This window comes from Sus scrofa, chromosome 17 (assembly GCF_000003025.6).
Source record: "Sus scrofa isolate TJ Tabasco breed Duroc chromosome 17, Sscrofa11.1, whole genome shotgun sequence".
NCBI lineage: Eukaryota > Metazoa > Chordata > Mammalia > Artiodactyla > Suidae > Sus > Sus scrofa.
The window spans coordinates 14,860,068-14,924,203 of record NC_010459.5 but is presented as its reverse complement, the minus strand read 5'-3'; the positions used below and the strand labels follow the sequence as shown (position 1 = coordinate 14,924,203).

Sequence of the window (64,136 nt, the reverse complement as noted above, 5' to 3'; positions counted from 1 at the left end):
TATCTCCCATATATTTCTCTAAGGTACCATTTATCTTTCTCCCATAAGTGTTTTACTCTCCCCCCACCAAGAAATCATTTCTTTTGCAGAAAATGCCTATAAAGCCTAGCCTCAATATTCCTGTCTGGTCTCTTATCAATTTCCATTGATTAAGGAGGCCAAGAGCCAAGAAGGCACACTTACCCAGCATGGTGACACTGCAGCCGGAGGTTCAGGGGGCTGCTCATCACTCATGGGGAAGCTGCATTAGGTGGCCCGGAGATGCCCAGATCCTCTTCCAGAAACGGGACAACTGCCCCACATCGGGTGCCATAAAATCTCTTACCATCCTGGGCTCTTGGCCTCCTTCATCAGTGAAAATTGAAAAGGCCAGACAAGAAATTTAGGCAAGTCTTTATTAGGGCCCCAAGATACAGTGGATGTTTTAACAAAAATAAACGTACTCTTACCATATGATCTAGCGCTTGTGCTCCGATTTACACAAATAAGCTAAAAACATGTCCATATAAAAACACTCAAATGTTCATAGAATGTTTATTCAGAATTGCCAAAAATTAAAAGTAACTAAGATGTCCTTCAAAGGGTGAAAGAAACAAATCCATATAAATTTATTTATTTAATAATAAATAAACTTTGGTTAAGTACATAGAATGGATTTGTTTCTTTTCACGACTGCACCTGCAGCATCTGGAAGTTCCCAGGCTAGGGGATCAAATCGGAGTTTCAGCTGCAGGCATACCCGACAGCCACAGCCATACCAGATCCTTAACCTACTGAGTGAGGCCAGGAATCAAACCTGCATCCTCAGAGAGACAGTGTTGTGTTCTTAACCCACTGAATGGGAACTCCATAGCACGAAATATGAATAGGTAGTCTAAAGAAACAATCTGTCAAGAAACATAAGAAAGAAATGTAAAAGTATATTGCTTAGTGAATGAAGCCAGTCTGTAAGAGCTACATGGTGGATAATTCCAGCTGTATGGCATTCTGGAGAAGATAAAACTATGGAGACATGAAAAGATCAGTCTTCGTCAGGGGCTCAGCGGAGGGGAAAGTATCAATAGGTGAAGTAGAGGCGCTTTGTGAATGATGAACTATTGGTTATGATGCTGTGACGGTGGATACAGGTAACCATACATTTGTCAAAACCCCCGACCTTTCTGTACAGTAGGAAGAGTGAACTCCAATGTAAATTATGCAGTTTTATTAGCAGTCATGTATTAACACTGGTTCATGAAATGCAGCACAGAAATGCAAGATCTTAATAACAGTCGAAACTGAGCGCGGGAGCAAGGAGGTATAGGGGAACTCCGTGTGATCTACTCAGTTTTCTGTAAACTTAAAACGTCTCTAAAAACAAAGTACATAAATTTTTTAAAATTGGGGGATTTGAAACTGGTGGTCTCATCTTCTTTATACAGATTGAAATTTGGGTTTGTGTTTTTTTTTCTAAGTACGCAGTGGTCTTTTGACATTGGTTGGTTGGTTTTACTTGGAAACTTCATCATGTAGAACCGGACATTTGTAAAATGTTTCGCCAAGGGTGTCTGACAGAAAATCCAGTGATTTGGACTATGCATTCCCTGCCATTCATAAGGAGGTTTTCATTAGAACCCAAAGCACCATAGCAAGTATCACTGTGATATTGGCTACCAAGCCTAATGATAAATGCCAGAAAGACCACAGAGATTCTGCTAAATCCCTGTCCTCAAAGTCACTTACTATATTTACATAACGCAAAAACAGTGTTACCACACTAGGGCTCTTTTAGACTTTTAAAAAACTAAATCTACAAACACGCCACATACTTTTTATTAATAGATCCTGAATGTTTTGGAGTTCAGACATGATCAAGTATTAAACAGGAGAGCTGTAATCTTAGACTGTGCATAGTATATAATATTTTGTAATTTCTCAAGGTCTTTCAAACTGGTTGTGAGAATTGAGTATACTAAACCAGGCCTACTTTCAAAGCCTAAGTGTTAATAACTTCTTGATAATATGTTCCATAAATTCTTTAGTTGAATTTATATACAAACATAGTGTCTGTACCTTCACTACTGTGCATAACATAGTGAATGACAGTGAAGAAATCAAATGTGCTTCTTTTCCACAGGCAGCACATGGAAGTTCCCAAGCTAGGGATGGAACCTGTGTCAGAGCCACAGTGGTAAAAACACTGGAACCCTTAAACTGCTAGGCCATCAGAGAACCCCCTATATGTGGTTTTTTGGAAAAGGCCAGAGTAGTTCTATGACTGGATATCTTGGTGTTTTTGTTTGTTTGTTTTTTGATGGGATTACACTTCACCATCCACTTTTGCCACATTTCAAACATACATACACTCATAGTGTTGCACTGTACAAATGTACCCCCCACCACACACACCACACACACACACCCACACGTGCGCTCGTGTTTATTTACTTTCCGTCTGCTGTTGGATTTCATGCTGAAACCCATGTTCTCATGGCCTGACCCCAAGAGCATTTGCCCTACGAAGCTGTTTGCTGTGTTTGGGATTTGTCTTGGTCTGTTTCAGAGACAGGTTTTTATTTCCACTTGTATGGGGTTGACTCTCTCCTTCCCTTCTAGCTTCTGGGCTTTGTATGTCTGCTCTCCACTGACCTTTTTGGTTGGCAAGGATGGCATCCTGCATAGTTGCTCTCCCAGAGCTTGCCTGGGTTCCTTTTGCCAGTCCCCGAAGTCTCTCCCTCCATCCTTCCCTCCTTCCCCTGTGCGGGGAAGCAAGGTGGTGCGGGGGTTGAAGGAGGAAGAGAAGAGACGGTGGAGGGGAACCCGAGACCTCTCTCACTAGTGCTGCCCTGGCAGCCAGGGTCTCTGTGGAATTCCCACGCCCGGGCGTCACAGAGGGGAGCGATTGTAACTCCCAGGCAACAGCAGCAGCATCGGTCCAGCTACTACCTACTCCCTGCCACCCTCTGTCCATCTGCTGCCGCTGTACCCTGCTGAGCAGTGCCGAACCAGGAGGTAGCTCGGTGACCAAAGCTTGGAGGTCACTCAAGACGCCCCCGCCTCGCCCCAGAATGAACTGGGGCATTTACCCAAAAAGGGTGCTGTGTCACTGCCAGCTGGCCAGCGATTAACAACCATCCTGGGGACATTTGCAACGGGTGTCGGGTGCCACCTGGTGGCCGCTTTTAGATCGTCCCTTCCATCTGGCGCTTGGGTTACCTTCCCCTGGGATGGGCCTCAGCTGCTGTCACCAGGGATGCTGGAGGCAACTGCCCAAGTAGTGCAGAGGTGTGGACACGTCCTTCTCTCCCCGGAGACTGGGCGTGCAGGTCTATGAGGGAGTGACCATTGTTGCACTCCCCCCCAGGCTCTAGCTAGGGCCACCAGGCAAGATGGACCAGCATCTGCTCTTGGCCCTCTGGCCCCAGGACCGACACTGCCGGGGCCAGGCAGCCATGCTAGCAAGGGAGCGGGGGTTCTGTGCCTGGACTGCCTGTGGCTTGGTGGTTTGGCTTCTCCCAGGTCACCCTTCTGATCCTAAGGGCTCCTGGCCCTTCCAGAGTCCCACCCAGGAGACCTTAGAACCTAGGCCTGGTGGCCTCTAAAGCTGAGGCCTGAGGACACACCATCAACCAGAGACATGTGCGTTCCCAGGCCTTTACAACCAGTTTGGTCAGGTACAGAGGGGGTGGTGTGTCACGGGGGGGAAGGGGTGGAAAATGCCTCCACCTGTCTGTTGCCCCACTTCTAGCTGCCTTGAGCCCCAATCACCGAGAAGGCCCCTCAACATCCTGTCTTGGGTCACTTGCCACCGAAGGTCCCTGCCATTTTAGTTTCTCAACACTGAGGGAGACAACCAGGAAATGTCTTCAACATGTGAAAAAAACTAAAATTCAAGATAGAAGTCATCTGGACCATTAAAGTTCCAGACGAACTAAGGGTAAGATACAGTCCTGGCCCTGGAAGGAGGAAGGAGGCGACCTTTGGCAAATCTGACCTACATGTGGCCTGTTTAATCCTTTCCATTCAGTGGTTTAGGAACTTTTCACGTAGGAATCCATTCAGGAAGCTTTCTGTGTCTGGCCCAAAGGCCTCCTAGAGCCCCCAGGCTGGGAGGAAATCAAAGCACGATCACCACACTGGGTGGGGGTCCCAGGTGAGGCCAGGACAGCAAGGAGAAGGGTGGGGATCACGAAAGGCTGCATGGAGGAGGTGACATCTGATTTGGGTCTTCAAGGACAAACCATCATCCGGCCAGGGCTTGGAATTGAGCAGAAATTGAACATGTGATGAATGAATGAATGAATGAATGAATGCGTGTCCCTCTAACTAGGCACAAGAAGGGCAACCTACCAAGGCCGGGGTGTAGAACCACAGGATGCACCTCGGGAACAGGGCGGCAGCTGCTGCTCGGTGCCTGCCTGGCCCCAAGTGTGGGCATCTCTGCCACCACACCCTGTGTCCCAGCTGCTCAGGGAACCCTTGTGTGTCCTCTGACCTGGGATGCTGTGGTCATCCTCAGTAAGGCATGCCTGTGTGGCCTTGATCCCACATGGGCTGGTCTCACATCAAGGGGCTCTGTGAAGGGGAGGCTGACTGCTGCCCAGGGTCGGAAGGGGGAGGGGGAGGATGGCAGGCAGTCCTGCTGTGGAGGGCCGTGTCCGCACCGCTCAGATCATCTCCACAGTCAACCGAACACCGTTTTTAGTGGTATTCTTCACAAAAATAGCAAATGAATCCTAAAATTTGCATGGAACCACAAACCCAAATAGCCAAGCCACCCTGAGAAAAAACAAATCCAGATGGCCCTCCTCTGGTCTCCAGAAATTAGGTCAATCTGTTTAGTCACTTTGCTACCAACCTAAAAGTCAGATCTCATATTGCCACCACATGTGACACAACAAGGACAGCCCTGGGAGGAGACAGCCTGATAGCACCTGTTCCTGCACCCACTCTTGTGGCCTCGTCTCAGACACAGACTCGCCCCAAAGCCTCAGCTGGGGGCATATTCACATCTCCGCTCCATTATCCGTGAGCATTCAGGGCTCTGGATGGTGGTGAGAGTAGGCAGGTCTTTCTTACTGCAGGTTCAGTTTCCTTCTCATAATCCTGGTCTTATATCTCACTGCATTCTAGCTTATATTGCATTTCATTCAAACCACCCATGTTTCTAGAGGAAAGATAAGTTGATCTTAAGAACATAAATTTATAAATTTGTCAAGGGACAATTTTGGTGATGCTCTAGGTGAATTTATATATTATATTTGATCTTTTCTAGTTTTAATACATTACCTGAACTACAAATTGCTTTATTCCTTTCTGTGAAATTTTATTCTTTAAAACACAATGGGTCTGTGTTCTTTAAAGTTGCTTAATGTTTTGGTACATTTCAAATATTTTACAATAATGAGATTTTAGCAGATGATCAGAAAAATGACTTTGTTTTATCCTATTATAGTAATGGATAACAGAGAGATTTTTTTGTCTTGTTACCAGAAAAAACTATCTGGAAATATCAACTTCTATTTACTAAATATCTGTAGAGTTGACGACTACCTTACTTGAATGGGGCAAGTAATATGACTTGAAATATTAACTTGAAATAAATGTAGTTTCAATGTTTTGTTTTCTCAGTAACTTGAGTCTTAAAAACTGCCCCATAGAGCGAGATCATTTAGTAATGACAATAATAATTCATCAATTTTCGAAACATAGCAATCTCTTATAAAAATTTCTTCTCCTTTAGCATTCCTGCTTTTTCCCCTAGAAGTTGCATGCTGTAATTTCCTCAACAAAACATGTATTTCCAGAGAGTGACAAGTAAAGTTCAATTTAACTGTTGAAATCTCCAAGTTAACACTGCCTAATGCAGTTGGCACAACATCGTAAATCAACTAAACACTGTCTAGTGCAATTGGCACAACATTGTAAATCAACTATACTTTAATGAAAAAATTAAAAACATTGCCTAATGCCACAGGGGCTATGTCTTCTAGTGTCTGTGTTCTTCTAAAGTGGAAGACAGAGGACAGAATCATGATGGGCTGAGAACAGTAAAGAACAGTCTGTGGCAATGCCAGATCCTTAACCCACTGAGCAAGGCCAGGGATTGAACCCACATCCTCATGGACACGATGTCAGGTTCTTAACCTGCTGAGCCACCATTATGGACAGTACTACTGTTACTTTGTCTGTGTGAATATTATTATGGTGTGGCTGACAAAATTTTATATAACTAATTGCAAGTTGTTTGAGTTTAAAAATGTCTTTTTGTGTTTTTAAAAAGTTCAACCACTAACTTGCTAAATGAAGTATTTGACTGTCAAGATTATAATAAAAATCATGTATTCATTCAACAGCTATTGCTTGAGTACCACTATGTATCAAGAAGTCTTCTAAGCGGTCAAGACATAGTGTTGAGTAGGCAGCAAAGTCCTTGCTCTTCTGGCGTGTACATTGTAGAAATCCACAGATAGGAAACGTTATGACACAGTGTACTTTAAACTCTGAAAGGGCAATTTAAAATTTTCTCCAAATAGAAAACAAAAAAAAAAAAAAAAAAAAAAAAAAAAAAAATTTCTCCTTATTGAGAAAAGGATGATGATACTTTAGCATGCTAATCATGTCGGTTTGCAAGGAAATTATTGTATGATACTAGGAAATTATTTTTCATAGCCCTTTTTCTCTTAGGGGCTTTGTTTCTCTAAATAGTTGTAAACTTTCAGAATTAATTATTAACACTGTACATAATCCTTAATTGATGAAGAAACCAGTTTTTTGTTTTGTGGTTTCTCAGTTCTGAAATGAGGAGGAGAGCACTCTGGGCATCTCCAGAGTAACTTTCTTGTTTTTGAGAGAGAAACTGGAACAAAAATCAGAAGATAGGAATCAAAGCAAAGCAGATTTTTTCTCTCTCATCAACCCACTTTTGAAAGCCCTTTTTCCAGACTGTTCGTATTTCTTACAGATCTTAAGCATCATTTCATAGTAAAATCATCTGTGACCTTAATTTGCCCCTAATATCAGAATAGAACTCCAGTACTTTGAGTCAGAGGTATAAACTCTAGCCTTCACTGTCATTTTATCTCGTGTTGAAAAAATGTTATAATATGCCATGAAAATAATATTTTTGCATTTATCAAATTATTCATTGAGCAAACACTTTTAGGGTACAACTGATATTTATTATCATTTTAAACCAATTTCGTGGATTGACAGAATAAAACATTTTTTCTTAATTGGCTCATGCAATATTTGATAACCCTAAAGGAATGTCTACTCCATGTGCCTGGGTCAGAAATGTATCATGCAAGTCAAGTTTCAGATTGTTTGAGAAGATATTCCCATGTTCCAGGAAATCAGCACATTACCTATAAAAACCCTTAGATGAATGTACGAAATATTTAGCCTAGAACTTTTGTTAACTTTCTTAGAGATTCCACACCAAATCATCCATCACAAACACCACCAGCCCGAAAGAAAACCCCCAGTTCCTCCTCTCAACAAAAAGATGCATTTAATAAAAGAAATGAATGTGGTGAAACCCCTTTACACATGGCAGCTATTCGAGGAGCTGTGAAGCAAGTCAAAGAATTGATAAGTGTAGGGGCAGATGTGAATGTGAAAGATTTTGCTGGTAGGACTAGTAATTAAAGACTAGTAATCAGGATAAGTGGGAAAAGGGCAGTATACAAGATCTACTTTTGAAAGTAAGACTTAAAGTGTATAGCGTTATCCATTCTAAAGGAAAACTTGATATTATCTATCAGAAAGCCCCGAAAATGTCCTTTTCCTTTGATCTAACAACTCCACGTTTAACTATTATCTTAAATATTTAATCGTGGATATGCATGATGATTTAGTTGTAAGAATATTTGTTATAGCATTGTTTCTAATATTTAAAAATTGGAAGTAATCTAAATGCCCAGTAATAGGAGCTTGTTTAAATAAACCATGATATATCCAATCAGCACAATCCTATGTTGAAGAAAAACGTAATCACATGGGGGATATTTTCACTGCAGAAAGTGGAAGTACTTTAAACAACCTACAAAAGTAAGTACAAATGATGAATTAATTCAATTAAAATAAGTGTTAAGTCTGTCGGAATTGCCGTTGTGGCTTAGTAGGTTAAGAACCCCACTAGTATCCATGAGGATACGGGTTCGATCCCTGGCCTTGTTCTGTGGATTAAGGATCTGGCGTTGCCACAAGGTGCAGCATAGGTCACAGATGGGGCTCAGATCCTACATCGCTCTGGTTGTGGTGTAAGCCGGCAGCTGCAGCTATGATTCGACCCCTACCCTGGGAACTTCCATATGCCACAGGTGCAGCCCTAAAAAGAAAAAAAAAAAAAAATCAAGTCCAGAAAAGATTTTTTTGACTTGACAAATGAAAGCAAGATGTGGGTTTTGTTTGCTGGAAAATCATAACACTTTTTTTTTTTTTTTTGACCTCCTTTTTCTGTTCTCTTTTCATAGTTCAGATGATTATTATAAATTATAGCAAGTTTATATTTTTCAGATAAGCTTAAATGTTTAATACTTTGTTGGATAATTGAGCCCCAGGGGAAATAATATTATTGTGAATGACCTTTCTCTAAAATCGGTTGTTTTCTCAGGTTCTTATTTCCAGTAGCTTGTTCATCACTCCTTTTGCCTTCTGTATTGCATGCATTTAGTCGATGTGTCACACAGTTAAGTATATAAAAAGCCTATGTTTGAATTAGTAGAAGTGCACCATATATTCAGTTAATATTCCAACTTTAGTTGGACACCACTGCATAAGGCTTGCAATGTTGATATTATGCTGCTGCTAAGATACTTGTAGCAGCTGGAGCAGATGTTAACACACAAGGATTAGGTGACGACATTCCACTCCATGATTCTGCTAGCAGCAGGCACAGAGATGTAAGTATGACAGGAAGATCAATAGTACGCTTTTCCAAAATATAAATTTAACCCAGTGTAATTTAATTCACTTCTAAGTCATACAGGCTCTTGTCATATTTTATTCATTGACTGATCGGCTCATCTTTATTTTATTTAATCTTTTTCCTACAATTGCTATCATATATTTAGCATTATCTTTTCATAAAATCTATTTAATTTGAAAATTAAACAACTTGGCAAAATTTTTATTTTAAAGGGCCATTCTACTGTCAGATATTTCAGTGTAGGAGTTAAAGAGGATTTTACTTATAATAAAAATTTTACATTCTCATGCTGCCTTTTTTTTAAAGACGTTTATATTTAATGATCCCTCTGTTTGTAACATCTGTTCGTAAATTTTAGCTGACATTGTTTATTTAATATATTCAGATGGCTTATGTATATAACAATAAGCCAATTTAATCAAACAATTATATATGCTTATGCGTTTGATGGCATCTTCAGTTTGTTTTGATGTAATATTATGAATCATGCTGGTTTTTAAATTTCATCTGCATTTTCAGTCTCTGGCATGTTACTATCAAAGCCTTAACTGGTCTCTGTTGTAATGAAGCTCATTTACTCCTTTGCTGTAACCTGCTTACAGCCAGAGCAAATCAACCTGGGCACTGTTAGCAGTGGTTCTAAAGCCTGATTTTGTTTATCAAATACTAAATAGTTGTTCTCTTTTACTTAATGTTTACTTTCATCAAAGAATCCTTGTATAGTTTAGAAAGTTGCAAAGTGCTACTCAGCTTATAAGGAAAACTGTAGGCCTCTCCCATCCCTCCCCACTTCCCAGTACCTTTAGCCCAGAGCCACTATTGTGGGTGTTTCTTCCAGTAGTTGTCTTTTTATTTAATGAGGTATAAGCTTGTTTTGCTTTTTCAATTTATTTCATTTTTAATAAATCATCTCCATTAATTTTATTTTAAAAATCTTTTTTATTATAGTTGATTTGCAATGTTCTGTCAGTTTCTGCTGTACACATTTTTTTCTCACATTATCCTCCACTATGTTCCATCACAAGTGATTAGATATAGTTCCCCATGCTATACAGCAGGATCTCATTGCTTATCCACTTCAATGCTATAGTTAGCATCCGCTAACCCCAAACTCCCAGTCCATCCCACTCCCTTCCCCTTCCTTTTGGCAGCAAGCCTGTTCTCCATGTCCATGAGTTTGTTTCATTTCTGTGGAATGGTTCATTTGTGCCATATATTAGATTCCAGATAGAAGTGATAGCATATGGCATTGGTCCTGCTCTTTCAGATTTACTTCACTTAGTGTGAGAGTCTCTAGTTCCATCCATGTTGCTACAAATGGCATTAGTTTGTTCTTTTTAAGGCTGAATAGTATTTCATTGTGTATGTGTATCACATCTTCCTAATCCATTCATCTGCTGATTGACTTTGGGTTGTTTCCCTGCTTGGCTGTTGTGAATAGTGTTGTAGTGAACATCCGGGCGCATGTGTCTTTTTCAGTGTAAGTTTTGTCCAGATATATGCTCAGGAGTGGGATTGCTGGATCATATGGTAGTTCTCTATTTAGTTTTCTAGGTACCTCCATACTGTTTCTTTTCTTTTTTTTTTTTTTGAGTAAAGTGTAGTTGATGTACAGTGTTGTGCCAATTTCTGCTGTACAGCCAAGTGACATGTATATATATATTCTTTTTTCACATTGTTATTGTAACATTCATTTTTTTTTGTATTCTTTTTTTTTTTTTTAATCATGGACTTGGAGAATAGACTTGTGGTTGCCAAGGGGGAGGGGGTGGGAATGGGGTGGATTGGGAGCTTGGGATTAATAGATGCAAACTGTTACCTTTGGAATGGATTAGCCATGAGATGCTGCTGTGTAGCACTGGGAACTATGTTTAGTCACTTATGATGGAGCATGATAATGTGTGAAAACAGAATATGTACATATATGTGTAACTGGGTCACCATGCTGTACAGTAGGAAAAAATGCATTGGGGACATACTGTTTTCCATAGTGGTTGTCCTAATGCTTTTTAAATTTCTAGTCACTAGTTATTGGCTTCCTACAAAGGATTTTAATAAACATTGCTGCTTGGAGACTCAAAGTATACTATCATTCTATTTTTTCTTTTGGATTTTTATTTATTACCTTGGTTAATACACTCCCTTGTTCTAATTTTTCTTACTTAGTTTTCTATGTATTTATTTCTGTATTTTCTTACTCTCTCTGACCTAACTCTAAAATATCTCTGAATAAGGTTAAACATATTGATCAGGTTATTGTTTTTGAGAATATCCTTGTAAATGAGATATCTTGTATCCTCTATTGGGACTAGCTACTCTCTAGATCGGTGGCATAGATGCTGTCTCTTTGCCATTAATCTCACATGAGATTCTCAGTCTCTCTGTGAGATTCCCAGTTTCTGAGTACCCATCCAAACCCTCTGAAGGATATTAATTAAATGGTTTGTTGCACTTCCTGCATGATCATGGATTGCCCCAAGATTGTTCTAATTGCTCTGTTTTGGTATGTTTTTCAAGTTAAAGACCTTCTGCTAACTCGTGTTCATTCATATTTGAATGAAATTCTAAAAACCCTGATTGACAAGATGTGCGAGGTATGGAGCTTGTTGACTGGTGGTTTCTCTGTAATGTGTCTGGAGGACGAGATGGCACTTTTGTCACAAGTGCCCTAAATGTCAGTATTTGTAAGTTCTTCCTTTGTACAGATAGTTTCTCCAAAAAGAAATACTCTACTTTCTTGTCTGAGTGACACAGGAATGTCTTCCAGCATCCTGGAAGCCTAGAAGAGTTCTTAGATGACGGTGGTGAGGGGTGCCCAGGAACTCACTTTCCTCTGGAAACTGTTACTTAATCCTCCTGATTTAAGTAAATCCACTGTGTTGATACCTAAACTTAGAAACCTACTCTTATTTTGAGAATAAACCCATCTCCTTCATGGATGGAGGAGGTTCATTCAACTGGCTGCGAGGGCTTGAGAAGTGAATCATAATCATTATAATTATTACTCCCCTAGTTCCTCTCAAAGGCCTGTGAAAGTTTGAACAGTTACATGACCACCGTATGCCGGGATCATCAGTGCTCTATCTCATGGCCAGTCTTCCTGCAGTCCAGCTCAAAACTCCTGTTTTAGAGTTCTTAGACTTGGCTCCTAGGACTGCTCTTAGCAGCATCTGCCATAGGTTGGGTGCCTTGGAATTCCAAAAGAGAAGTCTGCACGTGATTGCCAAGATTGGGGGAGGGACGTGATCTCAGGAACAAACCTTTAAAGATTGGAGGAGGGACGCGATCTCAGGAACAAGTCTATAAGGATGTGCCCACAACAGGGCAGGACAAAGGAGCAGGCTAAACTGCAAAGCCGTTTCAAAGGCCTTTCTTTCTACAAAGGCCTCAGCCAGGCTCACAGGGGTTCTTGCTCCTAGGATGCCCTTCCTAGACAGTCTGATTTGAGGTAAGAGGGTCCCCATGTGGACCAAGCTGCTGACAGCAAGGAGGTGTAATCCTTCATTGATGCTCACCCACTGAGTGAGGCCAGGGATCGAAGCCATATCCTCATGGAAACTAGTCAGATTTGTTTCCACTTGAACCACAAAGGGAACTCCCAAATGGGACCTGATTAAACTTAAAACTTTTTACATGGCAAAGGAAACCCTAAACAAAACCAAATGACCACCCAACAGAATGGGAGAATATATTTGCAAATGAAGCAACTGGCAAGGGATTAATCTCCAAAATATATAAGCATCTCCCTAAACTCACTATCAAAAAAATAAACAACCCCATCAAAAAAAAATTGGCAGAAGATCTAAACAGACAATTCTCCAAAGAAGACATACAGATGTGAAAAGATGTTCAACATCACTAATTATTAGAGAAATTCAAATCAAAACTACTACCACCTTACACCAGCCAGAATGACCATCATCAAAAAGTCTACAAACAATAAACCCTGGAGAGGGTGTGGAGAAGAGGGAACCCTCTTACACTGTTGGTGGAAATGTAAATTGGTGCAACCACTATGGAAAATAGTATGGAGATTCCTCGAAAAACTGAAAATAGAATTATGATATGATCTAGCAGTCCCACTTCTGGGCATCTATCTAGAGAAAAGAATGACTCAGAAAGATACATATACTCCAGTGTTCATTGCAGCACTCTATACAATAGCCAAGACACGGAAGCAACCTAAATGTCCACCAACAGAGGAGTGATTGAGGAAGATATGGTACATATACACAATGGAACATCACTCAGCCATAAAAAGGAATGAACTAACGGCATTTGCAGCAACATGGATGGACCTAGAAATTATCGTGCCAAGTGAAGTTAGTCAGACTGTGAAACACAAACGTCGTAAGATATCACTTATATGTAGAAGCTTAAAAAAGGATCCAAAGAACTCATTTGCAGAACAGAAATTCATAGACTTTGAAATACTTATGGTTACCAAAGGATCCAGGTTGTGGGGGAAGGATGAGAGTTTGGGATGGAAATGTTCTAAAATTAGGTTGTGGAGGTGCCCTTGTGGCTCAGCGGGAACGAATCTGATTAATAGCCATGAGGATGCAGGTTCGATCCCTGCCTTGCTCAGTAGGTTAAAGACGGCGTTGCCATGAGCTGTGCTGTAGATCTCGCCATGGCTCGGATCTGGCATTGCTGTGGTTGTGGCGTAGGCCGGCAGCTATAGCTTTGATTCAACCCTTAGCCTGGGAACCTGCATATGCCACGGTTGCAGCCCTAAAGAGACAAAAGACAAAATAAATAAACAATAAAAGGGGTCAGGGACTGCTGGTGACAAGCAGAGTGCACCCACTGGGGCAAGGCCAATCCGACACCGTGGGTGAGACCTCTAAGCAAACACTTGCCATGCAGGACCTGCCATCAGACTCCCCAGCTCAAAGGCCCAACTGGGCTAGCTCACCAGTGGCAGCAGGGACCTGCCCTGAACAGACTGACCCAGTGTCTGAGCTTGGCCATTGGTGAGCTAGCAGCAGGGACAAGAAGCTGCTTCAGAGGGCCTGAGGCTCCGACAAATGCCAAACAATGACCTCCAGGTTCCTCAGTCAGGGGCCTATCCAGGCCCCTGGCCCCACTGGTATATAGAAGAACATGCTGTCACTCTCTGGGGACCTCTTTATAGGTCTCCTTGGAGAACAGCCTCTCCCCGCCCCCACGGGGGACTGATGAAGGTACATTTCTGAGCAGCAAGGCCAAGGGCTGACACTTAGGCTGACAGGAGATTTTTGAGCTTGGGTGGAGATGGCCACAAAGGAGATTCTAAGGATTTGTAATCATGCAATTAAACAGGCCCTGGAGTTCCTCAGGGCCTCTCAGATAAGGACTGACAGGAGACAGGATGAAGTCAGTCTCAGCATCTGTGCACACACCCTGCCTTCTTTATCAAGTCCCACTCCTTATGAGAGATAAGCATCCCTGCTGTCACTGAACTAGATCCCAGAGAAACCAAACCAACACTTCCTGGGGACTCCTGGATCTGCCCTGTGCCTGCCCTGTTCTCACAGCCTCTGAGGACCCCCTACTCTTGCTGCTTTTTTCCAAAAAATCTCTCCTATGGACGGAGGTAACTTCCTCTTTGGAGGGCAGGGGGCTTCCTCCTCAGGCCAGCTCACCATCAGCCTCCAATGATCCCAGGAAATGGGAACCACCTGGCAGCAGGACTAGATTCCTGGACATGATGGGGCTGCCTCTGTGTCACTGCACCCATCAGCCCTCGCACTCACCTCAGCCCAAAGAGCTGACTCCTTCCATTTCTCAGGCCCCGGAAGGGTGGCTGGCATAAGGCCAGGTGAAGATGGGGGAGGTGCCAAGCCTGGAAAGGGGCAGCTCAGGCCCAGGAGAAGGAGGAGGCAGCAGTGAGGATGTTGGCTGAAGACCACAGTGTCTCTGCAGGGAAGGAGGGGCTGCAGGGGCTGGGGTGTCTCAGGATCCCTGAGTGGCTGGGGCCAGGGGTATCTGAGGAACAGGCCTCCTTCGGAAATTCAAAGTTGAGCTGCTAAGCCATGGCTCCTGGACTCTATAAGGCCAGATCGAAGACTGCAGACAGGCCTCTGGGGCTGCCACCCTCCAAAAGGATCATTTTCAGGTGAGTGTGACATACTGCTGAACACATGGACTCCTAGCCTCAGTTTCCAGGATCTTTCTCACTGCCTTAACTTCCAGCTAGCAAGAGGGTGGCCCTTTCCCTGAAGCCAGGGACCTAGTGGTCCTCAGAGACAGCTGGAGCCGGAATACACACCTGCAGAAAGAAGGGGATGTCAAGTAGTGACCTCAAGGCCAGAACCTGGTTGGAAGTAGCTTGGCTGCTCCCACATCAGCCCATGGCTGCCTGATCTACCCCAACCTGATCTTCCAGCTGCCCTGTGAAATCCTGGGTACTCCAAAACCCCCATACCTAGCAGCCCTCAGCCCTCCCTTCTGGGCAGGGCTGACTTCAGGATCAAATGGGAACCAAGACATGCTTGGCTCCAGGTCCCCAAGCATCCTGGGGCTCCTTTCTTCCTTGAAGGCAACCCTGAGTGCCCTCCCAAGAAAGGGACCTCAGAACGTATGTATGTATCTTTTTAGAACCACACCCGAGGCATATGGAAGTTCCCAAGTGAGGAGTCGAATTAGAGCTGCAGCTGCTGCAGCTACCAGCCTCTGCCACAGCCACAGCAGATTCTTAACCCACAGGTTTGAACCTGTGTCCTCATAGATACTAGTCCAATTCACTACTGCTGACCCACAGTGAAAACTCCCCAGAACTTAATTTAAAATATGACCTGCAACTGAGTCACAGGCCAGCTGGACTCACCTGTGGTTGGGCAGTTCCAAGCTGAAAAATTGGGCAACCAAGTGTCGCTGGAACCAATAAAATCTTCCTCAAATCCCATGTTCATATGTTGGCTGAGCTTCTTCCAGACTGAGGCCATCCTCGGGCACGTTATTAATATACATTTATGTAGCAGCATCTGCACCCCTGGGGGTTGGGGGAGCGTCTTCAGAGATAAAGGCCACTGTTCCTTTCCCTTCAGAAGCTCATGGGATGGGAACACGCAAAGGGAGAAGGTGACTGTGAGGTTCAGGGTGAGACCTTCTGCAGGAGGTCACCTGTGGATGGTAACCCTGGAGTGAATTACGGGGAAAGGAAAAGCTGGGGAAGGAAGGGCAGAAGGTGCCAGAGATGACGGGGGAAAGCAGGCAGGGGCCAAGTCACTGCACATCCAGTGATGCAGAGGAACGTACCCTGCCTTTCAGGGTACATCCAGGGCTGGGCTCCTGGGAGCTGAGGGTAGGGGGCACATCTGCCCCTTCGTATGGGGCTTCCGATGCATTTAGAGGGCTGCCCACTTGCTCTTCTCTCCCTAGCCATGTGGTGCTGGGCTCTGGTGGTGGTGGTGCTGCTGCTAGCCTCTCCAGAAGTCCGTCGTTTTCCAGCTCACTGAGCAAGGCCCCTGGGTGAGCGGGGCCGGCAACGCCACCGTCTTGCACTGCGAGGGGCCGGCCGCCGCGGGGGTCACGACCCTGACCCTGGCGAACCGCAGCCTGGAGCGCCTGCCCGGCCGCCTACCGAGCACGCTGCGCGACCTCGACGGCAGCCAGAACCTGCTGCGTTCCCTGAGAGCGCCCGAGCTCGGCCACCTGCCGCGGCTGCGGGTGCTGAATCTGCTCCACAACCGCATCGCCGCGCCGCGCTGGGGCCCCGGCGCTCCCGCGGGCCTGCGCACGCTCGACCTCAGCTACAATCTGCTGGCGGCCCTGCCGCCGTGCGCCGGGCCGGAGCTGCCCAGCCTCCGCGTGCTGGCGCTGGCCGGAAACCCGCAGCGGGCGCTGCAGCCCGGGGCCTCTACCTGCTTCCCCGAGCTGCGCCTGCTCAACCTGTCCTGCCCCGCGCTGGGCCGCGACGACCAAGAGGGCATCGCCGACGCCACCTTCACCCGGGCAGGCGGCGCGCCCCTGGCCGCGCTCGAGGTCCTGGTCCTCAGTGGCACGTTCCTCCCGCGCGGTGAGTGTGGGCGCCCGGAAACCTGGGGAGGGAGGGCCGTGAACTTTCTCCAGGGGCGCTGCCCCAGGCACCTGCTGGCAGGACCGCTCAAAGACACCCTGCTCCGAGGTTCCCCAAGCCCAGACCACCCTGTTTGAAGCTCCCCACCTACAGGCCCTGAGTCCCAAGAAGCTTCACTCCCTGAGTCCCAGGAAGCTTCACTCCTCGAGTCCCAAGAGGTGGGGACTATCTCCGTTCTGCATGGGAGGGAACCGGTGGACAGAAAGAGGAGTGGCTGGCGTGCGGCCTCACAGGTCGTCAGCGATGCCTCCACATCAGAAGTCTGGCGTTCTGGGTCCAGAGCCCACACTTTTAGCTGCTTTGTTCTGCTCCCCAGCAGAGTTGGTCAATGCTTGTAGAATGGGGAGGTGGGGGCGGGGGTGGATGCAACACTTCGGAGGCCGATAGATGAATTTGGTACCAAACATTTAGTTAACGTGAAGCACTCGATGCTCTGAGGATGCAGTCATTGATTTCTACTCGGTTGGCCAAAATTATTTCTGTGAATGTTGCATCCTTCAAACAAGATAAAGGAGGGAGGAAAGAGTGCCTCTTCTCCTGTACTTAACATATTCTGACTCTGATTCACAGGGTTGGTTTTATTTTTAAAACACACCGTATCACCTGTTCCATCATCAACAGGAGAACAAAGAACAAGAGCAGGAAACAGAGGGGAAGCCTCAGGTTCTCTATTTATTAGGAGAGGCACGAAATTGGGTTTCTGGGCTGCCTCTAGCCTCGCTCCTTTTCTCGTTCTCCCTTGCATTCCCTCAAGATTTATCCACTCCAGGGAGACAGCAGAGTGAAGGCTGGGGTGCTTCCGTGTGGGGTTTATCAAGAGGATGGAGCAACAGCGGACTTGGAGAGTGTCCTGGGGCCAAGTGCTGGCCCTGACCCTGACCACTGTGTGGCCTTTAGCCAGTCTTTCTCTTCTGGAGCCTCAGCCACCTGGGGCTGGAAAAGGAAGGACCGGTTGTTTCTGAGGACCCTTCCAGGTGACATGGCCCACACATCAGAGATTCCCAAAGCTGCCCACTCTGCCCATGCTCCTCAGTGACCTTCACCAGTCACCTTGTTACTCTCCTCTTTTCCTTAATGCCAAGCCAGCCTCCTTCTGGGTAGTGGACAGCTTCTCCTCTGTGTTTCAGTTCAGGCAGGATGGATCAGAGACCTGCCCAGGCTCAGGTCCCTCTACCTGAGGAAGATGTCCAGGCTGAGGAACTTGGAGGGGGATATTTTCAAGATGACCCCTGAGCTGCAGGAGCTGGACGGTCAAGATTCACCAGCACTTACCTCTGTCCATACACACATCTTTCAAGACACGCCTCACCTACAGGTCCTTCTATTCCAAAAGTAAGTTTTCCTGAATCAGATGACTGACTTTTGCCCATTGTAATGAGTTAAAGAGGTGTAACTATTTAATAGAGCAGACTAGACCTTACTTGTCCTCCCTCTGCTCCTTTGAGTCCTCGCCAGGGTCTTGTTCTTCCTCATCCTTTTGGTGGTAATATGGGCATGTCCCAGAGAGTCCATCCAGCATAAAAACCAGGCAACTCAGTCCTGCCCAGAGCCACATTAGAACTCCAGACTCTCCGAGTTCCCACTGTGGCACAGTGGCTTAAGGATATGGCTTGTCTCTGTTGTGATGCCATTTGGATCCCCAGCCTGTTGAAGTGGCTTGAGGGTCTGGCGTTGCCACAGTTGTGACTTGGATTCAATCCCTGGCCCAGGAACTTCCATATGCTGTTGGTGCAGCCAAAAAAGAAAAAGAAAAATTCCAGGAGTTCTCATTGTGGCTCAGAAGGTTAAGAACCTGCCTCATAGTGTTCGTGAAGATTTGGGTTCAATCCCTGGCCTCGCTCAGTGAGTTAAAGATCCAGCATTGCTGCAAGTCACAGATGTGGCAATGGATCTGGTGTGGCTGTGGCTGTGGTCTAGCCTGGCAGCTGCAGCTCCAGGTAGATCTATAGCCTGGGAATGTCTCTATGCTGCAGGTGCAGCCCTAAAAAACAGAAGCGAAACTCAAAACTCTCATGCAGACAAATTTTCCTTTAAGCCCAGGATGAAAAGCTCGCAGTGGGAAGAGGGGATAAGGGCATCAGGATGGTCTCTATTACTCCATCCACCTGCTTCCCCATGTGTTTATGAAAGCCACCCCTTCCAGGCCTTGAGCAGATCCTGCTTGCACCACAGCCACAGCAGTGCAGGATCTGAGCCACATCTGCGATCTACACCACAGCTCAGGGCCACACCGGATCCCCGACCCGCTGAGCAAGGCCAGGGAGCAAACCCGCATCCTCGTGGACACTGGTCGGATTCGTTTCCGCTGGGCCACAATGGAAACTCCATCCACCCTCCTTCTCAAGAGCAACTACTGTCCTGGCTTCCAGCAGGAAGAGCAGTGTCCCTTTGAAGATGATTTCAGGCGACCTCATTTCCTAGCAGCCCCCAGCTGGGCCTGGGGAAGCAAGCTCTGAGGCCTCACCATCACTCTCTTTGTAGCCACTTCTACTTTTGTATCTGCTAGCTCCAGTTTTCTTCACTCTGGGGCTTCTCATGAGGGGAAAGGAGATAGAATGCGCAAAGCCTTTAGCTCAATGCCTGGCACATTGTATGCCCTCTATAACATAAGTGAAGATGACAGTGGCTGCGATGGAGGGGACAGGATATGACGGTGATGGTGGTAACGGTGACTGTGATGATGGAGGTAACGATGGTGAACTGGAGATGATGCGGGTGAAAAAGACAGCACCTCTGGCTCGGGCTCCTCCTTTGAGTTTCAGGCTGATGCAGCATTGTTTAAGGTTATCAGATATGGAACCGAACTGCCTGTGCTCAATCCTGTCTGTACCACTTACTAGCTGAGTGACATGGAGCAAGTTGCTTAATGCCTCTGTGGCTCAGTTTCCCCCTCTGTGAAATGGGAATAATCCTCCAATTCTCCCCTACTGGATTGTTGTGAGAGGAAATGCTTTGATACATGCCTAGAACAGTGCCTGGCACAGAACGAGAGGTTGGTGTTATGACTACTGGGCATCTCGTATGTCTCATAGGTCCTTCAGCATCTAGCAGTCAGCTAGATACAGGGGCCTGGAGTTCATGGAAGGCCTGGGCTGGAGGTACCTAACGGAGCATCCTCAGCACAGAGATGGCAGAGGAGGCATCAGGTGATAATGGCGATGATGCTGATGGAAATAGTGGTGAAGACACCAGTGACATTGATGGTGTTGATGGCGATGATTGTGGTGGTGGCGGTAATGACAGCAAGGACCCTACCCTTAGGGGGTGCACAGTTCAGTGCTGGCAGCAAACATCTGCCAATTGTCATGATGCATGGGGATCAGTAACAGGCACACACCAGGTTACAGTGTTATAAGGCAAGTGCGGTTAGTGAGCAGTTCCAACAGAATGGACCAACAAAAGCGATCCATGTCTTCAAAGGTGAGTTCAAACTCACCAGGTGGAGAAAGGCAGCCCAAACCCCAAGAAAAGCAGGCCTGTTGTTCAGAAGTGGTGGTTGCTTCCTCTTATCCCTACACTTCTCAATTCACTACCATCTGACCACCCACTTCAGCTTCGTGATGGAATGGAACCAGTGGCACTTCAGCTGCTCTGTCCAGTAGACACCTCTCTGTCCATCGAGCCTCTTGTTGAGTCTTTCCTCCCTATTGAAACTCTCCGTGTGATCAGAATGCTGCCTCGGTATTTCTCCAAGCTTCCTGATACGCCTTCTTAAGGTCCTTGGCTATTTCCACTTCTTATAACTTATTTTTGTATGTCATTTCCCACCCTACTTGCGCCTGCTAGCCCTGTCCCCACCCCTTTGTCTGATGCCATAGGATCTGGCAAAATGTGGGGTGTTGGTGGCATTCATTCTCAAGGGAGCCAGAGGCAAGCGGACTAAAGAGTCAGTGCACTTTTGTGCTGTGGACTTTTGTAGCAGTCTGTGAAACCTATGGGCTTTTCTCAGAAGAATGTTCTTTTTTTTTCTTTCTTTTTTTTTTTTTTTTTTTCTTCTTTTTAGGGCTGCATCTGAGGCATATGGAAGTTCTCAGGCTAGGGGTTGAATCGGAGCTGTAGCTGCTGGCCTATGCCACAGCCAAAGCAATGCGGGATCCGAGCGGTGTCTGTGACCTACACCACAGCTCATGGCAATGCTGAATCCTTAACCCACTGAGTGAGGCCAGGGATCAAACCCCCATCCTCATGGGTACTAGTTGGGTTCTTTTTCACTGAGCCACAATGGGAACTCCACAAAGAATGTTCTTATATACATAAGTTACGTACACAGGATTCCAAAGAAGCCAATTATTGTCATCAAAATATTTTTAGGGAATTCCCAGCATGGCTCAGCAGAAACGAATCCGACTAGGAACCACAAGTTTGCGGGTTTGATCCCTGGCCTCGCTCAGTGGGTTAAGGATCTGGTGTTGCTGTGGCTGTGGTGTAGGCCGGCGGCTACAGCTCTGATTAGACCCCTAGCCTGGGAACCTCCATATGCCGCAGGTACAGCCCTGAAAAGAGGGCAAAAGACAAATATATATATATATAGTTTTTTAAACATGTTTTAGGAACATATGTGTATGTCATGTGCTTCTTTATTTAACACCTTAAATAACAAAATTCAGCAACAGGTTCAATAACTTCCATAATTTTGATGATTGTAAATGATGGAAAACTACTGAAGAGTAATATCGTATATGTGTTATTTGTTGGTGATTCACCTGTGGTTTTTTGCTTCATTCACCACCAAAGCAGATGGCAAGTTTCTGTTAGAGGTTTGTGAAAGTAAAGATAATATTCTCCATCCAAGTTCACAGGCCCCGTCTCTGAGGATCCCAGCTTAAGGATCCTCGCAATCCAGTCATCATATTCAGCCCAGGGATCTGTCTGCATTATCATCTGATTGCATCTCCAGCCAAATGAGAACCTCTCCATGGCGGGAGGAGATGGTTTAACTCTTTGGCTAGCTCATCCCAGGCCCCCACTGCACACCCCTAACCCAATTCAACCCCTCTCCCTCCACCTCCCCACCCCACCCCATCCCATGCTCCAGCTGGGGCAGCATCCACTTTCTTTCCGGGAGCTCTCAAGCCTCTGAAGCTCATTAAATGCCATCTCCCCTGCTGGACCCGCTTTCCCTCTTCCCTGCCCACCTTGCTCCTGGCTCTGCTTAGCTCACCCACAGCCTTCTGTGGAAGGTTATCTGTGACACATGCTGGGGGACGTGTGGGCACCCTGGCACAGCCAGCACCCACTGGAGAGGGAGTGGGCACCCTCCTGGTTGCTCTGCCAACCCAGCATGCCCAACACTCTCCTCTCTGGCAATACTACCTGCAGAAAGATGAGGCCTTTAGCAATAGTTCAGCCAAACAAGAGAAAAAGGATTGTTGAAGAGACAAGTGGAAACTTCTTCCACACCAGGGATCTGTCTGCTCAGATGCAGAGAACACCCAGGTGCAGACACAAGTCAGGAGCGCTGCAGACTCTCCCGTTCCTCCACATGGGGGTGGTAATGCAGCTTGCCTGTGTCACATGCAGGTTACATTGGGTGGCAGAAAGGGCCACCAGACAAGGAAAGGGCTCCTTTTCCTTATTTCTAAAATGAGAGAAATGGAGTTCCTGTCGTGGCTCAACGGAAATGAATCTGACTAGCATCCATGAGGAAACCAGTTTGATCCCTGGCCTTGCTCAGTGGATTAAGGATCTGGCATTGCTGTGAGCTGTGGCATAGGTCACAGATGTGGCTCGTATCCTGAGTTGCTGTGGCTGTGGCGTAGGCCAGTGGCTACAGTTCCAATTCGATCCCTAGCCTGGGAACCTCCGTATGCCGTGGGTGGGGCCCTAAAAAACAAACAAATAAATAAATAGTGAAATATAATCTACCACATGATCCGACATAAATGATTTTATTTATTTATTTATCTACTTATCGGCCATGCCCGAGACATGTAGAAGTTCCTGAGCCGGAGATCAAATCTGAGCTGCAGGTGCAACCTATGCCACAGCTGCAGCAATGGTGGATCTTTAACCTGCTGCACCACACAGGAACTTCTGATCTGACATAAGGATATCAATGAGATAATGTATCCGAAGCTCTAAGTAATGTTACTGTCCCCCAAATATGATAATCCTTTTCCTCCCTCTTCAGGCAAAGAGAAAAATACTTCTTTTGCAAGATGAAGTGCTAAGAAAACTCCCATTCTAAGATTTCAACTCTAGCTCTGTGTGAAACCTGCTAAAAGTAAGCATTCACATATATATAAGCATTCACATATATTCATGTATATACACACATATGCATGGGTATGGCTTAAGTGTTAATATAAATGGCACACACATATATTCAGTGCTCCACAAGGAACACCCGGCAGACACCCACCAGCCAGGAGTATTAGAGCAGATGTAGGTGGTGGGTCCTTCTTTGCATCTGCATCTCCTCCAGACCAGCAAGAAGTGGGTGGAGATGAAGAAAAACCAACCTTTGGTTGGAAGAGGCATGAGATAAAGTGTAGCTCCTATTGCTCATGATGTTCAGATTATAACCAAGAATGTGGACAAGAAGCCAGAAGACTCCAGCATTTAGAAAGTTGAGGCCAAATGCTCTGTAAATTTCTGAGCAGTAAGAGCAGAGACTCAGAAGAGGGCCTGCCATGGCTAGGTGTGGTAGACTGTTTGCAAGATGGCCCCAGTAATTCCTCCCATCCCTGTAGACACACCCCTTTACAAGGTGAATTTGCGGCTCCTCCCATCAAGAAGTAGAGTCTCGGAGTTCCGTCGTGGCGCAGTGGTTAACGAATCCGACTAGGAACCATGAGGTTGTGGGTTCGATCCCTGCCTTGCTCAGTGGGTTAACGATCCGGCGTTGCGTGAGCTGTGGTGTAGGTTGCAGACGCGGCTCGGATCCAGCGTTGCTGTGGCTCTGGCGTAGGCGGTGGCTACAGCTCCGATTCGACCCCTAGCCTGGAACCTCCATATGCCGCGGGAGCGCCAAGAAATAGCAACAATAACAACAACAACAACAACAAAAAAAAAAAAAAAAAAAAAAAAAAAAAAGAAGTAGAGTCTCTTCTTTACCCCTTGAAGCTAGGGGTGACCATGTGACTTGTTTAGGCCAGAGGGACATTAGCAAATGTGATGTAAGCAGAGACTTAACAGCACTTGAGCAAGCTGGGGCTTGCCCTCTTGCTGGTGGGCACCCTCCACCACCATGTTCTCAAGCCTGGGCTAGCCTCCTGGCTGATAAGAAACACATGGAGAGAGGCCCCAGCAAACCCAGTTGAGGCGCCATACACCTGAGGCCATCCTAGATCCTCCAGGCCCAGCTGAGCTCATAAGGACCACTGAGTCAACCCACAGAATCATGAAAAGAATGAATATTTATTATTTATTATTTTAAACTAAGTTAGCAAGAGCTAACTGATACCCTTCAGTGAGGCATCTTCCAAAGGACTGGTGTTGTGTGCCGTCAGCTGCAGTCCAACTGCAATAGTACACACAAGAGTGTTCTCATTAGTTGAGAATTTCTGCCATTTGTTGTGGCTTGTCTGCAAAAATGATATCTTACTTTTGTGTAGAGGTTTACATTTATAAACATCTTCATCTTCACAGACTCTTTTTGATACAACCAGCAGGGAAGATGGTCCCCGTGTGTTAGGAGGGGTGATATTGAATCTCTGCAGTTGGTATCTCTGTAGCTGAAAACAAAAATAAAAACCCAAAGTCATTTAGAGTTTGTTCAAAGAGATATCACCTAGCCCCTAACAGGATGGTTTTCCCATGACACCTCCATTAATCTCTAGGTGTTGTTTTGACCAGATTGTAAAATCCTGACTTAACTGATTGTTGTGTCTTTCAGCTGCAACTTGAGTTCCTTCCCTCCTTGGAACCTGCATTCCTCCCACGTCCTGTTCATCAACCTCTTTGGCAACCCCCTCACTTGCAGCTGCGAGTTGTCCTGGCTCTTCATGGATGCAAAGAGGACTGTCCTAAGGAAGTAACACGTTTAGAAAGCAAATGACTGAGGGTGAGGGTTAGCCCCCCCGCCCCCGGAGCTGAAATTCTTACAGCTCATTTCTTGCTCCTGTAATCAAGGCAGGGCAGGGTGATAGTGTTGAGTGGGATCGCCGTCCTCCATGTAGTCACCCTCAGAGATGAGACCCAGGAGTCCAAGGCTCTGTCTCCCTCCCGGCCAGCCAGCCAACCAGTGAGCCAGCGAGAGGAGCAGAGAGGGCGGAGGAGCTGACTGAGGAGATTTAAATAGGCTGGGCCAGGAGGTGGTGCTCATCACTTTTGCTCACATCCCATTGGCCAAATATCAAGTAGCAGGCCACGCCTGCTGCAAAGGGAGTCTGGGAAATGTAGTCTAGCTCTGTGCCCGCAAGGAAAAGAAAATGGGCCAAGTAAACAGCTAGCTTGTTTCTACTAAAGAGGTGTTATCCTTGCTCCATTTTACAGATGAGCGATTGGGGCCCAAAGAGGAGAGGTACTTGCTTAGATTCATGAAGCCGCTGGGTGGAGGAGGCAGGATCTATCTTCCTCCGAAAATGTGCTCTTAACCATCAGGGCCCCTCTGAGTTCCCCAAACGGAGCCTGGCCTCCTGGGTTGTTTAATCCAAGGCCAGTAGGCCTACAGAACTCTCCTGGAGCAAGAGAAAAAGAATTCCTACTGAGACGTCCCACTGGCTGCTGGCTGGAAGAGTTGTTCGACAGTGGAGAGCCATGCCCAGGCCAGCCACCTGGAGAGGATAGGGGCTGGGGACACTGCTGGTCTTGAGAACCCTCAAACCAGCTCCAGCAGCTAATCTGTCCTCCTTGCAGCTCACTTGGAAAGCCCTATCCTGCAGGATACTTTTCTCACCTCCCCCCAAGCTGGGATATCAAGCAGGGCTCAGTCTGCCCCTCACCCCTTCAGGCTGCCTCCAAAGACAAGCCAATCATCCAGGTCCTTTGTAGTGAAGGGTCTCACTCTGGCTTCCTTCCTTCCTTCCTTTTTTCCTTCCTTTCCTTCTTTCTTCCCTCCTTCCTTCCTCCATCCTTTTTTCTCTTTCTTTCTCTCTCTCCCTCTTTCTTCTTTCTTTCCTTCCTTCTTCCTTTTTTCCCTCCTTCCTCTCTCCCTCCCTTTCCCTTCCTTCCTTCCCACTCCGGGGCATATGGAGTTCCTCAGCCCAGCCACAGTTATAACCTACACCACACTGCGGCAATGGTGGATCCTTAGCCCACTGTGCCAAGCGAGGGATCAAACCTGCATCCCAATGTTCCCAAGACGCTACAGATCCCGTTGCACCACAGTGGCAACTCCTTCCTCACTCTGGTGTTAATGAAGAGGTTGAGAGTGCAGGCACTTCACACCACTTACTACTGTTGATTTTGGCTATTATTTAAGTTCTCTAGGCCTCTGCCTCCTCATTTGTAAAATGGGGCTAATAGTGCCTACCTCATGAGGTAGTGCAGAATCGACTACTTTATACAGTAAAGTGTTAACAATAGTCCTAAGCACATGGCAAGCACTCAAAAAATGCTAGCTAGTATGAGTATTGTTGCTAGTACTCACTGCCAGATAGACAAAGGACAGATATTGAGAGCATCTGGAGTGCCCCTCACGGTGCTCACCCTCTGCATTTGCTAGCCAAACTCTTTTTTTTTTTTTTTTCCCTGTCTTTTTAGCACTGCACCTGTGGCATATGGAAGTTCCCAGGCTAGGAGTTGAATCAGAGCTACAGCTGCTGGCCTATGCCACAGCCACAGCAAGGCAGGATCCGAGCCACGTCTGTGACCTACACCACAGTTCATGGGCAATGCTGGATCCTTAACCTACTGATCTAGGCCAGGGATTGAACCCACACTCTCATGGATAATAGTTGGCCTCAGACTCGTTACCGCTGAGCCACAGCAGGAACATCCTAGCCAAGCTGTCTTGGGCAATGAGTTACTCTTTCTGAGTTCCCATTTCCTTCTCTGCCCAATGGGAGTGGTGAGGGGAGCCTCCTTCACAGGCTGCCCTGAAGGTCAGTGATGTGATGCGTTGAGTGTGTACCATATGGTACTGGGCAGATATGTCACCAGACTTGGGAGAGGGATGCCTAATGCCAAACACCTTCTAATTGGTCACCCCCACCCCCAGGACAGCAGACACCATGTGCATACCAGCTGCAGGATCCAGTGGCACATTCTCAGTCCCTCTTTTGCTCTCCCAGCTGCCAAGTGTGTGCCATTCGGACCAACACACCTCTCTCCTTGATTCCAACCCACGCTCCTCGGTCTACTCCATCCACGCACCATCCACACAGGGTCCCTCCAGCCTGCGGAGCACATCACCTTCTCCTCAACCTGCGGGAGGTGGACAGAGTGTCACCAAGGTTCCCTCCCTCCTCGTGGACTCTCCGACACACCAGCTACGGGGCAGCATAGCCATGCCCAGGACCGGGCCATCCCCTCCACTGCCCTCTCTCCAGTAGGTTCCAGCAACTCTAGCGACTCCCCCAGGGCTGCGAGCACGGGGAACACCGAGACAGAGACCAAGCACCGACAACATGCTACCCGGCTCGGCCTGGAGCCTAAGATCTCAGCTGCCTCCACCCCATGGGCCAGCGAACTCCCTGGTCTCTGCCCTGCCTCCCAGAACCCAGTGAGCACGCCCCAGCCCGCCCGGGGAACACGGGCCACCCCGCGGGGTCCCCGCCCGCGTCCTTCCGAGGGCAGACTTCCAGTCCTACTGCTAGACCACTCCAGCGAGGAGAAGGTGAGCAAGAGGAGGTGGGGGCGCCGGGCCGAGGTGTACTTTGCCCTTCCCACCCCTGCCTGCACCTCCAAAAGCCGTGCGCAGAACTGCAGCGGCGCTGGCGGTGCCGGTGTCCCGGCCTCAGCGGGGAAGACACCCTCCCCGAGCCCCCGAAGCTGCGGGCAGTGGCCGAGACCACCGACACGTCGGTGCTTGTGCGCTGGTGCGCTCCCAATTCGGTGGTGCGCGCCTATCAGATCCGCTCCTCGCCCGAGGGCCGGCCGGGGAACCAGTCGGTGGTGAGGGACGTCTGCGCCACGGCGCGCCAGCACGTCCTGCACGGGCTGTCGCCGGCCACCGCCTACCGCGTGTGCGTCCTGGCAGCCAACGGCGCGGGCCTGAGCCGGCGTGGGGCATGCACAGCCTTCAGCACCAGGCTGCTCGCCGCAGGCCTCTGCTGCCGGGCTCGGCCCCCACGCGTGCCGCGCCGCCACGCGCAGCTGCTGGCCTTCCGCAACCCCGCCTTGGCCGCCGCGCCCTCGCCCTCCTCCCCGGCCCCGCGGGCGCGCGAGGGCTGAGCACCGAGCACTGGCCCTGCCACCTGCGCGCGGAGAGAAGGATGCAGGGGTCCAGGTTCAGGGATCCCTCGGCCCAGAGCGTCGCTCCCTCCTGGCGAGAGGGAGCACGCCTCAGGCACAGGTGGCTCTCGCCGCGCCGTTTCTCAGCCCCAGGAGCCCCTGTCTTGCCTTCTGCTGCTACTCTGTTCCCAGAAATGCGATTGTTCATGCCACAGGGCATCGCTCTGTGTGGTTTTATTGTTTTGTTTGTTTGTTTGTTTTGTTTTCCCCCAGACAGTGCCCCTCAGCATCCAGTAGAATAGAATTGTGTGTGGAAGTAGGAAGAGAGAAAACGGCGCAAACTGGCACCTTTTGTTATATTGGAAGCGACCTTCTCAAGTCATTTCAGGGAGATTTCCCCTATGGTCAAGCTCTGGCTAAGGATCCTGTTATTTCAAGAAATGACACCACTAGCGCCGCCCCGTGGATTTTTTTTTTTTTTTTTTTTTTTTTTTTTTTTTTTGCCTTGGTGCACTTCGAAGTACCCAGACCAGGGCTTGAAACCGCGCCACAGCTATGGCGAAGTTGGATCCTTAACCCGCTGCACCACTAACGAACTGCGGCCCCCTTCCCCCTGGTCCTAGTGAATTCTTAACCTGAGAACTGGGGGTGTGGAAGAACTATCGGTTATGTTTCTTTTTTTTTTTTTTTTTTTTTTTGCCTTTTTCTAGGGCCGCTCCTGCGGCATATGGAGGTTCCCAGGCTAGGGGTCTAATCAAAGCTGTAGCGGCCGGCCTAGCCACAGCTACAGCAACGCGGGATCCGAGCCGCGTCTGTAACCTACACCACAGCTACGGCAACGCTGGATTCTTACCCCACTGAGCAAGGCCGGGGATGGAACCCACAACCTCATGGTTCCTAGTCGGATTCATTAACCACTTGCCACGACAGGAACTCCCCGGTTCTGTTTCTTGAGTCCTGAGGCCTTCCAGGTTCATAAGTTGCAGTTCTGGGTGTGGCCTCAAATGTGATTCGGGCTTTGCTGGCTTCCTGGAACGTCTGTGAAACACAGAAAAGGCTGTCTTTTCAAAGTCGGTTTGCTGCATTTCACATAAGACTAGGTGAGACAAGGAACTGTGAACTCTTTTTTTTTTTTTTTAGGGCCACACCCAGGACATATGGAAGTTCCCAGACTAGGGGTGGAGAGGGAGCTGTAGCCCATGGCCTATGCTACAGCAACGCCAGATCCAAGCCGAGTCTGAGACCTACACCACAGCTCACAGCAATGCGGGATCCTTAACCCACTAGGCAAGGCGATGGATCGAACCTGCATCCTCATGGATACTAGTCAGATTCGTTTCCACTGAGCCACGATGGGAACGCCAATGTGAATTCCTTTTTGAAGGAAGCACAAATAATCTCACTTTTGGGACTTTTTTTTTTTTTTTTTAAGAGAGCAAAATGAAAACCACAAGGCTCTAGCCAGAGGCCAAAGAATTTCTCTGCTGATTGCACAAACCTTTTTTTTTTTTTTTTTGTATGATTTGAATCTCACTGCGAGCTATGTCTCACTACACTTTTTCACTTCTATACAAACTTGGAGGGGCGGGGTGATTTTATTAAAATGGGGGTCATATTTCTAGATTTTAATTTCCTACATTAGCATTTATGTAAGTTTCCTGTGGCCACCGTAGCAGATTACCACAAACTAGATGGTTTAAAACAAGTTTACTCTCTTACAGTTCAGGCCAGAAATCCACAATCAAGAAGGTATCAGCAGGGTTGGTGCCTTCTGGAGACTGAGGGAGAATTGTTTCATGCCCTCTTCTAGAGTCTGCGGATGCCAGCAGTCCTTGAGGTTTTGGACTTGCAGGTGCATCACTCATCAGTGCTTCATTGCCCTGGGGCATTCTGTGTCCCCTTCCTCCTTCCTCCTTATCTTTTCTGCAGCCTCACGAGATATAACTGACTTATACAATTGTTTAAGATGTACAATGCAATGACTTGGTACTCCTGTATATCGGGAAATAATTACAGAAAGGTCAGTGAACATACCTGTCACCTCATATAATTACCCGTGTGTGTGTGTGTGTGTGTATGTAGTGAGAATTTTAAGACCTATTTTCTTCGCAACTTTCAAATATAAACTGCAGTCACCATGCTGTCTCCTGGGGACCCTTTAGCCCCAGAACTTATTCTAAGTGGAAGTTTGTACCATTTGACAACCTTCACTTATTCACCACCACACCCCTGGGAACCACCAACCTACTCTTTTTAGATTTCACTTATGCGATCATATTAGACTCTGTCTTATTTCACTTAGTATAATGCCTTCAGGGTCCATCCATGGTTTTATTTATTTATTTTTTCTTTCTTTTTCTTTGGGCCATCCCAGGGTTGGCCCAAGTTCCCGGGCCAAGAGTCAGATCCCAGTTGTGACCTAAACTGCAACTGTGGCAACGCTGAATCCTTAACCCACTGTGCCTGGATGGGGATGGAACCAGTGTCCCAGTGCTCCAAAGACGCCGCAATCCGGTTGCACCACAGCAGGAATTCCTGAATCATTTTTGTATGTTAATACTTAGCTGGTGCTCAGACATGCTCAGTGTGCCTTTTGGGTGGTCCAGCAAGGGGACTTCCACCTCAAGCCTCACTGCCTCTGAGGCTATTATGAGGAAGCTACAGAAGGTTCCAGAAGGGGGAATGGCCAGCCCCATGCCACCCTTCTCTTCCCTCTCACCACCTTCCATCAGATTCTGCAGCAGTGTCCCTGGCTGCAGGCTTCAGTATTTTCCAAGCCAAGGGTGACTCAGCAGCTTATCTGGGGACAAGGAAGCCAGGACCAACGGGGACACCTAACAAGTGACACACTGACCCAAGGATGCCACAACTCAGAGATGTGAATTTTGCTTCTAACTTCCCATTTTGACACAGCTCAATAGGCTATATTTAGATAATCTCACTGTATGATTCCATATTACACTTGGGTTAGAACCCAGGACAATGAGTGGCACTAAGCTTCAACCAACAGGGAGCAACCAGCACCAGCCACTGTCCTCCTCGTCCTCTCCCTGCATCTCAAAATCTCCTAAACATATCACTTGCACGTGCCAAGTGCAACAAGAATAAGGCTTTTAAGTCAGATGGTCTCAAACCAATTTTTTTTTTTTTTTTTTGTCCTCTAGGGCCCCACTGGCGGCATATGGAAGTTCCCAGGCTAGGGGTCGAATCAGAGCTGTAGCCGCCAGGCTATGCCAGAGCCACAGCAACGTGGGATCCAAGCTGTGTATGTAACCGACACCACAGCTCACGGCAACGCCAGATCCTTAACCTACTGAGCGGGGACAGGGATCGAACCTGTTTCCACATGGATGCTAGTTAGATTCGTTAACTACTGAGCCACAACGGGAACGCCACAAACCAATTATTTTTATCACTTGCAAGTGCCAAGTGATATATCTCAATGGACTTTAGAATCAGAAAACTCAGGCAACAGCAGAGGAACACAGGATGCCATACAGAGAAACCAAGCTGAAGGTACACTTTTTTCAAGCTCTTTTATTCCTTTAACATCTTAACAAAAGATTCCTCAAAGTTTTAAAAAAAAACAAACCTTTGAAAAATATACAGTTTCATATTATTTACATAACATTTGAGTACAGGTTCCAATATCATACAAACACCGTTACGTTAAGAGATACAGTGGGAAGGCATGATGTAACTTACTGCCTTTTTTATGGGTAACAGATATGTTTTCATTTTCCAACTACTTTGCTACTATTTTCCTGATGCATAAACTATTAGGCACCTGAGAGGTTGGAAGACTTCTGAACATAAACTTCAACACCTTCTATTTTATTATTTCCAAAACTTACTGCATTTTAAATCTCTTTAGTTTACTTCATCCACAACTAAAGCTGCTTTTATTGTCATTACCTTAAACATTCAAATATTAACCACATGTACTGTTAATGTGTACACAGAACTAAAAATCCAACATAAAACTGTGTAGCCAAGTGTATTGGATGTATATTTAAATCCAGGTAATTCCTTGTGAATGATCTAAATTCTATTAAAGAGAAGTAGCAACTCTTCAGTTTCCATGCTCTAGGCTTTTCTTTTTTTAATGTATTAAAAAATGACACCAATTGGAATAATTGCTGCCTTATAAATTAATCAAGAAACCTAAGATAAAAAATTCTAAATTATAATTTTATTCGTATTTAAAAATACATTGGAAATTCTGCATATGCCCATGATCAAGCTTATTTTCAATGCACATTAAATTTTGATGACATGGTTTGTTCTGACAAGTCCTTTTTCAAGCTGAACACCAAAATAAGGGAACTCTCTAGATTTTCACTGGCCCTGCCGCAGCTGATGATGTATATGGCTTCTTTGCGAATGATGGATGACTTTCATCTGCCTTTTATCACCTGAACAGTTTTCCGACCATAATGATAATAACTGTAAGCTGATGCAGCTGTGGTGAAAGCTGTAAAACACCTTTTATGGAAAGAAAGAAAGTTTAAAGTCTAAAAAATGGTAACAATAAGAATCATAAAGAATGTATTTAAAAGAGTTACTTAAAAGTAAAGAAGGCTGTGTTGGTGTAATTCTTTTTTTTTTAAATAAGAATCAAAATATACTGCCTTTTTTTTTTTTTTTTTTTTTTTTTTTGTCTTTTTAGGGGCACACCCGTGGCGTATGGAAGTTCCCAGGCTAGGGGTCAAATTGGAGTTGCAGCCACAGCCATAGCAACACTAGATCCAAGCTGCGCCTGCAACCTACACCACAGCTCACGGCAACGCCAGGTCCTTATAACCCACTGAGCAGGGCCAGGGATCAAACGTGCTTCTTTGTGGATACTAGTCTGGTTCATTACAGCTGAGCCACAACGGGAACTCGCTAAAAATATTGTCAAGGTCAGCAGACAATATAATTGTTAAAATACTGGAGAAAATGTTAAAAATCCAGTTTCTATATTTGGATTGCTTCATAAATGCCTTACATTCTTGGAGTTCCTGTTGTGGCAAAGCAGAAACAAATCTGACTAGGAACCATGAGGTTGCTGGTTCGATCCCTGGCTTCCCTCAGTGGGTTAAGGATCCGGCATTGCCATGAGCTGTGGTATAGGTTGCAGATGCGCCTGAGATCCGATGTTGCTGTGGCGGAGGCCCCTAGCCTGGGAACCTCCATTTGCCTCTGGTGTGGCCTAAAAAAGCAAAAAAAAAAAAAAAACAAAAAAAAACAAAAAAAACAAAACCAAAAAAAAAGTACATTCTTATATATATCACTTTAAAAGAAGCAGAAAATGAAAATCAGAGAGGTTGTATTATGTAGTTTTTTGCAAGAAAGAAAAATTCCCACTAAAAAGGTGTTGGGCTATAATCAGAAGATACAGGATGAATCAGAATGAATGTGCAGTTATAGTTTAGAAAATAAAATGTTTAGAATGTATATCATTTTCAAAGATTTTTTTTTTTTTTTTTTTTGTCTTTTTGTCTTTTTGCTATTTCTTGGGCCGCTTCTGCGGCACATGGAGATTCCCAGGCTAAGGGTTGAATCAGAGCTGTAGCCGCCGACCTACACCAGAACCACAGCAATGCGGAATCCGAGCTGCATCTGCAACCTACACCACAGCTCACAGCAATGCTGGATCCTTAACCCACTGAGCAAGGCCAGGGATCTAACCCGCAACCTCATGGTTCCTAGTCAGATTCATTAACCACTGAGCCACGATGGGAACTCCTTCAAAGTTTTTTTTTTAGCTTAACTGACTTTAGTTAACCATTTCTGGCTCAGACTGTATCAAGCAAAATTTTAATTATCAGGTTAAAAGTATAGTAAAATACAGTGCTTCAATTATCAGTGTGGCACATCTGGTCTAAAGATTGAATCTGACATATTTTTAAGGCTATACATAACCTCAATAAAATAAAACTCCAACTTCCTCTCCCATCTGCCCCTTCACTAGGCTAGGCACACTCCTACACGTCTAACTTGTAAGGAATCAGATTCAGGGTCTGTCTTTCACCAGAACACCCTCCCCTCAGGCTCTCTCCACTAATACCACATGGCTCAAATGCCACTTCCTCCCCAAGTTTCCCTCTTCCTACCTGGAAGTATCCTTCCCTTCCCTGAAGCCCCAACATATTATCAGTACCTCTCATCCCTTCTAACTTGTAAGAAAGCTCCTGTAAGTTCTACATCTTATACTTGATAGTAAGCTTTTAAAAAATGGCATCAGTCATAAAATATAGCTCACAGCTTTACCCAGTGTTTAATAAACATGACTAAGAACAAAGTAATTCTAGGACTGTCACAATAAGTCATTTTGTTGACATTCTCAGGGAGTGATTCTAAGTGAAGCTCACCACAGGATTTGAAGATAAATGCTGTCAGCATAATTGAAAACTGGAGCTGCCAAAGAAGCCGCCACCAAATTAACTGGACTGCTGTGTTTACCTAAAAAAAAGGAAATCATAAATGAACAGTGCCAACCTGATCCTGTTTCAAGGTTATGAGAGTGAGGCAGAAGCCACCACAGGGTAACACAGCAGGCCCTCAGCATGCTTGATGTAATATCCCTGCCAAAGAAGCTGGCATTCACACAAAAGGGGGAACTTCCCAGAACCCAGGTTTCCTGGCACTTCATCCAGTGCTTCTTTCACTTGCCTACCTGTCAAAACTCTGAGGTCAGAAAATGGAAATGCATTAACCTCCATAAAAGAGGCTCTCTGGAGGAAATGATTAGGTTTCCCTACCCTAAAAGACAGCATGGCAGAGAAAAGGAAGAAAACAGAACCAAGAAGATGCTCTGAAAGCATTCTGGGGAAGCAGGCAATATATGAACCTGTGGATGATATGTCTAGAGAAGCAGCTATGCTCTACCATCCATTTTGCAGCCAAATTACAAGGATCCCACCCCACTAAAAAAAATAAGTAATAGCAGTTCCCGTTGTGGCGCAGCGGAAATGAATCCAAGTAGGAACCATGATGTTGCAGGTTCGATCCCTGGGTTAAGGATCCGGCGTTGCCGTGAGCTGTGATGTAGGCCGGCAGCTACAGCTCCGATTAGACCCCTAGCCTGGGAACCTCCATATGCTACAGCAACAGCCCTAAAAAGACAAAAAAAAAAAAAAAAAAAGTAATAAAAATTGTCTGGAGAACTTCTTGCAAGACCAAGGAGATGAGACATTTGTCCCTGGCACCTCGTTATGCCACTTCCTATAAAGCGCTACACTCCAACTACTGTACTTGATACAAATATAAGTCAAATAAGTAAATAACAAAGTAAATAACCAACCCACATCTGTAGGTAAAAATTCACTTCAAGGAGTTTCTGATTTAAGAGCAATCGTCTCTCTGTCCCAAAGATGACCGGCACCCCTAACCTGTTAAACCTCTGTCACGGAGTTCTAGTCGTGGCGCAGTGGAAACGAATCCAAGTAGGAACCATGAGGTTGTGGGTTCAATCCCTGGCCTTGCTCAGTGGGTTAAGGATCCGGTGTCACCGTGAGCTAAGGTATAGATCACAGACTAGGCTTGGCTCTGGTGTTGCTGTGGCTGTGGTATAGGCCAGCAACTGTAGCTCCGAGTAGACCCCTAGCCTGGGAACCTCCATATGCTACAGGCATGGTACTAAAAAGCCTAAAAACAAAACAAAACAAACACCTCTGTCACAAGGGATGGAGCAAAAAGAATTATGAAAGCAAACTTGCCTACTAGTGAAACAAATGAGCCTTGAGAGGCATCAATAGTGTCCTCTCTGTGTGCAAAGACTGGTACAGGAAAACAGAGGGACAGCTGTAGGAGTTATTCATTTGTGAATAAAACTTTCTATCCCTTTCCATGTAACAATCAATCCTGAAAATAAAAGAACCTTAATATATGTGGTGTTTTCACTCTAGGGCAGGGTGAATAGTGAAACCAGAAAGGAATGTTCACAATCCCTTTGTGTCTCAATCAATATGCAATTACATTTCCACATTCTCCACCTCCCCTATAAATGGTGGCTCTAATACCTCACTCAGAAACTTAAATTCTCAGACCACCAACACAAAGCAAAACATTTATACTAAAGATCCAGACAGCCTGGAAGACAAAAGAATTGGGTTAATGACCCCACTTCCTATCCTCTAGAGTCAATGTATTAAAATTTGTCATTTTTGCTGTTCCAAACTGAGGTTTAGATTCATTATAAAAACCCACAAGGGAAAAATAATTTAAAAGGACATTACATGTCTCTTACCTTGCTGATGAAGGTTGGTTTTAACCTAGCAGTGGCATAGCAAGGATTGAAATACTTAGAAAGTGTTCGCTGGCAGAGGACAAAAAAAAATAAAAGTTTATTCAATTTATTGTTCAAGTTTAAAATACATTTTGTTATATGTAACAGTTACTGAATGTATATGTATACCACATGCCTGGCTATAGGCTAGATAAACCCTTTAACTGCATCTTCTATTATACTAAATGAGTAATATCTACATTCTTTATAAATCATACAGAGTACTGCAAATACATTTTTTAATTTACAGATTTCTCAGTTCCTATAAAATTGTAACACAATAGTTAGTTATCATAAAGCCTGCTTGACTACATTTTAGGCTCAACAAATCTCCCTTATCACTATTCTCTTTATAGGCTAAAAAAACCAAAATGAATAATGCTGCCATTTTCACTGGGCTGGGAACCAAAAGATGAGGTTGTTATGCTCATGAGGTGCTTATAAATTATCCTATTCATACCTGCTCAAATATCTGCAGAATGAACAAACATGCAAACAACCCACTCCATGCTCATGAAACTGTGATTTTAAAAACCAGTTTTTTAGAGTTCCCGCTGTGGAGCAACAGGATCAGTGGCATCTCTGCAACACCAGGTTTGATGCCAGCCTGGCACAATGGGTTAAAGGATCCAGCGTCACAATCGTGGCTTGCATCTGGTCCTGGCCCAGGAACTCCATATGTATGCCTAAGGGCAGCCCCCCCAAAGAATATATTAAAAAATAAAAACGAGAAGTTCCTGTTGTGGCTCAGGGGTTAATGAATCTGTCTGGGAACCATGAGGTCGAGGGTTTGATCCCTGGCCTCGTTCAGTGGGTTAAGGATCTGGCGTTGCTGTGAGCTGTGGTATAGGCCAGCAGCTGTACCTCTGATTAGACCCCTAGCCTGGGAACCTCCATATGCTGCAGGAGTCAGCCCTAGAAAAGACAAGAAAATAAAAAAATTAAAATAAATAAAAAATAAAAACGAGTTCTAGATAATCCACAGCAGAAGCTAAACTAGATAGGAAAGGGTGCTTAGTTACATAAAACACTCCTAAGAGTTTGCTGTTAGGTTCAAGGATAGCTAGTCTGAGTTTTATGGGCTACCATCTAAAACAATTTTGACTTAAACAAAGACAAGATTAATTACTCATATATATATTCACTGGACAACTACCATTCAAGATGACAGTTTTATTTAAATTTCCAGTAAGTAGACTGAATAAATGTTATAAATTATTCCCACAGACTTATGTGTACATACTCCAGTATATGGAATGGATGGGTAACAGGGACCCAGTGAATAGCACAGGGAAATCTGCTTGGTGCTTTGTGGTACCCTAAAAGGGAGATGAATCTCAAAGGGAATGAATGTATGTATATGCACAACTGGTTTACTTTGCTGTACAGCTGAAACTAACATGGCTCTGTGGCATAACTATATTCCAATAAAATTTATTAAAAAAAATAAAGCAGGAGCTCCCGTTACGGCTCACAGGTAACGAACCCAACTAGTATCCATGAGGACACAGGTTCGATTCCTGGCCTTTCTCAGTGGGTTAAGGGATTTGGCATTGCCATGAGCTGTGACATATGCAGGTCACAGACAGGGCTCTGATTCTGTGTTGCTGTGGCTGTGGTGCAGGCTGGCAGCTGTAGCCCTGGGAACTTCCACATGCCACAGGTGAGGCCCTAAAAAGACAAATAAAATAAAATAAAATAAAATAAAATAAATAAAATTAAAAAAAACTATCCCCATAAAGTGAAACTCAATACGCAATAGCAATTTTTTTTCTTTTGCCTTAAGTTATAAGTAATACTAAAAAAAAACTTTTTTTTTTTTTTAAACAAACTCACCGGTGTTGGAAGAGTTCGATATCTGACATAAAAAACAGCAGCAATCAACATTATATCTCTGGAAATTATCATATAAGTAAGTGGAACTGAAAATCAAATATAAAACAACTTTGATTGGGATTTGGAAAATTATTAAAAGATTACACATACAATGGAGTCTAAGTAAAAATTTTATAATAAACACTTCTTATTCAAGCCTGTTTTAGGATCCTTATAGTGAACCACTGATTTTTAACCTTTAACTTGCCTCTTTAACCTGTCTTCAAAACAAGGTGAAAGACAGACTTTGGCTTTTTCCCTGGGGGGCAAGGGGGTGCCGCACCTGGCAGCAGGCAGAAGTTTCCAGGCCAGAGATCAAACCTGCACCACAGCTCTAACAATGCTGGATCCTTAACCTGCTGAGTCATGAAGGAACTCCCCGATTACGGCTTTTAAAGTCTCTGTCTGCTTTTCAGAATACTGATCCTCTCATCTCTTTTTCTATCTTTTCCCCCTGCATACGCTTTTAAATTGCAATTACCAGTGTCAGCTCTACTCGGACCTCACTATCTCCTTTGTTACTTCCCAACTTTGTGAGTCTGGAAAAGGATCACTATGCTCACTAAACTACATGGAATGGGATGGTAAACAGCTGGAAAAAATGTTGGGACTCAAACAATTCTGGCATCTTAGGAACTCTGGCTGCTTGCTTCTGTATTCTAGATTATTTTAGGAACAGTAAAATTTGCTACATGTACCACTTGTGGAGAAGCCAAACATTTTCATTTTTGCCTGGCCAGTTCCTATCCAGGCAATTGTTATTTTTTCTGCTGCTCATTCATTCAATGAATTCCAATTAAATATGAATTCAACTTGATAGTCTTCTTATTACCCCTAAGATTCTAGAACGTGTCCCTAGAGCCAGAGCCAGAACCAGTAAAAAGACATTTTAAATGGATACCCAAGGAACTCCTGCTCCCTTGTTGAGTGAGAATGGGAGGGCAGAGGTCTTGTTTCACTTTACCTCCCTCCATGTTGAAGGAAGTTTTAACCATGAATATATACTTTTATTAGGAAAAAATATTTTTTAAAAAGTGGGAGTTCCCATTGCGACTCAGTAGGTTAAGGACCTGACTTAATCCTCTGTGAGGATGCAGATTTTGATCTCTGGCCTCACTCAGTGTGTTAAGGATCCAGCACTGCCAGAAGCTGTGGCCACAGGTCACAGACACAGCTCAGATCCATGTATTGCCATGGCTGTGGCATAGGCCTGCAGCTGTAGCTCTGATCTGATCCCTAGCTCAGGAACTTCCATATGCCAGAGGTACGGCCGTAAGAAGTAAAAAGAAAAAAAGGAACAAGAAAAAGGAAAAAATCTTGAGGCTAACACTTAGTTCGAATTGTTTAAATTACTCAAATAAAGGAATCATGCACATCCCTTCCATAATACTTTCAAACAGTTCTTTCTGCATTACTTTTAAGGCTATATTTATGGTCTTCTCCAATTTTGACATTCTACTGGTTTAGCAACTTAAAAATCTCACTAACTATACATTTAAAATTTAAATCTCTGCTGGTTGTGGCTACTTAAGCATTGATCCTTGGCCTAGTAGTCAATGACAAGACTATTTCAAAGCGAAAATGCTTATCCACTCAAGTTATGGCATTTGGAGCACATAGAAGACTTGGTTGTATGAGACAAGTAACAAAAAAAAGCCAGCTAATATTTTTAGGAGGATTTTTGTGCCTGTAAACCAAATTTTTCTATAGTAATCAGTTGGCAAAATCAAATTAACCAGATTTTAAATGCAGCAAACTCGGAGTTCCCATCATAGCTCAGTGGTTAATGGACCCGACTAACATCCATGAGGATGCAGGTTCGATCCCTAGCCTCGATTCTGGTGTTGCTGTGAGCTGTGGTGTAGGTCGCAGAGGGGGCTCTGATCCAGAGTGGCTATGGCTGCGATGTAGGCCAGTGGCTGCAGCTCTGATTCGATCCCTAGCCTGGGAACTTCCACATGCTGCAGCTGCAGCCCCCCCCAAAAAAACAAACAACAACAACAACAACAAAAATGCAGCAAACTCATACAAATTACATAAACATAACATTAGAAGAAAACAAACACCTGTTATTGTAGTTTGTCACCACAGGGTGAAAAAGAGTATCACTTAATCCTAAATAAGAGGTTCTGCAGAAGAGCAGGTGAGGCAATTTCACAGCCTGCAAAGCCTTGGGTTCTAATTCTATTAATGACCAAAATTACCATTTATTGAGCATCTGGCACTACTTAAACATTTTATACATAACATGTCATTTAATCCCCAAATGAGCTAAATGAGAACCATCATTATTTCCAATTTACTCACAGAAAACAAGCCTCAGGTAGATTATATAACCTGGCCAAGGTCATCTGTTAATAATACTGCCAGGAATGCATCTTTGGACTCAGTTTAACATCTGTAACAGTCTAGAGGAAAGAACTGTTTACAAAACCAGGGTTCCTCAAACTGATTTCATTATAGAATCACCTGGGCAGAGCTTTGTAAAAGCACAGATGACAGTTCCCTGGGTGTTCTCAAGCAAAGCCAGCCTGCCACCGGGCTGTACCAGGTGATCTTTAAGGCCTCTGCCAAATTGCAGCCTGTATACAGACAGGTGCTCACTTTGACTTTGGAGGCAATTTTATCCAGTTCCCCGGCTTTTGAATCTTCTAACTATTCCTGCCTTCTCTTTCCTTTTCTTCCAGGGCTAAAACAGCTTTCCTTTGATCTGTAGAAGTCTGATAGTGTGTTAGTGGGGTATAAAATGTGACAGGGACTGCTCCAAAGCTTTCCTCCCTATTTGCTAACTCTGAAATACAGTTTCTACAACAAGGAGGTACACCTTGGACAAATTTTATTAGTGTTCAAGAAAATTAATGAAATCAAGTCACTTTATGCAGAAGTGATCACTATCAATTGCATTGAAAATAATAAATCTGGAGTTCCCTTCATAGCTCAGTGGTTAATGAATCTGACTAGGAACCTTGAGGTCGTGGGTTCGATTCCTGGCCTTGCTCAGTGGGTTAAGGATCTGGCATTGCCATAAGCTGTGGTCCCAGACATGGCTCGGATCCTGTGTTGCTGTGGCTCTGGCATAGGCTGGCAGCTACAGCTCTGATTAGATCCCTGGCCTGGGAACCTCCATATGCCGCTATGCGTCCCAAGAAAAGGCAAAAGAAAAAAAAAAAAAAAAAAGAAAGAAAGAAAATACATACAGTTCCCATTGTGGAGTTCCCATTGTGGTTCAGCAGAAACAAACCCAACTGGTATCCGTGAGGATGTGGGTTCGATCCCTGGCCTCACTCAGTGGGTTAAGGATCCAGCGTTGCCATAGCTGTGGTGTAGGTCACAGATGCAGCTCGGGTCCTGCATTGCTGTGGCTGTGGATTAGCTGACAGCTGTAGCTCAGATTCAAGCCTTAGCCTGGGAACTTCCATACGCTGTATTTGTGGCCCTAAAAAAAAAAAAAAAAAAAAAAAAAAAAAGGGAAGAAAATAATAAATTTAACACACAGCCAGACTCATTTGTTTGTATTTTTTATGGTTATTTTCATACAACAAGAGCAGACTTGAGCAGCTGAAACAAAGACCACATGGCCCACAAAGTTGGAAATGTTTACTATCTGGCCTTTACAGAAAAAGTTTGCCAACCTTTGTTCTACATGTTAATCTTTAAACTAGGACCTCCTTCAATCCCTAAGGAACAGAGAGAGATCTCCTATCTACAGAATAGAGCTAAAAGTACTAAGCATTCAGGGCCATGCCTGGTCCCTGCCTGTTCACCCTAGAGGGAAGCACACCACCCAACAATTTCTACCAATGTCTAGAGAGCACCCGATTAACAGTTTATGAAGTGAGCTGCTAAGGATCACCAGACATTAGCAGTCTCCATCGGAAAGAGGGGCCAAAACAAACCCAAATAAAATGAAATTAGAAAGAAAAGAGATACAATGTAGGGATTCAAAAAAAAAAAAAAAATACGTGCACACGTGCACACACACACACACACACACACCAGAAAATCTATCCTGAAATGATGATATTCACCTATGAAGTAAGATTTTTAAAAAAGAACACAGAACAATCATTTAAATTAAAAAATGATAGCAATAAAAATGTCAAAAGAGGAAATGACAAAGTTGGGGAACTCTCCCAGAAAGAGGACAGTTTCCAGAAAGAACATAAGGGAGAAATTTTCAGAACTAAAGCATTAAGTTCTCAGACTGAAAGGGCCTAGTTGGTATCCAGCACAGTGGAAGAGAGACTCCCTACAAACTGGTAGGATCTAGAACATACACCATTGTAAAATTTCAGACCTACAAGGAAAATGAAAAGATTCTGCGGTTCAGTTGCCATTAGTATCTGACTAGGTGATAATCCTCCTCACCTGCAGAAGAACATCAAAAAAAATCTTGAAAGTGAGAAGCTTACAAGATGCTAAGAAAGTATCAGGCTGTTAAAGAATGAGAACTCAGGAAAATAAGCCTCGACGCTAAGTCACTGTCCCTGTTGCTAGGGGAGTAAACTACAAAGCTGCATAAGGGTTCTGGTAGCCTTATGAGGGCAGGGGAAGAGCAGTCAAAGGCCAGAGCCCTCAGGTCAGGTGGCAATAAACCACCACTAAGCTTTTCTTTTTTTTCTTTTTTTTTTTTTTTGCTTTTTTAGGGTCACACCCATGGCATATGGAGGTTCCCAGGCTAGGGATCAAATCAGAGCCACAGCTGCTGGCCACAACCACAGCAACACAGGATCTGAGCCATGTCTGCAACCTACACCACAGCTCACAGCAACGCTGGATCCTTAACCCACCCAGTGCAGCCAGGAATTTAAACTGCAACCTCATAGTTACTAGTTGGATTCGTTTCTGCTTTAAGCTGGGATCTGAACAACTATTTCCAGAGTGTCGGGAGAGGAGATGGCCCCCAGCAAACTAAGTCTTAAAGGAATGTCTCATCATTTGGCCATCTAGGTGGTCCCAGACTATTAGCATTCCTAGACACTAGGCAGAACTGAACAAAAAAAATCTCTGGAGAGTGATGCCATCATCAAAATATTCCTCCAAATTATTTTTCAAATATTAACACAATGTCAAAACAGTTAAAAATAACCAAAGGAGTTCCCATCGTGGCTCAGTGGTTAACGAATCCGACTAGGAACCATGAGGTTGCGGGTTCGATCCCTGGCCTTGCTCAGTTGGGTTAAGAATCTGGTGTTGCTGTGAGCTGTGGTGTAGGTTGCAGACACGGCTTGGATCCCGTGTTGCTGTGGCTCTGGCGTAGGCCGACGGCTATGGCTCCAATTCGAGCACTAGCCTGGGAACCTCCATATGCCATGGGAGCAGCCCAAGAACATGGCAAAAGTACCCAAAAAAATAAAATAAAAATAACCAAAGACGGGGAGTTCCTCAGCAGGTTATAAACCCGACTAGTATCCATGAGGACCTGGGTTTGATCCCTGGCCTCACTCAATGGGTTAAGGATCTGGTGTTTCCATGAGCTATGGTGTAGGTTGTAGACTTGGCTCGGCTTGGAGTTGCCATGGCTGTGGTGTAGGCCAGCAGGTGCAGCTCCAATTTGACCCCTTCCATATGCCAAAGGTGTGGCCCTGAAAAGAAAAAAAAACAAAATTTATTAAAAAAAAGCTGATTTCCTAGTACAACAATGGTAGTGAATAGACAATTGCATGGTACTTTAAGTGTGCTGAAAAAAAAATTATTTATCAGCCTAGAATGCTGTATGCAACGAACATATCCTTCAAGAATAAAGGCAAACTCAGACAAATACTACATCACTTATATGTGGAATCTAAAAGGAAAAAAAAAGTTAAACTCACAGAAATAGTAGGAAATAGAGGTTGGTAAAAGGGTATAAACTTTCAGGTAGTTCCCGTCATGGCGCAGTGGTTAACGAATCCGACTAGGAACCATGAGGTTACGGGTTCGACCCCTGGCCTCGCTCAGTAGGCTAAGGATCCGGCGTTGCCATGAGCTGTGGAGTAGGTTGCAGACGTGGCTCGGATCCCGCGGTGCTGTGGCTGTGGTGTAGGCCGGCGGCTACAGCTCCGATTCGACCCCTAGTCTGGGAACCTCCATATGCCGTGGAAGCAGCCCTAGAAAAAAGGCAAAAAGACAAAAAAAAAAAAGGATATAAACTTTCAATTTTTAAGATGACTATGGTCTGAGGATTTAATATATAAAATAGTGACTACAGTTGATAACACTGTACTGTGTAACTGGAACTTAAATGTCCTCGCACAGAAAAAAAAAAGAATAAAGTCAAAATAAAAAATATTTTCAGAGAAACGAAGACAAGGATGTACCACTAGGAGACCTGTATTAACAGAATTTCTAAAGATATATCTTAGACAAAAGAAAAATGATTCCCAGTGGAAGGTCTAAAATAACATCAAATATAAACCAGAAAAAAATCAAGTAGAAGATATATCTAAATGAACATTGACTTTATAAACAATATGTGGGCTGAAGAAACATATAAAATTACAGTATGATAACCTAAACTGAGACAGTAATAAATGGAGTTAAAGTACTGTAAGACTAAAATGAAGGAGTCCTTCAGGGCCCAGAAGGAGCATAGTCATCCCTCAGTATCCATAGGGGGTTGGGTCCAGGAACCACCCTGCTGCCCCCCGCAACAGACACCAAAATCTACAGATGCTCAAGTCCCTTATATAAAATAGTACAGGAGTTCCCGTCGTGGCACATTGGTTAACGAATCCAACTAGGAACCATGAGGTTGCGGGTTCGGTCCCTGCCCTTGCTCAGTGGGTTAACGATCCGGCGTTGCCGTGAGCTGTGGTATAGGTCGCAGAAGCGGCTCGGATCCCTCATTGCTGTGGCTCTGGCATAGGCCTGTGGCTACAGCTCCGATTCGACCCCTAGCCTGGGAACCTCCATATGCCGTGGGAGCGGCCCAAGGAAATAGCAAAAAAAATAAATAAAAATAAAAATTAAAAAAAATAGTACAGTATACATAACCTGTGCATACCCTCCCACATACTTTAAATCATCTCTAGATTACTTAATACCTAATATAATGGAAATACTATGTAAATGGTTTCCAGTGTGCAGCAAAGTTTGACTGGAATTTTCTGGATTTTTTTTTTTTAATATTTTCAATTTGAGGTTGGTTGGCTGAATCTGTGGCTGTGAAACCTAAGGATACGAAAGGCCAAATGTATAGACTTGTTAATATTAAATTCTGATAAGGTAAAAATTAATTATAATGTTGAGAATAGCCAAATGTTAACAGAACATAAAACTTTCCAACTTGGAGTTCCCATCATGGCTCAGTGGAAATGAATCTGACTAGCATCCATGAGGACACAGGTTTGATCCCTGGCCTCACTGGGTGGGTTAAGGATCTGGGGTTGCCGTGAGCTGTGGTGTAGGTCGCAGATGTGGCTCGGATCCTGTGTTGCTGTGGCATAGCTCAGTGGCTACAGCTTCAATTCAAGCCCTAGCCTGGGAACCTCTATACGCTGCAGTGGCAGCCCTAAAAAGCAAAGCAAACAAACAAACAAACCTTTCCAACTAGTACAGGAAAAGTCATAATGATAAAAAATATGGGCCAAATAAAACAAAATAAAATGGAAGACTGCTACATAAATATTAGTAATCACAGTAAGTGGATTAAATGTTTAATTTAAAAGACAAAATATTCTTAGACTGGATAAAATAAAGAAAACACATCTATATTATTAAAAAATCTAAATAAAGATTACAAGAAAAAAGATTATCTATATGCAAATACAAAAGTAACAGACAATTCAACAAAGAGACTTCAAGGCAAAAATCATTTCTGGAGATATAAAAAGTCATATCAAAATAAAACATTCAACTCACCAAGAAGACATAATAATTCTAATTTATATGCACTTAACAGCATGACTTCAAAAGACACAAAGCAAAACTCAGAACTACAAAGAAAAAGTAATGGAAAACTAGACACATAATAGGAAACTCTACTTTCTCAGTAACTGACAAAAAAAGCAAACCAAATGTAAAAATAAGTCAGTAAAGAATTAAGTTTAATACCAGGATTAAAAACTTGAAAAATTGGACACTATGTAGAATATCATACCACAGAACATGCTCTGTGATTTTAGCCCTTCAGCAGAGAGTATGCAGTCAGATTTTAGAAACATTTTATGCATTTTTCAAATGAAAACAAGTTCTACCAACATTTAAAGAAGGAATAACTGCAATCTCACACAAACATCTCCCAAGAATGGGGGAGTAAACTCCTTAAACTCATTTTACGACCTAAGTATAAACTTGATATCTAGAGTGAAACTTCAACAAAATAGAAGTAAACCAAACCATACCAAAATAGAAGTAAACAGCAATATCTTCAAAATATATTATGATCAAGTTGGATTTACAACAGGAATGTCAGGTCAATTTAATTTTAGAAAATCAATAATTTAATTTACCACACATTAAGCTTAATGGGAAAAAATAACACATGAAGAAAAAATTTCATAAAATTCAATTGCTAATGTAATAAAATTCTTAACAGACAGGACACCATCAAACTCCTAGAAGAAAACATAGGCAAAACACTCTCTGACATCAACATCATGAATATTTTCTCAGGTCAGTCTCCCAAAGCAATAGAAATTAGAGCAAAAATAAACCCATGGGACCTCATCAAACTGAAAAGCTTTTGCACAGCAAAGGAAACCAAAAAGAAAACAAAAAGACAACTTACAGAATGGGAGAAAATAGTTTCAAATGATGCAACCGACAAGGGCTTAATCTCTAGAATATATAAACAACTTATACAACCCAACAGCAAAAAAGCCAATCAATCAATGGAAAAATGGGCAAAAGACCTGAATAGACATTTCTCCAAAGAAGATATACAGATGGCCAACAAACACATGAAAAAATGCTCAATATCGCTGATTATAAGAGAAATGCAAATCAAAACTACCATGAGATATCACCTCACACCAGCCAGAATGGCCATCATTAATAAATCCACAAATAACAAGTGCTGGAGGGGCTGTGGAGAAAAGGGAACCCTCCTGCACTGTTGGTGGGAATGTAAACTGGTACAGCCACTATGGAGAATATTTGGGAGATACCTTAGAAATCTATACATAGAACTTCCATATGACCCCGCAATCCCACTCTTGGGCATCTATCCGGACAAAACTCTACTTAAAAGAGACACGTGCACCCGCATGTTCACTGCAGCACTATTCACAATAGCCAGGACATGGAAACAACCCAAATGTCCATCAACAGATGATTGGATTCAGAAGATGTGGTATATATACACAATGGAATACTACTCAGCTATAAAAAAGAATGACATAATGCCATTTGCAGCAACATGGATGGAACTAGAGAATCTCATCCTGAGTGAAATGAGCCAGAAAGACAAATACCATGATATCACTTATAACTGGAATCTAATATCCAGCACAAATGAACATCTCCTCAGAAAAGAAAATCATGGACTTGGAGAAGAGACTTGTGGCTGCCTGATGGGAGGGGAGGGAGTGGGAGGGATCGGGAGCTTGGGCTTATCAGACACAACTTAGAATAGATTTACAAGGAGATCCTGCTGAATAGCATTGAGAACTTTGTCTAGATACTCATGTTGCAACAGAACAAATGGTGGGGGGAAAATGTAATTGTAATGTATACATGTAAGGATAACCTGACCCCCTTGCTGTACAGTGGGAAAATTAAAAAATTATATAAAAAAAAAAATTCTTAACAGGTGTTTTCTGCTGGCTCAGTGGGTTAAGGATCCGGCACTGTCACCACTATGGTGCAGGTTTGATCCCCTGGCCCAGAAACTTTCACATGCTGCAGGCACAGCCAAAAAAGCACCACCCCCAAGCAAAAACGAAGACAAAATGAACAAAAAAAAAAAACAAAACAAAAAATTCTGAGCAAACTCCAAGTAGAAGTAAATTTTTTTCTTTTTTCCTTTTCAAGGTCACAAGTGCAGCATACAGAAGTCCCAGGCTAGGGGTTGAACTGGAGCTGCACCTGCTGGCCTACACTACAGCCACAGCAACACAGGATCCAAGCCGCATCTGAGACCTACACCAAAGCTTAGGCCAACACCAGATCCTTACCCACTGATCCAGGCCAGGGACTGAACCCATATCCTCACGGATACTGGTTGGGTTATTACCACTGAGCCATGACAGGAACTTGCAGAAAATTAATTTTTAAGAGAGACATTTTTTAGGAATTTCCACTGTGGCCCAGTAGGTTAAGAACCTGACTATAGTGGCTTGGGTCTTGCTGCAGAGGTGCAGGTCCAGATTCCCAGCTGGCTCAGAAGTAGATTAAAGGATCTGGCATTGCTACAGCTGCAACAAACACCACAGCCATGGCCTGGACTCAGTCTGTGGCCTAGGAACTTCCACACACCACCTCGGGTGCTGCCATAAAATTTTTAAAAATTTTTAATTAGAAAAAAGAGAGGGAGTTCCTGTTGTGGCTCAGCAGAAACGAACCCGACTAGTATCCAAGAGGATATAGATTCGATCCCTGGCCTCATTCAGTGGGTTAAGGATCTGGCATTGCGTGAGCTGTGGTGTAGGTTGCAGATGCAGCTCGAATCCCGAGGTGCTGTGGCTGTGGTGTAGGCTGGCAGCTGCAGTTCCAATTCAACCCCTAGCTTGGAACTTCCACATGCTGCACCTAGAGCCCTAAAAAAGAAAAAGAAAAAGAAAAAAGAGAGAGAGAGAGAGAGAATCTTTTAAATCACCACCTAAAGATAATGTTAAAAAAATCTTTCTTCTTTTTTTTCTTTGCAGGGCCACAACTATAGCATATGGAAGTTCCTGAGCTAGGGGTCTAATTGGAGCTGCAGCTGCATGCCTACAAGACAGCCACAGCAACACCAGATGTGAGCCACATCTGTGACCTATGCCACAACTTGTGGCAATGCCTGATTCCCTAACCCACTGATCGAGGGCAGGGATCGAACCTGCATCCTCGAGGACACTATGTCAGGTTCTTAACCCATTGAGCCACAATGGGAACTAGGGATAATGTAAAAAAATCTTAAAAGCTTTCTAATACAAAATATAATCATATATAAAGGAAAAGATAGCAGAATGGCATGAGACTTCTCAACAGCAAGATGGAATCTGTAAATCTATAGAACAAGGTCTTCAAAATTCTGAGGGAAAATAACCTGTAATTGAAAATTATGGAGGCTACAACTCTATTATCTGTAAAAAGGTCACCACACCAAAAACCTATAAAAAGGAAAAGACAGAGAACTATAACTCAGATGAGGGAGAAAGGAAAAACCCCAGAAAATCAGCTAAGTGATAAGGAGATTCTTAGCCTCCAGGAAAAAGGCTTTAGATTGTTGATGCTGAAGATGATGCAAGACATTGGAAATAAACTGGAGGCAAAGATGGATAACATACAGGAAACAATGAGCAAAGAGATACAAGATATAAAACTTAAACAAGAAGAGATGCAAAATACAATAACTGAAATAAAAAACTCACTAGAAGCAACTAACAGCAGAATACAGGAGGCAGAAGAACGAAAAAGTGAAGTGGAGGACAGATTAGTGGAAATTATGGATGCAGAATAGAAAAGAGAAAAAAGATTGAAAAGAAATGAAGAGAGTCTCAGAGAACTCTGGGACATTAAACACACCAACATCCATATTATAGGGGTGCCAAAAGGAGATGAGAGAGAAGGGGACAGAAAAAAATATTCCAGGAGTTCCCGTCGTGGCGCAGTGGTTAACGAATCCGACTAGGAACCATGAGGTTGCGGGTTCGGTCCCTGCCCTTGCTCAGTGGGTTAACGATCCGGCGTTGCCGTGAGCTGTGGTGTAGGTTGCAGATGCGGCTCGGATCCTGCGTTGCCGTGGCTCTGGCGTAGGCCGGTGGCTACAGCTCCGATTAGACCCCTAGCCTGGGAACCTCCATATGCCGCGGGAACGGCCCAGAAATAGCAACAACAAACAACAACAAAACAAAGACAAAAGACAAAAAAAAAAAAAAAAAAAAAAAAAGAAAAAATATTCCAAGAGATAATAGCCAAAAACTTCCCTAACATGGGAAAGGAACCACTCACTCAAATCCAGGAAGCACAACGAGTACCATATAAAATAAACCCAAGGAGGAATACACTGAGACACATATTAATCAAACTAACCAAAATTAAATACAAAGAGAAAATCTTGAACACAACTAGGGAAAAAAATCAAGCAACATACAAGAGAAACCCAATAAGGTTATTGGCAGATTTTTCAGCAGAAACTCTGCAGGCCAGAAGGGAGTGGCATGATATATTCAATGTGATGAAAGGAAAACACCTTCAACCCAGATGACTTTACCTAGCAAGGCTCTCATTCAGATTTGAAGGAGAAATCAAAAGCTTCACAGATAAGCAAAAGCTGAGAGAATTCAGCAACACTAAACCAGCCTTACAACAAATACTAAAGGAACTTCTAGGCAGAAAAGGAAACATAGCAACAGGAAACAAAAATTCCACAAATGACAAGGCTCACCAGTAAAGGTATATAATACAGTAAAGACAGGAAATCATCCATGCGCAATTATACCACCAAAATCAGAAATCATGAGAAGAGGTGGGTACAAATGCAGGACACCGGAGATGAACTTGCAATTAAGAGAACAACTTAAAACAATCTTGTACACATACAGACCCTTATATCAAAACTTCAGAATAACTGCAAACCAAAAATCTACAATTGATATACAAACAAGGAATCGCTGGAGAAGAAATATATCTCATAGTAAATAAGTGCATAATCCACCATGAAGGGGTCATTTGACATCATTCTCAGAATGCTAAAGTCTTCTTAGATCTGATTCTGATTTCCTCTCCATCAAAGAATTTATGATAATTATAATTTAAAAATACAACTGTATGATTAAATGATACAGTTCTACAATTGTATTATTAATTAAAAAATTATGCACAGTTCAAATCTCAATCAAGTATGAAGGGTAGGATAAAGATAGTTTAGATATCTGTAGAATAAAGACATTGTACACCTCTAAAAACCTAGCTGCCATGTTGCATCCTAACACAAGAGATTCCACTGCACCAAAAAGAGGAACATGGGAGCCTGAAAAACAGATCCAAGACAGAAGACAGAAAACAGAAGTTCCTAAAATGATAATGAAGGGAAGTCTCAGCTTGGACAGTAACTTACACCAACGCTATCCATATACCAAAACCTGGAAAAAATTTCTATGTACAACAGGGAAATACCCAGTCTTTGTAAAACAATACAACAAAATACAAAGTAACCGAAAAAATGGGACGTATGAAAACACACAACACATACACACACACACACCCCTTCATTTTAATTGTGGATGTTAACAGATGTTCCTTAGGATCTTTTTTCTACAAATTATCTAGATTACTTACAGTGTACCCCTGCCTCTTCAATACCCTCAACCATATACTTGACCTTCAAAGAAGTACATAAACAGTAATTTAATTCATTTTTAAATTTGCTGTACAGATTTAAAAGCCTAAAGGTAGAGAAAGAGATCTCTAAATTGAGGAGACTACACTAGACTGAAAGAACACTCTACTTCTTTCAATCAAATGTCAGCATTAGCAGAATCTACCTCTTAGAAATAAACAGTTTAATCTGAATCAAAGGATAAAAACTGAGAAACACAACTCCAGTAGAAAACGAACAACCAGAAAAGCACTTACAAAATACAAAAGATCATAAAATTTTGATACAGAGTATTCAGACAATGTACAAACTACACTTTGAATTTGAAATTGTGTAATAGTGTTTAAGTAATAATAATAACAATCTGAAATTTTACGTATCTTTAGGATTTCAGCGCTCCCACTTAAGATTAAATTGAACATAACAGACTTAGGAAAACTTTAAACTGCTTTCAAAAAAGGGAGACACTAAGAATTAAAATTGTTTCAAAAGGTTCCCTAAGGTAAAATGAATTGGCACTGTGAAGTATTTGCTCAATTTTAACTTTAAATAAATTCACGAGGAAAACAACAGATTCTACTAGTAAAACAAAGACAAATTCTAAAGTAAAACAAATAGCTTGGCAAGCAAAACAGTTCAATAGTTTAAAATTAGGGAAACAGTTTAAAGTTGAAAAACATTTTTGGAACAAAAATTATTTGTCTCTCAATAAAGAGAAACCCTAAGCTGATGAATGTCATTCTTCCCTGTACTATTTACAAGTATGCATGACGGCATTCTTACCTGGAATAAGATCTGCATAGGTCAAGCTAACATATAAGACACTGATAAGTATTTTATCAGCAAGTGGATCAAGGGCACTTCCCAAAGCTGATTTTTGATTGGCCCAGTTTCGAGCAATAAATCCATCCAACTGAAAATAGAAGTTTTTTTAAAATAAATTTCATAACAAGTACAGAGTAGATATCTTGAAGGTTAAAAGATACCAGAATAACAACTATACTTTCATAAAATGTAGATCAAAGCTCTTCTGTTTCTTACCCCAAAACCTGTTTTACTGGTATATGTTTACCTTTTAAATTACCAACTGGTCAGAAAATAACTTCTCTTTTTACAGTACTTTTCTTTCTCAAGACCTTTAGCTATTTCTCAATGTTTTCACAGTGTCCCTTTGTGGGATGAACAAATTCAGAGATGTAAAGGACCCAAATAAAACTCAATGACCACATGACTGACAGAGCTTGGACAAAGAGCTCCCTCTCCTGAGCCTTGGGCTATTTCATTAAGCCAAAATAGCTGCTTTTACTTGCAAGGGCTACCCTTTAACTGTGATGTTTTCTAATTTTCATTCCTACCTACTTTTTTCTATAACATCCAGCTCCCTAAATTCTGTTTTTATTTTTCAATTATTTTTTGTTTAGTGCCACTGTTAATTCCATGTGTACTACCTGTATTTGAATAAAAAACTCAAATTCTCTGTACCCGACCTACTTAAAATTTTTGATATAAAAATTATTTATTCACTATTTGTAGAAACAAATATTTTATTTTTTTGCTTTTTAGGGCCCCGCCCGAGGCATATGGAGGTTCCCAAGCTAGGGGTCTAATCCGAGCTACAGCTGCTGGCCTACACCACAGCCACAGCCATGCCGGATCCTTAAACCACTGAGTGAGGCCAGGGATAGGACCTGCAACCTCTTGGTTCCTAGTACAATTCATTTCCACTGTGCCACAATGGGAACTCTAACAAATTATATCTTAAAGCAGAGGTCATACTTGGTTGTCAGTGGGCCAAATGGGCCTGCAGGCTGGTTTTGTTTGACCCGCCCAGGGATTTTTAAAATATATATATTAATTGCCAGTATTTAAATAATCAGTTTTAATTCAAAATATCCAGACCTCCCTGGGGCCACAAAATGGACTGAAACCAAGTTTGCCTATTCCCATTTAAAAAGGAAGATATGGGAGCTCCCATTGGGGCGCAGTGGAAATGAATTCGACTAGGAACCATGAGGTTTTAGGTTCGATCCCTGGCCTCACTCAGTGGGATAAGAATCCAGCATTGCCATGAGCTGTGGTGTAGGTCGCAGATGTGGCTCGGATATGGCATGGCTGTGGCTGTGGTGTAGGCCGGCAGCTGTAACTCTGACTGGACCCTTAGCCCAGGAACCTCCATATGCTGCGGGTGCAGCCCTAAAAAGCAAAAAAATAAATAGGCAGATATTTGACTTTCCAAATCCCCACCTGGCATTTAATCATTTAACTTTAGGCTTCAACAAATGTTCGGATTTTCTAGTCCTATTTCCAAAGGGAAAAGATCAAATTAATTTAGACATTATTCAACTTGGTACATTTTAAAGGATAAGTAAGTTCTCCTTATCTCAAGTATTCCATTGACTTTTTCTTTTTTTTTTTTTTTTTTTTTTTTTGTCTTTTTTTGCCTTTTCTAGGGCCGCGGGAGGTTCCCAGGCTAGGGGTCTAATCGGAGCTGTAGCCACCGCCTTCGCCAGAGCCACAGCAACTCGGGATCCAAGCCGCGTCTGTGACCTACACCACAGCTCACGGCAAAGCTGGATCCTTAGCCCACTGAGCAAGGCCAGGGATCGAACCCATAACCTCATGGTTCCTAGTCGGATTCATTAACCACTGCGCCACAAAGGGAACTCCATCAAGTTTTTTGTTTGTTTGTCTTGTTTTTTTTTCTTTTTGCCATTTCTTGGGCCCCTCCCACGGCATATGGAGGTTCCCAGGCTAGGGGTCCAATTGGAGCCATAGCCGCCGCCCTACACCAGAGCCACAGCAACATGGGATCCGAGCCGCATCTGCAACCTACACCACAGCTCACGGCAACACCGGATCCTTAACCCACTGAGCAAGGCCAGGGATCGAACCCGAACCTCATGGTTCCTAGTCAGATTCATTAACCACTGTGCCACGATGGGAACTCCCCCATCAAGTATTCCATTGACCTTTTTGGGGGCCACATTCACATGGCATACAGAAGTTCCCAGGCTAGGGATCAAACCCCAGCCATAGCAATAACAATGCTGGATCCTTAACCAACTGAGCCACCAGGGAACACTTCCAATGACCTAAGGGACAGGGTGTCCTGCAGGAAAATAGTTAAGGACTTGCTCTTTGCAGTAGAACGTAAGAACTGGCTCTCCCACTCACTAATTGTGGGCCTAAGCCTCAGTCTCCTCATGTGTAAAACCGAGACAATGCTACCAACCTCAAAGGGTTGGCTGTCTCAGTGCATAATGTAACTACTACTTGTTCAGCTCTCAGCACTTAGTAAATCCTCAAAACAGTTACTGGCTATTACTGCCTCATTTGAAAAGACCTATTTTCTTAGGTGTACCAGAGGTAATACTGTCTAACAGGAAGTGCCTAGAATGGGGCGTTAAGGCCTTGGAGGATCCAGGTGTCAGTTCAGCTTCTGATATCAGGGAACTCAGCCTCCCCACCACCATCACCTTCTCACCTTCTTTGTTCCTCTACCCACACTGGATTCCAAGGTAACTTTCTATTCCACTCCCCCACAACCCTGCTTAAATATAACTAACCTGTACTCTGGACCTACACCTAGGCAGGTGAACTTTGTTCAAGAAAAGCACATAAATGAACTGACTGATCTCACTTTTTCATAATCACAAATCTCCCATGGGCATTAAAGCTGGCTGGCAAACCTACACTTACTCACTGTGTTTACCTTCTCTTTTTATACTATCTGCTCTTACCTCAACCTGAATCCCTCCCTTCCAAAACCTCCCTCTAGCTCTTGACCATGTCTATATTTCCTTGAAAAATAGGAACTTTGTTAGCACTCCTTCATATTCCCACCTCCGAATCTACCACCTACCAGCAGGTATTCATATTCTCGCTGCCTTCCCTGATCCCTGATCCCAGGCCTTCTCACCTTTAGTTGCTTCCTTCTTCCCACCTCCCCTGCATCATCAATCTCTTTTCATACTCAGTCTTTTAATTAGTAATTAACAACAAAAATGTCCCCAGCATGTATCTCTTTAAAATCTACCCTTCTGGAGTTCCCGTGGTGGCACAGTAGTTAACGAATCCGACTAGGAACCATGAGGTTGCAGGTTCGATCCCTGGCCTTGCTCAGTGGGCTAAGGATCCAGCTTTGCCGTGAGCTGTGGTGTAGGTCACAGACGCGGCTTGGATCCCGTGTTGCTGTGGCTCTGGCGTAGGTCAGTGGCTCATAGCTCTGATTAGATCCCTAGCCTGGGAACCTCCACATGCCACGGGAGTGGCCCTAGAAAAGGCAAACACACACACACACACACACACACACACACACACACACGCACGCACACAAATAAATTAAAAAAAAAAAAAAATCTACCCTTCTTGGGAGTTTCCTTCCTGGCTCAGCGGTTAATGAACCTGACTAGTATCCATGAGGATGTGGGTTTGATCCCTGGCCTTGCTCAGTGAGTTAAGGACCCAGCGTTGCCATGACCTCAGTGGTGTAGGTCGCAGATGCAGTTTGGATCCTGCGTCGCTGTGACTCTGAAGCAGGCCAACAGCTGTAGCTCTGAATTGACCCCTAGCCTGGGAACTTCCATATGATGCCAGAGTGGCCCTAAAAATCAAAAAAAAAAAAAAAAAAAAAAAAAAAAATCTACCCTTCTTGATTTCTCTATTCCCTTATGAAGCAAAACTTCCTCAAAGTGACATCCATTGTTATCACCACCTTGCATAAGCTCACCAACCCGCTCTGAACGTCACACCCTCACTCATTAAGGCCACCAGTGAATTCTACATTTTTAGCTTGCCTGACCTCAGCACAATTGAAGCACTTTCTTCACTTAACTTCTGGGACACCTTATGGTCAATTTTCTTGCTTTCTCACCAGCTATTCCTTCTCAGGGTCCTTTCCCAGCTCCTTCTCCACTGCTCCATCTATTACTCTTTTCTCTGACCCTTTCTCTTCTTTTACCACAGCCTAGATGATTTCATCCAGACTTAACCTTCTATCTATATGATGATGACTCAAATCTATTTCTAACCATGACTTCCTCCAACCCCAAATTACTGTGTTCAATAGCCAGCTGTTACCTCTATGTAGACAGGCATAACAAGTCTTTTCCCACAAACCTTGTCCTATCCTGAGTATTGACAACACAGAAAATGTTAACCTCCAGGCACCTACTTGTTGAAAACAAAAAAAGAGGTAATAGCCTAGTACTCATATTTAATTTCTCCCACTTGATATATCCAATCCATTAACATATATTCCATTAGTTCAGTCATGTACCCAGTGGCCACTCTAAAGGCATCAAAACCTCCATGGAATATGGTGCCAGTTAACTCAGGTTTCCACACTTTTCCTATATATTTAGAAAAGTGTAAATGAGGCCTCTCCTATTCAGTGAATACTGCAATCTCATGTGGTAAAAAAAACAAAACCCGACAAACATAAAAAGAGCAAATCCAGTAACTGAAAAAGATATTGTCTACTACCAAAAAAAAAAAAAAAATCTATTATCAGTACAATGGCCTTTGACAGACTTGGAGACCCTCACACTTCAGAGATAAAATCAGGGACAAAAGGAAAGATTGTAAGAATGGGGAGTGGTTATGACAGGAGCTAAACTCCAGGAAAAGGGGGGGGGGTAGCCAGTTTGATAGGCTGTATTTGATGCGTATTAGGAAATGACATGTAAGAATGCAAATGCCCTCCCTCCTTTTTCATCCTGCTGAATCTTTAGCTAATTCTATATTGCTCAGCAATGCTACTGGGCAGGTGGAATTTTGTTTCTATGAACCTCAAAGAGAATAGCTGATGTTACAAACAATGATGCTATTCAGCTTATAATAGAAAGTCAGTCTCTCTTTATTCGCACTAAATATTGAATAAAGCTTTCCAAACATACATCGGTTTAATGAGGCACTAAATCATTATTGCCTGTCTGGGTCTCATTGGATCTCAGACCAGCCCTGTACAAGAATATACAATATATATACACAATATCTATCCTTATACAAGAATATGCAATATATACACACAGTTATCTATTTCTACATGCTTTCATACTTATTTAAAAATTTTCCTCTACCTTTCCCCCACTTCCTTGTGTTTTTGTAGGATATGTAGTTTTATAAGCCATTTCAAATTCTTTATGCAACAGGATGGGTGATAAATACAAATGTCATACATGATAATGACTAGCCAGTCCACAAAAGCCTATAACACACAGTGCAGCCTTCTTATAAAATTATTTTCCAAGTTCTAATTTGAGATAACCTGAATAAATCTTTCCTTCCCTCCAAAATGACAGTGGGGGCAAGATACTCTTTTCTCCTTTGTCCCTCTGCTGGAAGAGTGGAAGAAACATGCCTAATGCCCACAAGGGCCAGGTCTTCTGCAAGGTGGTCAGAGGGGTGTGGAGCAGGAATCAGGGACCAAAGCTTTTGGGTGCCGATGCTCTCCTGCCAGCATAAACCTGAGCAGGGATCTGGCCTCTACAAGCTCCCTGGTCACAGCAAGTGGCCCACTGTTCCCCTCTCCACCAGTAAAACCAACTACTGTTGCAGATCAGAGCATTTCTCTCTTAGATAAGTAGAAAAATAACCTCACAGCTTCTCTCCTTTATTACTATCCTTAAGCAAATACTGGCTCTTTGAGAATTTTTAAGGCTTTTTCTTTTATGAAGAAGTTAAAACCCACAAATTAAAAAAGCATCCTCTCCTATGTTCCCCTACAACCTCCACTTCCTTCCTTAGATCATATAAGGAATAGAGTCCCACAGAGATGCTAAAGACAAGCCCATACAAGCACTAGGTGAAATTCCTCTTAAGGATTTCCTTCAAAGAAAAAGCAGACTGAAGCTGTGTTATTTTGGTGAAGTAGCAACCTGGGATTTGCAGGGGAGTAAAAGAGGGGGAGTGCCTTTACAACTTACCAAATCAGTTAGCCCAGCTAAAGCAAAAACTCCTAGTGCAATATTAAAATCTTCTTCAATAATCAAATAGCCCAAAACTGGAGCCAAGCCAATTCTCGTCATTGACAACATATTTGGGATTGTCCATGGGTTTTCATACTGAAACATAAAGACAACAAATTGAGTTAAATACTATAAATTCATACTTTACATACACTGTTAAAACACACTCATCAACTTAAAGGTTAGAAGGTACACAGACTTTAAATTTAGTACTTTAAATTGAGTTTTAAAATCCATTCTGTTGTTTTTACAGACACTGCACTAAAATTTAAGAAAGCAGAAGATGAAGAAGTCATGTATCCAAACACAGATGTGAAGTAGGTGTTCCTCCTAAAGGGAGAAGGAATAAACATGTATTATCTACCATATAAGTCAAGCCTTTACTGTATGACTGCAGCATTAGAGTTCAAAACTAAAAAAAAATTTTGCTTTTAAACATGAAACTTGGGGAGTTCCCATTTGTGACGAAGCAGAAACGAATCTGACTAGGAACCATGAGGTTGTGGATTCGATCCCTGGCCTTGCTCAGTGGGTTAGGGATCTGGTGTTGCTGTGAGCTGTGGTGTAGGTCACAGATGCGGCTTGATCCCACGTTGCTGTGGCTGTGATGTAGGCCGGCAGCTGTAGCTCTGATTCAACCCCTAGCCTGGGAACCTCCATATGCCGAGGGTGCGGCCCTAAAAAGCAAAAAAAAAAAAAATTTCTGCTTTTAAACATGAAACTTGGGGCGTTCCCATCGTGGCACAGCGGAAACGAATCTGACTAGGAACCATGAGGTTTCAAGTTTGATCCCTGGCCTTGATCAGTGGGTTAAGGGCTGGTGTTGCTGTGAGCTGTGGTGTAAGTTGCAGATGTGGCTCGGATCTGGCATTGCTGTGGCTCTGGTGTGGGCTGGCAGCAACACCTCCAATTAGACCCCTAGCCTGGGAACCTCATATGCTGTGGGTGCAGCACAAAAAAGACAAAAGGCAAAAAAAAGGGAAAAAAAAAAGTGAAACTTCAGTTCCTGTTGTGGCACAATGGGATTACCAGTATCTCTGGAGAGATGGGAAGAGGTTCGATTGCTGGCAGGGCACAGTGGGTTAAGGTTCCAGTGCTGCTGCAGCTGAGGCATAGGTCACAACTATGGCTTGGATCTGATCCCCGCCTGGGAACTCCATATGTCACAAAAAAGGCAGCCAAAAAAGAAAACATGGTTTGTTAAAGACACTTAAAAAAAAAAGGAGATAAAAGTGAAACTTTAGTTTAAAAGTGTCAGAAAAAAGCGAAATTATCAACCATGGGCATTTTGGCTGAAAAACAGAATAAAAAAACAGAGCTCTGTCACGGCTCAGAGGTTAACGAATCTGACTAGGAACCATGAGGTCGAGGGTTTGATCCCTGGCCTTGCTCAGTGGGTTAAGGATCTGGCGTTGCCGTGAGCTGCGGTGTAGGTCAACAGACACAGCTTGGATCCCGTGCTGCTGTGGCTTTGGCGTAGGCCGGCAGCTACAGCTCCGATTAGACCCCTAGCCTGGGAATCTCCATATGCTGCAGGAGTGGCCCTAGAAAAGGCAAAAAGACCAAAAAAAAAACCCACAAAAAAAACAAATAACCTCCCCTCCCTCCTCTACACATACCCATCAAAAGAATGCTAAATGCCACACACAGCGTATGGAGACATGAATAAAGAGGAAAAAAATTTAGGGGGGGTCTGCACAGCATATGGAAGTTTCAAGACTAGGGTCTGAATCAGACCTGCAGCTGCTGGCCTAAGACACAGCCTCAGCAATGCCAGATCCTAGCCGCACCTGCAACCTACACGCAGCTCACAGCAACACCGGATCCCTGACCCACTGAGCGGAGCCAGGGATCAAATCTGTACCCTCATGGATACTAGCCAGGTTCGTTACTGCTTAGCCACAATGGAACTCCAAAAACATTTTTTTGTCTTTTTTTTGTCCGTTTAGGGCAGCATCCGCGGCATATCGAGGTTCCCAGGCTAGGGGTCTAATCAGAGCTAAAGCCTCTGGCCTATGCCACAGCCAAAGCCACACCAGATCCAAGCAGCATCTGTGATCTACACCACAACTCAGTGCAATGCCAGATCCTTAACCCATTGAGCAAGGCAGGGATTGAACCCACAACCTCATGGTTCCTAGTCGGATTCATTTCTGCTGCACCACGACGGGAACCTCCAAAAACATTTTTTTTTTGTTGTTTTTTTGTTCTTTTTGCTATTTCTTGGGCCATCCCATGGCATATGGAGGTTCCCAGGCTAGGGGTCTAATCGGAGCTATAGCCACCGGCCTACGCCAGAACCACAGCAACGCGGGATCCGAGCCGTGTCTGCAACCTACACTGCAGCTCACGGCAACGCCGGATCGTTAACCCACCAGCAAGGGCAGGGACCGAACCTGCAACCTCATGGTTCCTAGTCGGATTCGTTAACCACTGCGCCACGACAGGATCTCCCCCAAAACATTTTTAATACCATAATCTCATCACTAAATTGGAGAACTGTTGGAAGAAAATGGAACAATGAATTAGGGATTGAAGTCTTTAGGAAATAAAGAGAAACTTTGTAAATCCGTTCAAAATAGCCACAGAAATGTTAAGATCCCCAACTAGAAGCTGAGGACTTTCATGGCTTCCCTATGGGAGCTTTAAGATTCCTTGAAGCGTCATTTGGAGCCAAGGTGTTTTTGAACTTGGCACCAACCAAAGGGCTTTCTTGGCAGCTGCTCTGAAGAACATTCCTTCCTTGCCAAACAAAATCGGTTTCATGAGAGGGTGTTTCAACTTTAAAAAACCTCAGCCTCGTGGAACTAAGACATGCTGCGCAAAGCAGGTATAGAAACATTACCACGAAAATGTCGATCCCTAAACCTTGGATTCTTCTCTCCATTGAGTGAAGGCTGCCGAATCTATCGCATGGGACAAGCTCCTCACAAAATGAACCCTGCTTAACCTCTTTCTTGATCAGTAACCCAATGTGCCTGAACCTTATCTGACTTTTTAAAAAAGGGAGTTTCCACCTCAAAAGACCTCTTTTAAAAATGCCTTGACCCATTCCGTAAGAAAAAGGAGCTCTCTAAAAATATTAAGTTTGTGTTTATAACAGACCCGGGGTAGGAAACGTTCACCTTGGCTTGGAGGTATAAGGGGGTTATGCAAGTCAGGTCGAATACATCACAGAAAGCTACAGAAAAATTCATATCCTCCAGGAAACAATTACCAAACAAGCAGCACTACAAACCTCTACTCGGGACCTTTTATTGAAAGTAAACTACATCGTATTAATTAAATATTAATTAAATGGACCCATTCTTGGAACATATTCCAAATTCAAGTTCAAAGATCCAAGAGTCCAGAGAAAAAAAGATAAGTTTGTTGACCATACTGTGGTACAGAGTAAATCAAATACTTGATCCAGCATTACAGCAACTTGTGGGGGGAGGTGGGGCCCAGGAGATGCAGTTCATGACTGAGAAAAAGGAAAAATAAAGCAAAAGGTCAGAATAAAGAGGCTTAAAATTAATCTCAGAGATACCCATGGGGCAAAATTAAAGACAAAGTTGCAAAACAGCCAGATCATTTCGTTTGGTGAATAAGCCAGACTGAATGTTCCTGAATAGTGAAAGGGATTCTTTGCAGCTCCACAGAAAATATTTCAATTAAAAACAAAATACCTCATTAACTTCTAATCATTAAATCTGTAAAAAGTTTCTAAATTAAAATTTAGAGAGCTAATCTCAAATTACTCAACCAGATAACCTGTGGCATACTCGACCAACTACTGCCATTCTGGGAAGGACTTCAGCCAGGATATGGCAACCTCAAAGCAGCCGGCATTCAAACCGCAACATGCTTTAGCTATTAATGGAGCTGAGACCCCTGCCAGGATGTGGCCACCCCAACCCATGCTGTACAACTGATGAAAGCAACACAGGGGCCCACTGAAGACCTAACAATTGAAGATGTAATAATTGCATGAGTCTTGCTAACATGACATCAAAACCTCTCCCACACTCATGCACTGAGGTCTTCTGTTTGGTCAGCATATCAAAGGGTAAGCAGACAAATCTTTTCTTTCATTCCCTCAGAAAGAGAGTTTTAACTTTTCTCGATAATTAAAAGTTAAAGGCCCTTTCAATTACGATTTAAATTAGTTATTCTTCACCCCACAATATGTTGTTACCAAAGGTCAAATGATAGTTAACCAAACTTGCACAAGCAAAGAGAAAGGCCTGTATACCTTTCCGAAGATTCCCAGAGACTTGCCCTACATATTGGCGATTCGCTCCCGAAAATTCAAAATGCGCTTTTAATACGACAGGTGAAGGCTATTTTTTCACCTATGCAATATCCAAAGAGGCGTTCAGCTACCTGTTGGACAGAGGGGGAGATTTAACCTGACCACCCAGACTCAAGGAGCACCTGGTTGGTACCCCTTAAATTCATTCCAACAGAACGACCAGCTCAAAACTTCTCTTCAGGGAACGCTACAAAAGTTTTGAAACAGAAGCATTGAACGTGGCGGGTCAGAACACGTTATTAGCGTCCGGAACCCAGCTCCGACCGAGCGGACCACTCCGACGCAGAGTCGCCCCTCCGCCTCCTCCTCGGTACGTACCAGGCTGGGGGCGCTCGCCGGACCCCACCGGCCGCTCCGGGCCTCGGCGGCGACGTCCTCTCCAGCCGCAGACCCAGGGGCCGCCTTCCGCGATCCCGAGCAATGGGCCCGCGGGCCGGTCCCGGGCAAGCGTAGGCCGAGCGCGGTCGGGCGCAGCCACCAGCGCTCTGCCAGGCAGCCCAGGCAGCAGGACGCGGCAGGCAGCACTGCCCCGCGGGCGCGCCCCTTGCCTGGCCGTACTCCCGGCGCCCATGCGGCGACGCGCAGGGTCCCCCACGAGGCGCGCGCCACCCGCGAGGCTAGCATGGCTGGGCGGCCGAGCCGCGGGGAGCGGCGGGAGCTCAGCAGCCCGGGGCACCGGCGAGCGGCTTCTCCATTCGGCCCCCGCAACGTCGGAGGACCTCGCCCGCCTCCATGCTGATTATCAAACCCCAGCACGTTCGACTTACACAGGTGGCCTGCAGCCGCCAAGGACGGACGCCTTCGCGACGCTTTTGCGACACCGTTGCCTATGGGCTTCCCGGCGCCCCCGGCGGTAGCGGCAGATGTCGCGTGCCATTAAGTCCCGTGGGCATCCGGTTAGCTGCCCGGCGCGGCGCCGTCTGACGCCCACGGGTCAGTTCCGGGGTCTGTTGGTGGGAGTGGGAGTAGGGTAGGGGGTGTGGCGGCGAAGAGGGGAACAGGCAGGGAAGGACGACAGCTCGGCCGCTGT

General features: G+C 44.2%; 2 protein-coding genes across 2 annotated transcripts; one reads left to right on the top strand and one right to left on the bottom strand.

Moving 5' to 3' along the window:
* On the top strand, positions 16,092-28,250 carry LRRN4 (leucine rich repeat neuronal 4). The gene is given in 7 exon segments (XM_003359892.3): positions 16,092-16,199; positions 16,319-16,913; positions 18,101-18,305; positions 24,811-24,948; positions 27,076-27,328; positions 27,331-27,685; positions 27,688-28,250. Coding segments are annotated over 7 exon segments (2,217 nt in total).
* CRLS1 (cardiolipin synthase 1) lies at positions 31,768-63,885 on the bottom strand. The gene is given in 8 exon segments (XM_003134243.6): positions 31,768-32,735; positions 34,607-34,676; positions 34,679-34,697; positions 36,484-36,552; positions 38,359-38,444; positions 52,625-52,754; positions 58,768-58,905; positions 63,425-63,885. Coding segments are annotated over 8 exon segments (906 nt in total). The 5' UTR covers positions 63,731-63,885; the 3' UTR covers positions 31,768-32,647.